This window comes from Rhinopithecus roxellana, chromosome 1 (genome assembly GCF_007565055.1).
Source record: "Rhinopithecus roxellana isolate Shanxi Qingling chromosome 1, ASM756505v1, whole genome shotgun sequence".
In the NCBI taxonomy this organism is placed as follows: Eukaryota; Metazoa; Chordata; class Mammalia; order Primates; family Cercopithecidae; genus Rhinopithecus; species Rhinopithecus roxellana.
In genome coordinates, this window is record NC_044549.1 from 108341190 (window position 1) to 108413278 (window position 72089).

General features: G+C 37.7%; 1 protein-coding gene across 1 annotated transcript; it reads right to left on the bottom strand.

Moving 5' to 3' along the window:
- Nucleotides 1-3228: 3228 nt before the first annotated feature.
- On the bottom strand, nt 3229-35734 carry CPB1 (carboxypeptidase B1). Its single transcript, XM_010375057.2, is given in 12 exon segments — nt 3229-3606; nt 6239-6323; nt 17742-17944; nt 18594-18684; nt 18773-18883; nt 21467-21568; nt 22422-22523; nt 22612-22711; nt 28853-28890; nt 28892-28978; nt 35400-35475; nt 35583-35734. Coding segments are annotated over 12 exon segments (1254 nt in total). The 5' UTR covers nt 35654-35734; the 3' UTR covers nt 3229-3418.
- Nucleotides 35735-72089: the final 36355 nt, after the last annotated feature.

A 72089-nucleotide genomic window follows, 5' to 3' on the forward strand; every position in this document is an offset into this window, starting at 1 on the left:
TTCAATATAAACATGTGATGCATTGGAGACTCCCACTGCCTCTCCAATCTATTTAGCCTCTGAAGAAAAATACAATAGATGGATTTCAAGAATGTTCTAGAGCTTCTTCTCAGAACAAGTGCTATTTCTTGGCAAGCATAGATCAGTGCAGCCTTATATTACTGCATCAAGATTTATAAAAGGTCTTGGCATATGTGTGGGTAGGATGAATAATTGTCAAACAACATATCATTTTAGGATTGACTATGTAAGACTGTGATGTTTAACAGATTAAATCAACCTCTTTAAAAAGTAACTTAGAGGTGAATACTTCACGCAGCCATAATTTTCCATGTTTCTTGAGCTCTACACTTCTAGGGCATTTGTAGTAGTGTATGTCTAGCCATGATTTAAAATATCACCATATAGTTTAGCTATGCTTTTCTATATGTATTTTCAATTGTTATCACTATACAAGAAATATCCTAGAAAATGGAAGTGATGCCTTAAAAAGGTGGACAGAAAAAACAGTAAAAACAGAAAAAAATTAAAAAAAGAAAAAGAAAAGAAACAATAAAAATGGAAGTATGATTTAATACTCTTCCAAATAATTTTTTATCTTCAAATTCAATCCAGTAAACTTCTGGAATACATTTACATATCTCACAAAAGGTACATTGAAAGAAAAAATTGTTGCTTTTAGTTATGATCATTGGATTCTTAACATTGAAACAAAACTACCCTGCAAATGCTGCAGAGAAATTCTTCTTAATTAGTTGCAGTGAAGGTGGCATTTGAGGACACATATGTGGGTGTATATGATTCAGGCAGTGTCTGACCTTGTGGTGAGGGGTAGTGACTATCTGCTCCCATGAGATGACCTAAGAGGCTCAGCAGAACCCTTTTTTGCACCCAAATTAACATGTTAACTTGCTATGGTCTGCCTTCTTTTCCTTCTAGAAATTCTCTCTTTGACCAATTCATATAGGTGAGCTTGCAAAATAAGATGAACAAATGGCATATGATTCTAGGTATGTGGGAATTCCATAATCCAGATGAGAAAATCAGTATTGCTATTTTCTACCCACACCATTTGAGAAAGAAAGATTCAGGGGCCACTCTTGTGCTGTTGGTTCACTGTTGCTTTGGGAGCTAAGAGCTTGGAGCTGAAGGAAAGGCTCAGGGCCTGCTCTGGGATCTCAGGTTTGGAGTGGGATAAAGGAGGGAGAAGAGGTATCCCCCCAACCTGGGGTTCTCAGGTGGGTAAAGCTGGGTGGACTCACAGCAGTCTCTGATTAGCTGGTCAGACACTACTGCAGTGAGGACTAAGGCAGATTTCTCTTTCTGTTTTTCTTGGTTTTGCCCAGGCAAGTGGAAATTCTAGCCAGCTTCCTGTTAACTTTCAGTAGACAATGGCTATAGTAAAAATTTCTCAGGTGCAGGACATCTCAGATACATGGGATTTCAAATAAGAATATTTGTATATTTGCTTTCCTATTCTTTGTTCCTACCCTTAAAACTTAAAACGCAGCCCACATATATTCCTAATTTCTATTTTAAAGCGTTCAATTTAGGGAATTAGGAGAGTTCTTTGTGGTTTGCTAAGATTTCCATACTTTGGGCCACAGCATCCCTTAGTCAGGGGTTGGTGTTACTTGCCAGAGATAGCACAAGGGAGTCTCCTGTGGAACAGGAGTTAATGATACACCTCCTGCAAGATTACCTCACTCAGGTAACTATGGCTATGTTAACCCTCCAATACACATAGTTGATATAAGTTGATATAACTTAAAGAGTAGGAGGAAGAATATTTAGCTAAATTACATCTGGTTTTTAATTACCACCAATGTTGCTGATAAATTAATGGGATTTTTTTTTTTTTTCTCGCACGTATGGGTCTCTGTCTCTCTTTTAAATGACATATTACTAAATGAATTTGAAGATGAGTGTGTGACACATTGTAGCAGCTGCACTGCTACCATCTAGTGGACAATTAATGCAATTAATTATTCTTTGGCTTGACAACTTTTCGCAAACCGTTGCTACTTCAATGGATTTTCTTTATGAATAGAACACTGTTACAGATATTTTAAGATATCATGTCCAATATGGAGTCTCATTTTTCTTGAAGTCATATAGAAAGTAATGAGTTAATAGTCTATGAAAGCAGACTACAAAACGTCTATATAGAAAGTAATGAGTTAATAGTCTATTATTTTTAAGTAAGAGATGCCCCTAAATCATAACTTTAATACACCTCATTCTATTTTAAAATTTGAACTTGGCACAATACTTCCCAACATTAGTATGTTCAATTCCAGTCCTGGAAAGCTTCAAGTCTTGGAGTGATTTTTGCCGCTTTCGTTGGTCCAAGTGGTCCAGTCAGGGTCCCTGGCATCCTCTTGTCTCACTTCTGATCTGCATTCCACACCCTAGCCTAGTTGGTGTTTGAAAAACACTGTGACCATGTCATTGATGACTTAATATCTTCAATGGATTTTCATTGTTCTTAGACCAGTGTCCCCAATCCTTAACATGACCTCTAAGCTCTGCCTGACATGGTTCCTACCACCCTCCCTAGCCTGTACACATGCTCTTCTTTCCTCCGCTCTCTAAATTTCACCCTCAATGGCTTTCTTCTTACAGTTTTGGGATAGCCACAGGCCTGGAAGGGGTGTTCCCTTTGTGCAGCTAACTGTGATTTATTTGTCAGGTTACAGCACTTTCTGAGGGAGGCTTCTCCCCTACATCAAGCAGGTAGACTTCTTGTACGTTCTTTTTGTGTAGTTCATCCAGCACTTATTTGATTAATGTAAATTAGATCACTAATTAATACATTGTTAATTAATGAGTTAATTATTTGTGTAATGTCTGTCTTTCCTAAGGGCCTATACACACATTAAGGGCAGAAATGTTATCTTTCTTTTTCATTGTTCCATCTTCAATTGCTTAGCAAAGTGTATGGCATGTAGTAGACAGCTGACAAAATAACTTCAATGAGTGTATACCAAAGCTAGACCAAGAAAGATGGTGTCTTTTCATGTATGCCAGGTTTTATAGTCCTGAATTTCCATTTCCATTTCTTCTTAGCTCACAAGCCTCCCACTGTAATCAGTGCATCTGCACCCTGATGGTCTTGGCCAGCACCCGAGGATGTTAACTCCTATACAGTTGACCGAATCCTCACTGTGCACGGCTTGCTTAGTCATTCATTCACATCGGTTTATCCCCAAAGAAGTAGACCGTATGTCAGGTTTTCCAATGGTAATGATTCACTTTTATTATGATCAATATGAAAAGATCTACCTAGTTTAATAGACCCAGAAACTTACAAGAAAGATTGGGATCTGTAAAACATCCAGGCAAACCAAAATAAGAATTCAAGAAGGAAAAGAAATGAAAAATGAGAATTTTGAAACAAGGCCATCAGCTTTCTCGACTAGTACAGGTGTTCCAGGACATAGCTGGCAATGTACTTGATTGCCAGCAACGTCTCCTCGCAGGTAGCCTGGATCTGGGATTCTGGAAGGACAAAGCCATATCTGCCTGTATCTCGGAGTTCAAAGGTGAAGGCATATCTGATTCCTTGGTCATAAGCCCAGTCGTCAGAGCCCCCAGCAGCAGGATCTGAAATGTGCAAATAGCAATGAAAAAAAACTTTAAATCTAGGAAGGAGCTTTAAAAATTTGCCACTTCCTTTTTATCATTAGAAATGTTTCACTGTGCAAAATATTTTGAGTAGACCAATTTTCTAGTAAACTGGATCATAAAATGTTTTGGGGGCCGTTTTAAAAAATTACTCCAATCTTATTAAACATATCACCACTTCACTTTGTAGAAATGATGTGTTTAATACTTCAGAAAGTATGTAGTCTGTAACGCAAAATTCCCAGTGTACTTGTATGCTATGGTGAACTATACTTTATATGTGAAAGGATGTGTATTTCTCAGGAAAATAAGGAAAGCTGTGTGATGATCGGCAAGAGGAGAAGACTCTAAACCCGGCTGAAACTATACCAAATGATAAGATTAAAGAAGCTGAGGGCAGGGTTATGCCTTCATTTTCGTATTTTTAGTGTTTATCTAGCACAGGGCCTGGCGTAGATAAGGTACTTGTTATTAATTTATTCAATAACAATCATGTTGTCACTAACACATAAAATATGTATTAATTAATTCATTTGTTCATTTATTCACTCATCTGTTTTTTTAGTCAACAATTGTATAGCCCCCACTGAACAGCAGGCTATGGCCTCAACTCTGAAGATGCCAGAACAAGGGAGAGATGTTGGCTCTGCCCTCCAAGGTCTTACAGTGTAATGGAAAAATAAACCTAGCTGAATTGAATAAAATATGCGCCAAGTTCACAATATATAAATATGTGGGCTATCTCTGCTAGAAATCCCCTAAGAAAACAGTATGCCTCGTATGATTCAGAGTAGTTTTTAAAAAATAATAAAAAGAAAGAAAATTGTATTCTGCATAAAGGCTTAAAATAAATTCCAACAACTCAGGACCAGAGCCTCTCCAACTGCACTGGAGGCCACTTGATGATGAGACCAGGTCTTTTTTCATGTGTGTGTTTCAATTTCTTTCCAACCTCAGGCAGAAAGAAATCATTTGAAGGCAAAGGAAGATATACGTAGAAATTGAAAATGAGGCCTGTGGAATGCGCCTTCCAGAGAGATCTAAGCTGCAGCATCTACAGCTCTGGAGTCTAGCCCCTACCACTCTAGCCACTTGCTTGCATACACTGAGTGACTGATTAGAGGGACTGGTGTCTACCTCTTGAAGGTGACTTGTGCCTCAAGTAGCCCTGGTACTTGTCTGTTTAGCCAAAAAAAAAAAAAAAAAAAAAAAAAAACAACAACAACAACAACAAAAAACACTCTTTTTTTTTTGAAATGGAGTTTTGCTCTTGTCGCCCAGGCTGGAGTGCAGTGGTAGGATCTCAGCTCACTGCAACCTCCGCCTTCTGGGTTCAAGTGATTCTCCTGCCTCAGCCTCCTGAGCAGCTGGGATTACAGGTGCCCGCCACCACGCCTGGCTAATTTTTTGTATTTTTGGTAGAGATGAGATTTCACCATATTGGGCAGGCTGGTCTCGAACTCCTGACCTCGTGATCCACCCACCTCGGCCTCCCAAAGTGCTGGGATTACAGGCATGAGCCACCGTGCCTGGCCGGAAACACTCTGTTTTATATTTTCCTCCAGCAACGGTCCTTTCAAATAAAACTTTTGTGGTGTCATCATCTTGGGAAGTTAATTCTGATACTGTGGTGTTGGTTGGTCTTTGTGTGTGTGCTTTCCTTTTGCATCCTGATGTCACAGCACTTGGCACCTGTATCACAAAAGACTGCATATTTTTTCCTGCTTCCCTACTGCCAATTTTTTTTTTTTTTTTTTTTTTTTTTTGAGACGGAGTCTGGCTCTGTCGCCCGGGCTGGAGTGCAGTGGCCGGATCTCAGCTCACTGCAAGCTCCGCCTCCCGGGTTTACGCCATTCTCCTGCCTCAGCCTCCCAAGTAGCTGGGACTACAGGCGCCAGCCACCTCGCCTGGCTAGCTTTTTTTGTATTTTTTAGTAGAGACAGGGTTTCACTGTGTTAGCCAGTATGGTCTCGAACTCCTGACCTCGTGATCCGCCCGTCTCGGCCTCCCAAAGTGCTGGGATTACAGGCTTGAGCCACCGCGTCCGGCCAACTACTGCCAGTTTTTTAAAGACTGCCCTGATCTCTCCCTCCTTCCTTTTCTCTTTTAATCTTTTCTTCTCTCTGTTCTTACTTTCTTGTTCTCTAAGTGCCTAGTGAGGCCCTGGCACATAGTAAGTGCTCAGTAAATACTTACAGAGAGCAAATATCTCTGTGGGTTGAAAAGGATATTTTTCTACCCTTCCCTTTTTATTTCGAGACAGGGTGCTGCTCTGTCACCCAGGCTGGAGTACAATGGTGCAATTATAGCTCACTGTAACCTTGAACTCCTGGGCTCAGGGGACTCTCCCGCCTCAGACTCCTCAGTAGCTGGGATTACAGGTGTGCATGACCAGCTAATTTTTAAATGTTTTTAGAGACAAGGTTGCTATGTTGTCCAGGCCTTCCCTCCTTTTTTTTTTTTGAACAGAAAACTGATTACATATTTTAGAAAAATTAGTTGTGAGGCAAAAGCCACATGCTTCAAACTATCAGAAAATAAACGCCCCAGGAACCATTTGTTGGCTTTTTAGGCACATGGTTCTTTGCACAGTTCTGAAGCCAAGACTCACAGATTGTTGTAGCTCCTGGGCCATATGTGTACTTGGTGCCGTGCAGTGAGGCAAGTTCTTTTACAGCAGCTTTAGCCAGGGCATTCTGCAAAAGAAACAGCAATAAGTAAGGAAATAAATAAAAGCACACTGCTAAATAAATGCCCTGTACCTTATTTTTAAGGCATTCAAAGCGTGTAAAGTAACAATTTGGATAGTATTATATGCTTTTTCAGGACCCATTTTCATTTTTCTACCTAACTTAGTGATATGATCCCAGTAATTCTTGTGCAAAGATGTCTTCCCTAATACCCTCCCCAAGCATTCACTCTGAGCCTCTATTTATTTTGTCTTGTAAGAGTTTGTAAGAGTAAAGCAGGAGACAAGGAAGGCTTTATGGCTGTGCAAAGAAGTTGTCTACCTGTTTGCAGGCAAACAAACCAAAACACACGCACGCAAAAACCCAAAGAAAACAAAACAAAACAAAAAAACCGCTTGGCAATGTGCAGGTTATAAAGCCAGATTAAGTTACGATAGGGTTGTGTGAGTTAGGGCAGGAGCATTAGAAACTGCCCATAGGATTGGCTAGTCAATGCAACATTCAGTGCCAGCATGGAAATGCTTAGGACTGGCAGTTCCATAGATGAGTGGTAGCTCCAGCTTGGAAAATTTTTAGACTAAAAAGTTAGAGAATATTCATTCTATTTCAAAATGCAGAACATTTGAATTTCAGAATTTAAAAAAGTTGTTAAGTGTTAACTTACGTGTAATCTTTTCTCTTAGAAGCATCATCACCTTCTCATAAGAACCATTGCCCTCCGGTTCCCTGCACCCAACTCCTAGGGAAAGGCTCTCTGTACTCAGAAACTCTGTGATAGAACTCTGCTGACATACTGCCTATTTAAATAAAACACTTGAGAAGCAAGGCCTGGCTCAGCTGTCTGGGGAATACAGATTTGAAAAACAAATTGTTTACTGCAGGAGAATTAGCCATAATTCATTCCAGTAATGAAACTGGCTGTATTTCATACTTGAGCATTATAATTACTTCTTCTACATATGCCTGGAAAACTGTGAGGTTGGTGATGAAATCAGAATAATATGATTTTTACAAAGTAGGAATTTCCCTTCCCTTATTCTAATGTTGAAACCAGTTTCGTAGAATCTTATGTCAAACTGATGAGGGCATGGCCATGAGACTTCAAGGATTCCAATTCCTAAAATATTAATACTTCATCAGCCAGGTGGTAAATTAGAAAACTTAAAGAGAGTTATAAAATGTAATTCATTATTTTCTGTTCTGGTCCACTGAAATGATGCAATCAGCTTCCTGGAACTAACATTATTCTCAGAGTTTTGGTTCAGTACTTGCAAATTTTAGGGTTCCATTTTCCTGTTTCTAAACTGATAAACTAAGACATGCTTTCTCTAACTGCATGGAATATTTACTGTTGTGGCCTAAATATATTGCTCCTCTTGTTTAATCTTACTGTAACAAACACACTAGATTTAGATTTTTTTAACCCTTTGGTTAAACCCTTAGGTTCCACTGCCAATTGAAACCAGAGCCAGTTAAACATTACATAATGCTCAGAATAGATTTAAAACCATCTTCTAGAGATGTGAAACATGGTGAGGCAATAGTTCTTTTTGTAGGTAAACACTGATATTTTCTACCATTCTACAATTTCTTTAACTTGCCATTTATCAAAGGAAATCTTTAGTTAGTTATTTTTCTGGAAGGCAGAACCTCTGATCTTACAGAATTCTTATTCCTTCCCTGGTTGCCTTCTTCAGGCTTTACTTCAATTTTTCCTTAAGCCTTGAATTATTATTTCTAGTTAGTGGAAATATTCTTCAAGATTAATTCCAAACATGAAAAGTTACGAAGACTTGAGAAGATTTAATAGTCATTGTCATTATCTATTGGACTCGTGTTGATTGATTGTCGTTCAAGTCTCTCAACATATTTACTGGTGCAATGCGATAATACAGTTTTCAGACAAAATCAAAGGGGGCTATTTGTGATCTGTTATCTCTTTTGACTTATTATCTCATCAATGTAATCATGGTTTCCATTAAGGCCACAGAAAAATGTTTAGTTGTCCTTTCCTCAAACCACACTCTGGGTATGTGAAGTGACATCTGAGTTCTCTCTATGCCTTCATTGGCATCTTTTGGAAACAGTTGCTCTATTTCTTTGATGCTGAAGGAATACCTGAGGTTGATGTGGGCTTAAAAAGGTTGTTATTTTATTCATGTCACAGGTGCACACTGGAGGAACATTTAATTTATGCCTAGGTTCTCAGCTGTTGTCCTCAGTTGCTCTCTCATCTTGATATCCACCTCATCTCTCATCTTCTGAACATCACCTCATCACCACGTCTTCGATGGCTCTATCATGTCAAACCTCTTTGGCAAAAACAGTTGTTACAAACCGGGTCCGGCCTTGTCTCTCAGGCTACATCATTTGTTGTGTATTCTCGTGTCCCTTCCGAGGTAGATTTTCCTGAATTACTTCTCTGTACACCCTTTCCTGCTTCTCCTGACCTCCATGACTGTGGGTACCCTTTTCTCTTCACTGGAATCCTCTTTCTGTGTTTGCTAATATGAATAATTGCTATTGTTTTTCCAGATTCAGTTTTACTGTTATCTTCTTTATGAAACTGCCTCTACTCTCTTAGGAAGCATTGAGCACCCTTCCTTGTTGGGTGCCCACACTTTTATCAGTGTTCACTGTGTGCTATAATCAGTTCTTTTTGCATCTATGTCCTCTCCAGGTGAGCTCCTTGAAGGAAGGAATTGTTGGCTATTCATTTTGTATCCTCAGCAGATTGCATAGCACCTAGCAAATGATTAGTCAACTGAGTCTAACACTCTGGCTTAGGGGCATTATGAATAGTCAAGATTTGGGTGGAGGTGCAGAGTGCTGAGCTTTGCAGAGGCTGAACCCACCTGAGTGGAGATTGGGGATGCTTCTGGGGAGGGCAGTGGTACCATTTATTGATGGTTGATGGGTTGCTACATTTAGACATTGACATCTTCTGTGCATTTTACTTATTTCTATTAATTAAAAAAAAGTCTATGGATCCTTTCTCTCAGCCCCTCCAAGGCCAAAAGACAAAAAAAAGTCAGAACAGACATTAATCAAGTAAAATATCATATTTTAAATTCCAATTATGTTAACAAAAATCCCTGGAATCAGTGTGCGTCTTTTCTTTAGAAGAGTTCAAATAATTTCACAAATGTTACTCATTTATCTTCTCAACATTATCTGTCCACATTTCACTGACACAGAATTTTCTAGCAGAATGGAATGCCATCCGGGGCAGCAAGCTCAGTGGGAATGTTCCAATCAACCTGGATGACTGACCCCTGCCAAGAATGGTAGAGAGAAAGGTAATTCTTGCATTTGCTAGAATGTTAGAGCGGTAACTCTGTTCCCTTGCATGTTTCTGTAAAAAGATATGAGGGCAGATGATGGAAGAGCCAAGAAGCAACGACACAGCAGACAGCTCGGTCCGTATCTTGAAATTCCAATTAGTGACGATTTCTATACAACTCATCTTTTCAGGGACATCTTACATTGTTTCTCAGTAGATTCAAAATCAGAACTAACATTTACATAAAAACTTAAGCTTTACAAAGAGCTCTTGATAAGAGCTAGATATTTTTATCCCCATTTTACAGATAAAAGAACTAAAACTCACAGAGGATAAAAGAACTTGCTCAAGGGCACACAGCCCCATAAGTGGCTGACTTGAGCTAGGTTCTTCTTTCTTTAAATCCTCTGCTCTTTTTCACTTCTCCTTGTGGCCTTGGATTACTTCAAAAGAAGTGTTGCTGGAGCTGGTTTTACCAATTGTAAAGAACAGAAGGGAGCTAAATATAAATCAGCCTCAGAGAAAACTTTGCTTTCAGTCAAGGCCAAACATGGTCAGCCTTTATTAATCCTTAGCTATGAATTTCCTACCACATCTTATGCATGTTCTATTTTGTCACCTGTTTCCTCAGAAAGAGGCCTTGGTCCTAGAGCAAAAGACAGAGAGAGTCTAAAATGTCACATCTAGCTCACAGCCCAAGAGACAAAGTAAAAGCTAGTGTAATGTTTCTCCAGGTGTTGAGTTCCAAGGACCTGGTGAGGTGAGATGAATAAGGAGAGGATATTCTTTTCCACTGACCTGCATTCCCATTGAATATATGATAAAGAAACTCCCCTTTCGTGACTGTGCACATCGCTCTCATTCCAATCTCTTGTACACGGCCAGCATCAATCTTCCAGTGGCCCATTATTACAGTATAAGAAAACAAAGCTCCAAACCAACTATAAGGTATAAAACAATTTAAAGAAAATTTTCTGTAGAACTTTGTTTCTGACTGAAAGTTCTGAGTTTAGCCATCCCTATGGGTGAATATCTGTGATAAGGGAAGCATCAAAATGACCCTTAACTGCAGTTTCCTTCTGTCCTGCGATAATGGGTAAATTATACCAAGGGACCAATACGAAACTTAACTTTTATAATTTTGGTGCAAAAGAAGAAGTCCTTACAGTCTATAAGCAGGCACCAAGGAGAAAGCATTTGAGACCTGAAAAAGCAAATGTGTTTTGAGAAAAAGGAAGCCCTGAGATTAGAGAAGGGCAAGGAGTTAGGAAAAAGTTTGACTTAGGAGAACCAGGCCTGCTGATTTCCACAGAGCCCAGGGGAGTGTGGGAATGCTTTCACTGATGAAAACCAAACTTTGTATTGGACTGATCTGCATACATATTTTTAAGCTCTTTGACATTCAAGGGAAATGTGAAGTGTGAGTCAGCTGAAATTTCAAAGTCTAGAGAATGTATTTGTTTATTTATTTATTTATTTATTTATTTATTTATTTATTTTTCTGGTAGAAGTGGAGTTTCTCCCAAATAAATAAATACTGTCTAATGGGGGATTTGTAGGTTCTCTTGCACTTGAAATTTGCAGAACATTGTAAAGTTTTGTGAAGAAAGTATAAGATCCTGTGAAAGGCAAGAGGCTTTGTCCAGGAATGTGACTTTGTTCTTATCTTTATTTAAAGCAAATTTCTCAACCTTGGCACTCTTGCCATTTTGGGCTGGATAACTTGTTGGGAATGGGAGGGCTCTTCTGTGCATTGTAGGAAGTGTATCAGCATCCCCTGGCCTCTACCCACCAGATGCCAGTAGAGCTTGACAGTTATGACAACCAAAGATGTCTCCCAAACATTGCCAAATGTCATCTCAGGGTGGGAGTGGGGGTGGGGGACAAAATTAGTTGAAATGGAAGTCATATAAAATATTTAATCATGGTAAACTAGGATTTATTTTAGGAAAAAGATTAAAAAGAAAGACAACTGATTTTAAAGGTGCTATGAGAATGCCTTTTTCTCTGTTGATGACATTACAGGTATCTTTTAAACATCTCTGCTAGGTCACTTTTGCTAAAACATCACTTTATCCCAAGAACTTTCAGGCTTTTAGGAAAAAATACAGATTGACCAGTTAAATTTAAATTTCAGATGAGCAATAATTTTTCAGTAATAGTCTGTCCCATGAAATATTTGGACATGGTTACAATAAAAATTGTTTGTTGTTTGAATTCCAAATTCTACTGGAAGTTCTGTAATGGACCTACAATCCTATTTTCCAGGTCCCTGGCTCCAGGGCCCACTGTGACACAGGATTCATCCTGGCATTCAAGTGCCTACACAACCTGGTCATCTCATTGATTGGCCCTTGCCCCAACTCTTCCCCAGGGAGAACACTCGATACAAGATGACCCCATTCTACTTCCTTCCTCAACTTCATCTTTCAGTTTCTCCATTGCTCATTTGTTGGCTATTTTCTCTGCCTAAAACATCCTATTCCTTTCTCTGCCCAGACTTCAAAGCTCAGAACAAATTGCATCCCTTCTTTATGATCTTCACTGAGTAGCTTCAGCAAACATTGCCATTTTCCTCTCCTGAATTCCTACTACTGCACTAAGGGGAAACTCCCAAATCTGTTCTCCTTTTGTATGGTTTCTGGTACCCAAGTCTAGTCATTTCAGTAGGATTGTAAGTTCTCAGTGGCAGGAAACATACTTTATAATGAGCACTTAATAGTTGCTTAATGAAATTTCTTTCCTTCCTTCCTTCCTTCCTTCCTTCCTTCCTTCCTTCCTTCCTTCCTTCCTTCCTTCCTTCCTTCCTTCCTCCCTTCCTTCCTTCCTTCCGAGACAGGGTCTTGCTCTGTTACCCAGGCTGGAGTGCAGTGGCATGATCTTGGCTCACTGCAACCTCTGCCTCCCGGGTTCAAATGATTCTCATGCCTCAGCCACCGGAGGAGCTGGGACTACAGGTGTGTGCCACCACATCCAGCCAAATTTTTGTATTTTTGGTAGGGAAGAGGTTTCACCATGTTGGCCAGGCAGGTCTCAAATTCCTGACCACAAGTGATCCTCCTGCATCGGCCTCCCAAAGTGCTGGGATTACAGGCATGAGCTACCAGGCTTGGCTATGAAATATTTGATGATTGATAAGCCATGTACTGACCAGGCCTAGTAGGAGAATTTTATCAGGCCAAGAAGTCCCTTAAAGAGCATAACGGTGAATAAGCAACTAGTTTCTTAAATAAATTCTGAGTTTGTCATTTAAAGTTTTTGTCTTTTAAGTGAGAGTATAAATTTGGAGAAAATTCCTGCAGCAGATGTTTTGTGTCTAAAGCTCTGTTCACCTGAGCCGCTGATAAGCACACCTGAAAGCAGAATTGTGGCTTGCTGCTCTTGCTATTAGGGACATGGAGCAGCTGTGATGGGTGATGTGCATGGGTGTGTGCATAGCCCTGCAACTGTCTGCCTTCTAATCACAATATTCTTCCCTCTGATTTTTATGTTTATCTTTAATCATAATCTTGCATTATACTCACATTCTTGAGGAGAGCAGTGGACTTGTGTCTTAGTAATGCCTTAATTAAAACTTCAATTAAGAGGCAGTGAGTGAGGTGCCACTGGACTGGAAGGTGTTAGAATTTAGAAGTAGCTTTCTATCTTTTGTTCACATTTAATAATTTTTTAGAAAGTCTGTCACATTTTTTCTTCTGGTTACTGTTATCTTTCTCCCGGTTAATGAATATATATCTCTCAAAAGAATGGGCCAGAATCATAAAGACTAGGCCATTAGAAGTTAGTCATCTCAGCTAACCAGAGTACATCTTTACTAATGTCCAGAGGCAGAGGTAATTATGATGTACTGTGTAGGATTAAAGACTTTCTGATGAATATTCTTCTGGAAAGCAGTTCTATGGGGTACCACCATAGAATGTACCCACTTAAATATGTGTCTGAGTGTCTTTGGAAATTGAGGCAGCTTAGAAGATTCTTCAGGAGCCAGTAGCTTTAGACCCAGGGCTACCCTGACTACTAGTGTTGGCTTCACCAAGTCTTCCATGTCTCAGCTGGAAAATGAGAAACAGACCAGAGAATTTCTAAGACTTTTCTAGGCATAACATTCTGTGCTTCTAATGCAGAGAAATGGTGTGAGACTCATGCCTTGGATTGGCACCTTTGTGTAGTGCACTCTGCTTTCCATTTTGTTAATCTGTGGAGAGGGACAAGATACTTGTTGGCTGGATATTCTTCTGGCATCCCATTTTTCACTTTGAAGTTGTATTATTATTATTATTATTAACAGTGTCATGTAGACATCTTTGCAGGGGAAGGTGTACCAAAGATTGAGTGCTTCTTCCTGCCCAATAAGTGCAGCCATTTGGTTAGGTTTGAAAAGCCTTTTTTCCCAGTTTTAATTTCTCTGACAATAATGAGGTCACAGAATTCAATATTTCATTGTCCTCTACAATTTTGGAAATCTAAATTCATTGTTTTCCTTCTAAGTCTTAAAACTTCCTTTGACAGTAGTGGCCACTTTATATTAAAGAGGTCTACACTGAGAGACTGGACAGTTTATGAGGCCCTTAGAAGCTCAGAGTGCACTTTGTATTCTTGCTTTAAACAATATAGTATGAGTAAAAGCAGTTTGCAAATGGGAAAGCATTATATGTGTGAGATATTCTTGTTATTCCATCTCCCTTCTGCTCTGCTAAACATATCTTTTCTAGTAGTCTTCTCTGCAATCCATATAATACTTTTCCTGTTCTTTACTTCATTGGTCTTTTGCATTCTTATCTCTGCCTTTCTTTCTTCGGAAGGTTGTCTTATGATGTGAGCAATTATTAGGCAAGCTACATGTAAAATCATTCAGAAATGAAGCCACATAAATTTTTATCATGACTCAGATATCAAAGGGCTGCTGCTTATAGGATGTCCTAAGTTTGGGCTGAAAATGTTAACATAAGAACAAAATAATTTCCTTTAGTCTAGTCTTATTGTCATTGAAACATATATATTTTTTGCTATAAATATAATAATAATTTTATAGATATATAGAAAAATAGAAATCCCATGTATACCAATGACTTGGCAGAATGCTATATAAGTCCTCATTGTTTCCTTTAAATTTTAATGTGGTATGACACAAGAATTCATCTTCCTAATGTTTTACTACCTTTTGTTTTCTGCAGCAGAGTCACATTTCTCTGTGTAAGAATTAATGCGGAGGCACTAGATTTGGGTGGAAAATTAACCTTTCTAGACCAAGGCTTATTTTTTTTTTCCCCTTGAAATCCTCTTTGCAAATAAAAACTAAAAATGTTAAGATTGATGTTTTTGAGGGACTCATACTCTTTTTTGTCTATACATATATTTGTAATTGCACTATAGTTAATGAGTTTGTTTTAGCAAAATGTGCTTTGGAAGAAAGTAAATTGGAATTCTACCATACAAGAAAATGTTGGAAGGATCTCTAGCTACTCAAAATATTAAAGTTGCTTTGGTGTACTAAACTAAATTCAGACACCAAATGAATCAGATAATCAAATAACAGTCACCTTAAGTAGCATGCCACTTACTAGTGGCATTTAAGCGTTTCTTTTAAGATAGTAGAGGAAAGCTTAATCAATAGAGAACATTATTGGAAATTAAAAATAACTTTTAAATCAATGAGTATGATATATCAAATTCAATTTTTGCATTTTAGTCACCTGTCTTGTACTCTGGTAAAGATAAAAGTGGCATGTGGCTGGGCGCGGTGGCTCAAGCCTGTAATCCCAGCACTTTGGGAGGCTGAGACGGGCGGATCACGAGGTCAGGAGATTGAGACCATCCTGGCGAACATGGTGAAACCCCGTCTCTACTAAAAAATACAAAAAACTAGCCTGGCGAGGTGGCGGGCGCCTGTAGTCCCAGCTACTCGGGAGGCTGAGGCAGGAGAATGGTTCATAAACCTGGGAGGCGGAGCTTGCAGTGAGCTGAGATCCGGCCACTGCACTCCAGCCTGGGCGACAGAGCGAGACTCCGTCTCAAAAAAAAAAAAAAAAAAAAGTGGCATGTACTTTTATTTGAACTTTTTAGTTTTGTGTGTATAGAAACAAGCATCCAAAATAAGATTATTTTGTGGCTTGTGTTTTTTCTCCATTTGAGAATAGATTATGAACATTTTACTTTGGTAGAATTCTACTTATTATACTTCATTGGCAATTAGAATTTAACAACAATTTTGGAGGACAGGATTTTGAATAGTATCTCTTTTACTATTACCTCTCCTTGACTTTAAACAAAGAAGTGACTCTTAGGGAAGAGTATCAGTGACTCACGTTCTGTTGGAACAGTTTTACACCATTTGGCGCACATGTGAATTGGCCCATTAAAACTGCTAACTCTGAGGCTTGCTTCTTTTGCTGGAGAAAATTCCCTTAGGAAGTAGCAAAAATTATTCATAATATTCTAGAGGCAGGACTTACTTGCCTTTTTTTTTTTTTTTAAAGGATGATTTGGAGACTTTTAGGGTAGCCCAGATTCTGGTTGTTATTGTATACAACTAGTGGCAACAAAGCTGTCTCATCACTAAAAGGGCTTACACTTATTCCTTGAATAGGAAGTGTACTGAATAAGAAAACTTTGGCAGCTCAGCTTCCAGGAACACTTTAAGCTTTATTTTGTTAGTGTTAGTCTTTTAGTATTTATGTCTAAACCTAGTTGATACTGAAGCAAACTGGATAAGTATATTATTGCTACTCTCAATGTGTTTTGTAATTTTAATTTTTATATTTTAATTATTAACTCATTAGTATGTAGTTATGGCTTTGACTTTTTCTCTTCTGATATGGCACAACTTAAATATATTTACATGAGTTATACAAACTACATACCCCCACCTCCTCTTTTCTGGTGGCCAGAAATTTTGGACAGAAATGAGGAGCCAACCACACCCATCTCTGGGACAGCAAGACTGTGAGCGCCCACTGGGAACATATACAGACCGAGCTTAAATGAAAAACTGAAATGCTTAGCGGTGCTAACTTATATATATTGGCCACGGATGGGGAAAAATGAAAAGCTTTTTGAAAAATTGTATTTTTTTTAAAGAAAAGGGCCCATCCAACTATTAGCTATCAATTTTCTAGGAGATGGGGTTATTTTTCTGATTTGTTCTCAAAATATTTACAGCATTACATATTTTATTTGGTCTCTGAAAGACTGATTCTGAAAGTATAAAACAACATTTTTCAGTTTTAAAGTTACTGGGTCTTCAAATTTATTCATTTAGGTAAGCCAAATGTGCATGTCATTGTCTAAGTGGAATACATTTTTTTTTTTTTTTTTTTTTTTTGGCGTAACTCAAATGCTTTAAATCTTGTATTTGCTCTTTTAGTTTATTGGTGCCAACTTCTGGCAGCCAGATGTTTCACAAATTAATGAAATATTGTTTGAAAGATTCAAACATGCTTATTTAAAAAATTATTCATTGACATGTGATATTTCTCAACGAGAAAACTCATTATTTAACTGCTCAAGTGATTATGTCTTGATTGTTCAATAAGATTGCTAGTTTTTTTGATGTCAGAGATTCTTAAATTTCTTTGCTTTATGCCCTGTATGTGGTAAAGACTCATTCACATTATTTGTTCATTGATTGATTTACTTTTGAGTCTCACCCAATCAAAAAGTGAAATAAACAGTTTTAGTATTTAATGACTAAACCTGATATCACCCAAGTGTGACAAATTCCTAATGACATCTGCTATGCTCTGCTATGCTCTGGATCTGTGTCAAATTCAGCTCAGGGCAGCTTGACAAAACTGACTGAAAAAAATATGTATGTGATCAAGCAACTTTGTTGATTATCTCAAATGCATCTGAAATCATCATGTAAGTCAGTATTGTGGTGAAGCCAGAGGAAATGGAACTATTGTCATTTTGAAGATTAGTCAATAAATCACATGTGGGGAACAATTTCCTGTATGAAAATCATATTTCTTTTAGCCAACTCCAGATTCCTTATACATCTGTAATAAGTTTTTCAATTCTACTACCAAAAAATCAATAAAGGGGCTTCCAGAAAGTGTTCTTATAATGATTTTTTTTTTTTCAGGATTAGAATTTTAAAAATCTCAACAGTAAAATGTCGTACCTACTACTTTGCTACTTACCAACTCATCATTGTTTTCACCGAGTTTGTAAGCATATGAGTAAGGGTAGATTAACATTTGGGAGTACGAGTGGATTGTCAGATATGCCTTGATGGCAGAGAGGTTGTTGCGGATGAAATCAGCCAGGGCCTTGGTCTCCTTTTCAGACTCTGCAGCAGGTCCACAGTAAGTTTCATCACAGGGGTTTCGAGAGGCTCCAGTTTCTGGAAAAACATGTAATGTTAATGGCAAGGATCACCTAATGAGGTTTTTGTGAGGATGTTTTAAACTTTCAAATTAGGAAGTTGTTTTCATAGGAATCCTAATCAAGGACTCCTTATAGTTGTCCCTATTATGTATATATTATGTAGTAAAATATCCATTTAATCACAGGATTAGGATGGTATGTTTTTAAGCTAACATGGTAAAAAGTTGCACTTGGAATCACCAATGTATCTCCGTGTAGTATCAATATAGTGTAAGAATATTAATAAGCAGGGGACAAACTAATATCCATGAAAACATTTTTAGTATGATTATTCTTAATTGCATTACAATTTTATGTAAATAATGACTTATTTAATGGCTGTCTCCCTCTCTAGACTATACATTCCATGAGTAGTAGGATTATGTCTGGTTTGTTCAGCCTTGTATTTTCAGCATCTAGCACAGCTGGGAACACAACAGAGTTCTCAATATGTTTTAGTCAATTGAATTAAATTTTTTTTTTTTTTTGGTGCTTTTAGAAAGTTAGAACTTTAAAATATAAAACTTTGCAGCTTTTTTTTTTTATTTTAGACACTATTGTGTTTTCTTATTTTTCCTCTTATGTTTTTCAATGGATACATGCAAAATGGCTAGCCAGATACTTACTGCACCAACCAGCGTCAAAATTTCTGTTGGGGTCGGTGCCAACGCAGCTAGATCCAGCATGGGTGGAGCGAGTCTTTCTCCAAAATCGGCTCTGAAAGTGGACTATATGGTTAGGACAAATATAATAGAGAGAGGTTGGTTTTAATTTAATCAGCCTCTCTCAGTATTGTTGCATATACCTTGGTCCAGGTGTAGACGTAGCCGTCGATATTGAGCACAGGCAGGATATAAAAGTCAAACTTGTTGAGAAGCTCTGTTATTTGGATCTCACTTCCATAGGTACGAACAGCCTGTATGTGAATTATGAAGAGGAATGTCATGGAAAAATGAAACATATCATGCTGTTAAAATTTACAAAGACTGTTGAATGTTAACTTTGGTAACAAAAACAGTATTTCCTATTGAGGATGGACAATATTAATATTTAAAAAGCAATCAGCAAATTACTACCAATACTTGATATTTTTATTTATAATTGTTATTTCTAATTCTTCTCTGCTTCCAGGATATTTCTATTGCATCCTTCTTATTTTAACTTTTTACTTTAATGAGAAACTTATTTAATTAAAGACTTCTGAAGAACATATATACTCATTTCTTTTAAGATAGCAACTAAAATAGGTTTTTTCAAAGTTGGTAGGGTATAAGTGTAAGACCTAGTTCTGGTAAGAAGTTCTGTGGATAGCTCTGCGTGTTCCTAATAATGTCATTTAGAAATGTATTTCTTTTCTATGAAACCTCCTGTAGATGATCTCACTAGAGGGAATGTCCAATATAACAAGGTAATGAGAATGCCTCTCACAATAAGCTGATACTCAGGGATTTTGGGAAGGCTCTCAGCAACACCCCAAGCTGCATAGTGATGGGAGTTTCCTTTGTTGTCTTTCTCAAGAAGGGACAATCCTGTTGTCCCTGTTAAGTAATGTAGACACTTATCTATGAATGAGGGACATCATGCCCACTTAATATGTTCCCTTAGTCATGGTCCCTCTGATCCAGCATCATATTAAACTTAAATTCAACCCTTCCCTAGGCTTGCTTGAATAAACATTAAAATAGATTAGACTTCTATGTGTGAACAGTTTTTATATACTATTTGTAATTATATATATATATATAAATTAATTACAATATTACATGATCAAGCATGTGCTTTTTAGGTTACAGGTGCTATATAATCATGTTCTTTTAATGGTCTGCAAATTGGAAAAATAGTAAAATTTCATTCTAAGATCCAGTTATCCTCTTCTAAAAGGCAGACGGTGAGCTACATAGTGAAGCTAAGTGATGCCAATCTGATACATAATGTCTAGAAACCAAGACTATATAACAAATATATATGGAAGTGCTTCACACAAAAATTATGTTGTATATGATAATATTCTTATATATTTAAAGCACTTCAATGTTTTCAACTTTTAAATTTGAAATAATTTTAGACTTACAGAAGAATTGCAAAAGTAGTTCCCATATACCCTTCATCCAGCTTCCTGAATGTTACCATCTTACATAACCATGGTATAATTTTCAAAGTGAAGAAATTAACAGTGATACAATACTATAAACTAATTTATAGACTTTATTCAGATTTCACAAGTTTATCCACTAATATCCTTTTTCCATTCTCGTTTCCAATCTAGGATCCTACATTGCCTTTATTTGTCTTGTCTCCATTGTCTCCTCTGATCTGTGACAGGTCTTCAGTCTTTTTGTGTTTTATGACTTTAATACTGTTGAAGAGTTCTGGTCAGGTTATTTTGCAGAATGCCCCTTACTTTGAGTTTGTCTAAATTATTTTTCAAAATTAAATTTTGTTTATGATTAAAGGGAGGTCACTTATTTTAAGGAAGAATGCCACATATCACAATGTGATATGTCTTTTCACTTCATAATATCTGAAGGTACATGATATTGATATGTCTTATTTATTACTGGTGATGTCAACCTTGATTACTTAGTTAAGGTAGTTCCTTCTGCTAGGTTTATCCACTGTAAGTTTTCCCTTTATAATGAATACATTTTTGGGAGGAGATAACTTTGAGACTGTGCAAATATCCTGTTTCTCACTAAACTTTTACCCACTAATTTTATATCCATCTGTGGATTTGCCTGACGTGATTATTGCTGTGGAGTTCTAGTGATGATTTTATGTTTTGCTCATTCTTTGTACATATATTAGTTGTAATTCTTCTGCAAGAAGGAGTTGTTTTTTGCCTCTCTTTTATTTATTGAATCATCTATGCATATCAGTATAGACTTATGCATATTTTAAAACTTGTTTTTAAAAGGCTTTTACATATATCTTATTATTAGAATGATAAGGCATGAAAACCAGTATCATTTAGAGTAAGGACTGCTATCCACTGTTTTCTTCTGAAGTATACAATTATTATTAGCCAGGAGATAATGATCCAATTGGTTTAACCACAACCATTAGGTTTTACATGACCAACCACTATGCTAGTTGTTGGACTCTCTACCAAATGTGGGTGAGAAAGTTCAGATGAGTGAAATTCAAATAAATACAATTGTTTTTTTTTTTTTTTTTTTTTTTTTTTTTTTTTTTGAGATGAGGTTTCACCATGTTGCCCAGGCTGGTCTCCAATTCCTGGGCCCAAGCAATCCACCTGTCTCGGCCTCCCAAAGTGCTAGGGTTATAGGCATGAGCCACTGCATCTGGCCCATAAATGGAATTTTCTGTTTAAAATCTTGCCTTATAAAGGTCTGTTGGTGGAAGTTGAAACTAATTTCCAAAATTGGGAACTTGTAATTGTGGATTTTTTTCTGTGTTATTATTCTCTCTAGGTTTTAAGGAATTAATTGAAAATTAAAACATACATTTCTCTTTGCCAAAAACCACTCTACACACTGACCTCTCTTACAAACCACTGGCAAAATGCGGGAGAAATCCACTCTCTGGCATGGAAACCACAGTCTATGAAAATGGCAGGCTTATTTTGTCCAGCTTTGCCAACCTATTGCAAGCAAAAGGAAAAGGGAAACCATGATTCATCATAGGACATTCAGGGGTTAACCTCCACTACCCGTCTGGGCTTGAGACTCAACAAGTGAAACCCAACAGCAGCAAGAGCTGGATCCCATGATTAAATCAAATTAAAATATAATACTAACACAGTATGTTCTTGCTTCTAGACTCACAATGTTTGAGCTGAAAGCTTATATGGCTGTTTATTACTTTTATTAAGCTTGACAAGCTCGTATTTTCAGATGATGCTTGATTACCCTGCTTAATTTTACTCATGTGGAGGTTATTTTCAGCTGCTGTTATTAGGTGACATGACCAAGACAACTGGATGAGTAATTAGAAGTAATCATGATTATTGCTAATCTTGTAAGAATTTTTACTACTCTCTCACTTATTCCTTGTCTTTTTATTTCCTTCATTAGAATTACATGACAAAAATGGTGTTAGAAAATGACAGAAACAAATTGTTGATATGCTTTGTAATGTTGTCTGATAGACATGAAGTTTATGAACCTCTTTAGCAAATGGATTTGCAAACGACAGCTGGGAAAGAAGAATTTCATCAAGGTAGATAATCATTTACATTGCTTACAGGAATGTGGTTAAATTTATAGGTCTTCTCTTATTTTATTGCATTTTTCCTTTTGAATAAATCAAAATAATGATTTAAAAATCCACATATGATAAAAGAAGCTGGGGAATCTGGTTCCCTCGGGGGTGTAGGCAGGAAAGAGTTATAACAATGTTTGGGATAAGCATGTCTGTGAAACAGATGTTCATATGTTAGAATTCATTGATTTAAAGCCCTCAGACATGGCAAGGTCATGGTTAAAAATGATTACCTTGAGGAGGTAAATATCACGTCCCTCAAATGTGGTTCCAATAACACTGCGAGAGATGAGGGCTGGATTCTCAGTGGCAACTTGTTGAGTCCAAGCCTCTATCTACCAAATAGAATCATTTGTAGATCAGTGTGGCATTCTTGGTTCAATTCCCAAAGTAATATCTGTTTAAATCATGTGTACATCATACCGTTTCCCACTTGTTGTACTTCTCATAACTGTGTCCTGTTGCACGAACCCGGCTATCAAACTGAGCCTCCACCACATTTCTCAGGTTGCTTATCAGTACCCTGCAATGAACCAAAGTGGGTGTTCCTATGAACATAAGTGTATTTTTCCCCAGTGAACACACATAAAGCCCCAGAGCCGCTGCTTTAGCAGATGGCACAGTGCACTCTCCATAAATTCTCATGTCGTCCTCTGGTTCTTCCTGATGACCTTCAGCTGCTCCAGGGAGATTCTGTTACTGATCGTAAAGAGTGAGTAAGTCACGAAGAAGGATACTGGAGAGTGCAAGCAAAATAGGATCTTCCTCAGCCCAAACCTCAGGTATTTGACTATCTGTGAACCTTAAACTTGGAAAATGGTTGCCCCTGGTACCTGGGACATTTTGGGTCAGGGCCTTGGGTTTCCACACAACAGTATGTACTCGAAGCCTGTCTATGGTCTTTCTTCCTCAGGACTTTTCTGAATTTAGAACTAAAAGTCTTGTGTTCCAGAGAGCTACTCAATCCTGGGTAAATGGGAGGAGTTGTCACTTTGGAACTGTCTCTAGGTTCTGAGAAAAATATCTTGTCTGGAAATTCTGAAATATTAACAAGCTGAAGATTTACTAGGTATAAGAAGAATGGGTTTAAAGAACTAGTTTCTATTTGCTTGTCTTTTGGATGGTTTAAGTAATCTAATAATGGTTCTGTAGCAAGGTAATATGAAAAGTGGTAACAGAAACCTTTGAGGCCTACCTATTTAGATAAATGAATTGTTCAGGTGATAGTTTCCATTATGAGGCCAGTCTGAAGGTGTGTATGTGTGTGACTTCACTTCCCTTTCTACTTTGAGTGAAAAGTATGCTTGGAAGAGAGAAAAATTTATGATCATTAGTATCCTTGATCACAGTACTGTGAATATTACAGACAGAGGCCACTTTGCAGAAATTTCTATTATCCAGTTAAACCTTGAAATGATTTTATCTGACATACAGAGAATTGCAGACACACATCAAAAGTCTGCTTCTCCTCTGGCTGCCCCAAGGACATTCTGATGAAGTATGTCAGGGACATCCTCTGAAGCTTCCTCCTGGTCACTCCTTCAATTGGTGAACTTGGGTATGAACTTGCGCCTGTTTTTGGAAAGTGTAATAAATTAATACCAAACGGGATCTGTTTCCTAGCAAAAGACAAACACTTTCTTAAGGTCTTAACTATCTTAAGGTAGTAATTACAAAGGAAAAAATGCAGATTTTAGAAGTTATTCCATGGAAAAACATTTTCCATTGAACAGCTGTCAATGCTTTGTGAGTATATTAGTTTTCTATAGCTGCTGTCAGTTGCCACAGATTTAGTGGCTTAAATATATATAAAATTTATTATTTTATAGTTCTGTAGGTTAGAATTCCAACATAAGTCTCACTGGGATAAAAATGAGGTGTGGCTAAAAAAGAGGTATCAACAGGGAAGCTCTAGGGGATAATCTAATTCCTTGCCCTTTCTAGTTCTGAGAGGTCACCTGCATTCCTTGGCCATACCCTTTTCTCCACTTTCAAGGCTCCAACAGCAGATAAAGTCCTCACATCCAATCACTGTGACCTCTTCTCCCTCTCTCTTTCACTTTAAAGACCCATGATTACAGTGGACCTATAGGACAATCCAGAATAATCTCCCTATTTTAACATCAGCTGATTAGGAACCTTAATTCCATCTATAACCTTAATTCCTCTTTGTGATAAACATGACATATTCAGATGTTCTGGGGATTAGGATATAGAGCTTTTTGGGGAACATCAGTCAGTCTGCTATAGTTAGGAACAGTGATTTTAGTCAGCACTATATTCACTATCCCAGTTATATTCACCACCCCAATTGAATTGTTAAGGAATAGGGTGGAAGTAGAAGGAATCATGAATAAGGAATCAAAAGATCAAGGTCATAGTTTTGCCCAGCTCATAAATTGGCTTTAGAAAAGTCATCTAATCCCTGGACCTTATGTCATAAGTTTTAGAATGGGGTAATTTGATTAGTAAATATTCAACATCCTTTTCAATTCCAAAATGCTGTGGCTTGATTCCAATCCATAAGCCTTAGTCATTTACATACATGTCTTCCCAGTTTATGAAAAAAATAAAAATTTGCCAGTTACCACTGTCATAACTCAGGAAAACGTGGAGGAAAACTAAAAAATAGATAGTTCAGGAAAAGGCTATTCAAGGATAACAAAAAACTAAAAACAGACTAACCAAACCAAAACAAAGCAAGCCAAGCAAGACAAAAACCTGGAAACAATGACAACAAAAAATCAACCGACAGAAACTGCTAAGAAGACAATTATGTCTCGATATCATAATGTGAAAGAACAAATCTTACCTAGCAAGGATGAGCTTCTTGGAATGAAAAAAAAAAAAAAAAAAAAAAAAATCCAAGAGGAACCAGAAAATGACATCCTCTTTCATTTCAAAGCTTCCAGACATATTGCTATCCTCTTACCTGTACCCAACCCTTTAGTTCAAATTATTATTTATTTATTTATTTATTTTTGAGATGGAGTCTCGTTCTGTCGCCCAGGCTGGCGTGCAGTGGTGCAATCACGGTTCACTGCAAGCTCCGCTTCCCAAGTTCACGCCATTCTCCTGCCTCAGCCTCCCAAGTAGCTGGGACTACAGGCACCTGCCATCGCACCTGGCTAATTTGTTGTATTTTTAGTAGAGACGGGGTTTCACCGTGTTAGCCAGGATGGTCTTGATCTCCTGACCTGATGATCCACCTGCCTCGGCCTCCGAAGGTGCTGGGATTACAGGCGTGAGCCACCGCGACTGGCTGAGTTTAAATTATTTAGGAGGATTGGTGACATGTGGGGGCTGGCATTTCGTTTGGTACTAAGAGACATTCTGTTAGAGTTATTACTACGTTAAATATTAAACATTTTCATCAATATCCAGGACAAAGAAGCATAAAAAACCAGTTAGTTAAATTGAAGATGACACCCAAGAGTAAAAATATCCTCTAGTAACTTGCAAAAGAGCATCAGAGTGCGGTTGAAATGTGGTGCTGACTTTTGCTTGAAGGCGGGGAACTGACCTCAAATAATCCTTCCCAGTCCTGTGGTTATTTGATTTTATTAGATTTAGGACAAAGTACTACTTTAGCTATATTACAAAATATTATTACTGAATAATGAGCTTCCATTCTAGAAGATTAAAACAATGCCTCACAGCTCCAAAATAGAGAAGCATGTATAGTGTTTTATACTTTTATATGCTCATTTTATAGTGCCATCCAACTTCTCCTTTTTTTTTTTTTTTTTTTTTTTTTTTTTTTTTTTTAAAAACACGCAAGCAAATTAGATAACTGGGACTCCCAAAAAAGCAAGGAACACAATGTCTGAGAAGTAAAGAAACACATGACTCAGTTTTATCCCCCTTTCAGATGTCTGGAAAATGGAATATTTGATCAGTACCTGGATTTTGTGCCCACTGCTATTGAAGAACATTACTACGTGCCTATTGCTATCCTAGGACACCTTCCTGTATACCTCTGAAATATGCAGAAAAATGCTGATATATGTTTGAGCAACAATCAGTCTCCCTGGATCAAGTAGGGCAAAGGCAATCTTTCTACAGTCTGTAGCAGAGAATTCCATGGAGGGTAGGGCACCTAAAGGTTCTGTCAACTTAGCTTCATAACCATAAGTTGGAAATTTATGCTATCTGATTCCTAGTCTTTCTGTTACTAAGGGTGAAGCTTTGGCATTTAAAACTACAGTTATCTTTCTTTTTGCACACATTTTGATTTTTTTCCTATGATAATTCAGGATCTGATTAAAGCTGCCAAATAATACAGGTCTTGGTGAAGAGGGTTGGAAACACCAAAAAAATCTGAGAAGTTATTTTGGTAGAACTTGTGTGCAGCGGATGGTTCTTGTCATACACAAACACTACTGCAAATTTTTGCCAGCAGGAAATCGTCTAAATACAAGTTAGTTACCATACGAGGTAATAATGGGATGCACAGGGACTGCTTGCAACCCCAGCAAGGATATTGCTGGTATGCTTCTCCAGGATTTCCAGGGACTTATTATTATTTAATATTTCGAAAATTACATGCTACAAATGTGCTAAGCAGTGAACAGAGAAGCAAAAATTAACAAGCTCTTAGCCCTCAGGGGATGTCCTATGTTCTAGATGAGACAACATTCATACACAATTCCCAAAAAGTTCACCACTAAAAAGGAAAGTGAATTTCTATCTGATTATAAATAGAGATTGAAATTCTATCAGAAACCATTTTACTGTTTTGTGATAAGGGTAGAATTAAGACATCATTCAGGTAGCTAGAGTTAATCTATGGTCGCTGATCTTTGTTTTTCTTAAAGAATTACAAAGAAACTCATCTTTTTGAATGCTTCTGAATGCTCCAAGGACTAGAATTTTAGATGTCCTTTTCATAATATAAATAAATTTATAATAAATTTATTTTTATTTATTTATAATAAAAAGAGCAAAATGTTATAGACATGAATCTTAATCACATTTTGAGACTTACTAGGTTATATCTTTGTTGTAAAAAGACAGTCAATTCTTAAGGTCACCTTTTGACACTTCCCTCAGGCAGAAAGCACATAGCTAAGCTTTGTGAGGCATGATAATGGGGTTAAACATAGCAGTTTCTGTAGACTCTTAAAAAATGTATAATCTCCCTCTTTGTACAACAGTAAACCATAGCAGCATTCTTAGCAATATAATACCAGTTGTAATTTATTTATGTACTGTTTTGTTTTATTTTTACAACAGCCCTTTGAGAGAGGCATTATGTCTTCATTTTATGGATAAGAAAGCTGAAGCTCAGAAAGGTTGAGCAAATTACCCACAATCATACAGCAATGTGCAAAGCCAGGATTAGAATCTGGTCTGTTTTTTTCCCAAAGCCTTTACTTGTTGCACTATGCTATACCACTTCTCCTAATGGAGGTACAGATTTTATAGGTGACAATTCTGACATCTTCACTGGCACAGATACTATTCTTTTACATTTTTAAGATGCGAAAAACAAGAGAAATTTCTGTTAAAATTATATAGCTTACATTTTTCCAAAACATAATGACGACTTGAGTTTGTGATGGTGGATTGCTGGATAAACATTCGAATTTACAGGACCAGAGCCCAAGACTTTGTCTTTGTTCCTCCCTAATCCACCCACTGGAGGAGGACCTCTGCTTTATACTAGAGACCTTGTTTCTTCCTTCCCTCTTATGCAAATGTCCTGGGTTAGCATGGTCTCTCCTGCTTCTAAGCCCTAGCATATGGTCTGTTCTCTGCCTAAAGTATGGTTTTTTCCTCGTCTTTGTCTGGCTAATCAACTCCTACTCCTCTTTCAGTTCTCAGCTGAAGAATCATTTCCTAGGACAGCCCTCCCTGACCCCTAGACTTGGTCTATTCTTCTGAACTCCAGCTCTTTACTCTTCTTACCATCTATTAAATACTACCGCAATTCCTTATTTAAAGTCTGTTTTTCCCCTAAAGGATGTGAGGCCATATCTGTCCTTATTGGAACTTGATACATGTAGACATTCAATATTGATTTGTTGGATCAGCAAATGGACAATTGCCTTTACTTAGGAAGACATTCTTGTATGAAAGACCTAGATGAACCAAAGTGGTATTCAGTGAGGGAGACAGGATCAGCTTAGCCAACTACTCTAGTCTTTGCATCTTTCTTTCCATGCCTTCTCCTACCGTTAGAGATAGTGGTGGGACTTTAGAGAAAAAAGGACAGAAGAGTCATTCAGACTGACTCTATACTTCTCCTTAGGCTAAAAATGCATAAATAGCCCTCATAGCTCACAATAGTTCTGGCTGATACCCTAGAAAGAAGAGCTGATAAGATTTGGGGTTAAAACTATGTCTCGCTGAGAATAGAGTATCCATTGGTTAGGCCTGTACTCTATACATTGCTTGTAAAATGGACCAAGTCATATATCTGGCAGAAGACTTGGGGTTCAAGAATAAAAGCCATTTTCATTAGAGCAATAACTAAACACAAAATCCATCAGAATTGAAGTCTTAAGACTTGGAATCCAGGGCCAGCTCTGCTGTTACCTATTTATGGGGTCCTGGGGAAGGCATGGTCTTGGTCTCATTTCTCCTCTCCCAGAGTTATTCAAAGGCTCAGATGAAAGCATGCATGGGAGAGAATTTTAATATTTATAAAACATAAACTTACTCATGTTGTAGTTCATTCTGCTTTAGAACATTCTCCACAGGTGACAATATCTTCTGCTTTAACACGGAAGTCAACTGTACTGTGAGGTTTGATTTGTGTGACAGAATCTGGCTTCCAGAAGTCAATCTGAATAAAGGGCAAGATAAACTATATTGGATACCTATAATTCAATGGGTGAATGATCATCTGTGAGCATGTTAGTGCTCTACCCAACTGAGTTATTTTCAAAATCAAATCATCCATGAAATCTGTTGAAAATATTTCCTTTGAGTGAACAAGGGTTGGAACCAAGCAGTTAGATGTTGATAAAACTGTTTACTAATACATATATAACCTTGATTGATTATCAATGAACATGAAAATCATATAATCATATGCTAGTTAGTTGTATTTTGTAACTGTTCTTTTCTACTTATTGATTTTCTGGATCACTAGCTTATTGGGATAGTAGTGTTGTGGTAATGGATCTATGTGTTAGATGAATGATGAATTAACTAGAACTACAAAATTTAATGGAGAAATATAAAGCTGTTTTACTTTTTAATGGACTTATGCATTTTTCTTGGAACTCAATTCTGTGCAAGTCACAGTAATATGTGGAACCAGGAGCATCCCTGACTTGTGGGGGATACATCAGAAAGAAAAATATCTTTTCACAATGGGTATATTGGCACTGTGGCTGGAAACAAATTGCTCTTGGGGATCCAGTCATGTACTGACATTTTCATTTATTTAGTTACTCATCAACTATTGTTGAGAACCTACGATATGCTAGGCTCTGTGTCTGAGACTAGGAATACATTAGTGGGCAAATCAAACATGGCCTTTGTCTTTATGGGGGAGACGTTGGAGAATATGAAGTCCAAAACAGCATTTTTAAAAAGTCTGTGGATGTGTGGTTTTAAGTATCACTTTTCAGTGGAAAAATATTAACTAAAACATACTGCGTCTTGTAGGTGTCTGTTTTTCTTTTCCTTGCTTGTGCTAAGTGGAAGCCTAGAAGTCTGAGGTCAGCCTGACATTGGGTCTTTCTTTGTCCCTGTGTCTCAGCCAATCTCTGTTCACATGTTTGCACACTGCTTTGGGGCTAGAAATGTGTCTGATGGTGATATTTAGGACCACTGCTTGGAAACTTGGAAGGGAGTCTGGGCAGACTTAGAGGCTGTGCAGCAGAAAATGACGAGGTAATACTATAAGACATCTCAGTTTCAGATACACTTGTGGGGCTCCCAGTAACCTATATTCTGTCCTGGCAAGCTTCACACCACTGTAGATATCTAGAGGTGGTGAGTCACGAAGCAGACCCATAAGGAATGTCAGGGCCATGGGAGGCAGGGATACTGGCATTCCAGAAGAAAAAAGTGTGAGGTGAGGTGAGTATCACAAAGGGATTGAAAGGAGAGAGTATCAATGTTTGGATAAGGATTGGCTGTAGAAGGTGACCTAGTGAGTCAAGGATGAGAGGGTTAAATGAAGTGTGGAAGTATAAAGACATGCTAAGATAAGGACAGAGAAAGCAAGGGGCTGGTGACAACTTCTAGTTAGCCAACATTATGGAGAAAAGGGCAATGAAGATAAGCACATTACAAGAGAAAACGTATTTTTGAAACTTAGCTCTGAATTTATGTTCCTAATAAACACCTGTCATTCTATGGTGTGGTGGGATAGGGAGGGATGTCTTTATTATAGACGACAAGGTTGAGAATTGGCAAAACACATAAAGTCCTCCACGTATCTGTAGCTGACCTGACAGTGTCCCGCTGGTACATAATTGCGGGGACCTTTTAGTGTGCTCCATGTACTCCCGTTGCTAAGATCTGCTCTCTGTGCCTGAGGGCTCTTTCCTATAGAACTGGGAAAAGTCAAATTCTCAGCTCCAGGTAGACAGGAGGTACCAAGGAAATTACTCTTTGTGGTTCAACCAATAATCCTGAAAAGCGAATGTTGAACTACTCCAACTCCTTCACCTCTCAGGTGGGATAATTCTGAAGTGTGTTGTTTGTACACATTCCTAGAGTTTCCCTGTGAATTTACCTCCAGTTGTCCTCTAGTAGCTGGCTTAACACCGTTTCCTTTGTTGGCTGCCTTTACTTCTATGTAGCACTCCCCACTTCTTTACCAGGGCTCCCTGCGCTTCCCAGATAAAATTCTTTCCCTTGAATCTTTGTCTCAGGGTCTACTTTGGAAGAGCCAATATGAAGATGCCAGCTTTCCACTCAAAGCATCAAATGCCTGCATGATGTTCTTGGTGGTGGTTCTAGCAGAACCTTGTGTATATCTTGTGCTACTTCAGAACAGCTTAATTGCTTATAAATGGTTTTCTTTCTAATATCAAACTGAAAATTGCCATCTGTATCCTCCTAAGCTCTTACCCATTGGTCCTAGCTCTACCAAATATTAGAAGAGTATATATATATATGTAGAGAAAGTGTTACTTTTAAGATTACAGTATGAGCATTACGGATTCTTTAAGGGGGGGCAAATAAATCTCATAAATATGTTTGACAGAAACTTACATACCTAACCTGAGGTTGCTTAAAAATTTCAGTTTGACATGGAGAAAACTAGTTAGCAAATCTGTCAACATAGAACCCTCTGGAGTGCCGCATGTGTGACACAGACCCCCTATACTGGAGTTAGTCTCTGGTACTTCCTAGGAGAAACATGGCTGGAAATCAGGAGTGATGCTATAGTCTCACAGCTGTTACCAATGCACCAAATATGAATACAGGTATTAAAGTCAAAGTAATAACATAAGGTGATAAATATAAATTTCAGAAATTACTAAGACGTTGTGAATGAGATGTATGTCTGAAATATAAACATGGAGTGAAATATAGGATGTAGATGTAGGGAATTAAACTATACATTATGAAGTTAGAAAACTGAAGTTGTAAAATTATAAATATGACAAAGAACCATACAGAACATTTATTGGATGATTAAGAGATATCTTTAAATGATAGCATTATATTAATTTAATCAGTCGGCTGCCTAACAACTAAAGAATTCTTCCTAAAATATCTCGGAAAACTAGCCAAAAGCAAGATAAAGTAGCATGCCAACCTGAAATTTTTCTGGGAATAAGATTGGCCAATAAAAATATAAATATTGGTGTTGGGGATATTTGTTTCTTCAGAAATTTGCATGAATTTGTTTCTTCACAATTGCATTTGACTATAAGTCAAACATCTGATAGACTTTTCATTTATCTTGGTGAAATTTTCCTTTTTTGTTGGAAAAGAAAGCAACTTCTACTCAAGGCCCAATTCCAGACAGCAGGGAGGAACTTACTGGTACAATAGGAATGATAAGAACATTGGAAGACAATAACCATGTTACTCTAGATATAGAGGAAAATGCACCTTAAATTTGAGAAACACAGACTTCAAGACAGTCCGGAGAAAAGTGAATAGGTTTTATGGTGAATGCCTTCAATAAAGGAAAAAGTACAACCCTGATTGTGAGGAGATAAAATAAAATCCTTACTATTCAATTATAGATGAGAAAAGACGGGCTGCTGGAGTACAGTGTGGTTACAGATCTGTCCAATATATTCAGCATTTAAAAGGACATGTTCAAAAGCTGAGAGGAAGGACACATGGCCAAGGATGAATACAAAGACTGGATGCCCTTGTAATGATCTTATCAGGAAGGCTACAGACCAGAATATGCTGTTCCCATAATTGCTAAGGAGAATAAAAATCTCATTTCAATCATGTTGAAAATAAAAGAATAAAGAAGAAATATGTTGGTCCAACTGCTTGGAGCTAAAGCATGATGTCTGCAGCCAGAGGAAAGGAAGAAGCCCTATTTAACTCTTTTTTGGCTTCTGTGTTTTCCAAGAGAGAGTTACACTATCCCTTGTTTATTCGATTACTACTTAGAGATGAAATTACCACAAGGATAAGTAAAGAGTTTTTCATGTTATGATTTAAGCAGAAATACCTTCTTTGGAAAGAGAACATTGAGGCCTAAGGTAGATGAGGACATAGGTGATTGATTATACCAGCCACATAAATTGTATTCAAAATTTCAGACCTAATGATAGTAATAGCAGCAAACACATATAGTTCTTACTATTTAAGTTCTAAGTGCTTTACCTATATTAATTCATTTACATCTCACAACAATCCCCTACATAAAATAGTATTATCATCTTCATTTTACAAACGAGGAAGTTGAGACCCAGAGAGGTGTCCAAGTTTGACTAACAAGTAGTAGGGCTAGGAACTGAACCCAGGCAGTCTGAGTCCAGACTCTCTGCTCTTGACCACTATGAAATGCTGAATTTTAGATAATAATAAAAAAAAAAAATTACTGCAGATGTGATTGCAGAACTTTCTCAGCGATCTTGGAAGAATCAGAGCTTGAAGGGCTTACTGGGGAGTAGAGGGGGCAAGTTTTAGATTTTATAGACAAGAAAACAGGTGAAGCCCAGAAGCAGGAGCTGCTAGGGCTTGGCATGGATTCTGGCAAAGCTGCAGAGTAACTGGAAGCAGATGGATTGTGAATGCTGAGAAAAGGAAGCTGGTCTCTGGGAGTCAGTATGGTTTAAAGCAAGAATAAGTCAGGCCCAATTAACTTCACCTTATTTTTGGATGAGAACACTAACCTGGTAGAATGTTGAATTTTGATCTTAGTAAAGTATTTGATGAAGTCTCTGCATTGATATCTTTCTTTATAAACCAGAAAGCATCAGGCAGAGTTACCCCTAGGTAACACCCCACTAGTTTGGGTAGTTGAGTAAACTTGTGCAAGGAGACTAGGTTAATGAATCACTTCAGTGCTTAACATTATGTCTGGCACATTGGGGATTCATGATAAATATGTACTGAATGAGTGAAACATGAAGAAGGCCTCTAATTCTGTGACTCCTGACCTACTTAATATTTTCTTTTATCTGTGACAAGGATAAAAGTTGAAAAGGAATGATTATCAAACTCGCTGGAGATACAAAGTTACGGGGAAGAATTATTGCCCTGGATGACTGAATTAGTCTCCTAAAAGGTCTCAACATGCTGAAAACAGCTATCAAGATAAATCTTAAAAGTGTAAATCTAAAATGCTACATATAGGTGAAAAAAGTCAATTAGGTAAGCACAGAAGGAGGGATACCTCGTTCGAGGGTGATTCATGTGAGGAAAAAAAATTACCTAATGGTTTTGATTGAACACAGGTTTAATATAAGCTTATAGTGTTCTATGACTGCTCAAGATGCTAAAAGGAATCTTAGGCACCATTAATAAATGTCTGCTTTACAAATGAAGGCAAGCAACGGCCCTGTAGTATGTATTAATCAGAGCACACCTGGAGGCCCATTGTCAATTCTGGTAACTACATTTAAAAAAAGAAATGTAGACAGAAAGAATGAGCTGTATCTAGAGGTGAGCAGAATGATCAAGAGTCTGCAAACCAGTTTTAAGAAAAATGACAGAAAGCCTGAACAAGATAAATCTTAGAGGTAACATGATATTTGGCTCAGCTAAGCCCAACAGGTCAAAGTTAGAGAAAGAAGTTTTCAGCTTAGAATAAGGAAGCAAACAGTTGGAATGATTTGTAAGGCAAGTGGGCTGTTCCAAAATGTAGTAAACGAACTATTCCCGGAATTACTCAAACAGGTTTTACCAGGAGTAGCAACTGCGGATGCTGTTTCCCAGAAGGAAATTCCGGATTTGAGTGAATCGCCAGAATAGATGAGTTTATATTTCTTTCAATTCTGAACTTCTGAGCCTGTGATTATGACACTATCCACCTTCTTCTTCCTTCCTCTAGGCCTTAAAAGCTACAGAATGACTATACATGTGTATATGTGTGTGTATGTGTGTGTGTATAAGCTAGCAGATTATTTTAGTTTATATATTTATGAAAAAATGGCATTGGTCCAAGTGGAACTGCTGTATTTGTGGTCAGCAATAGCTTCCTGCTACATTATATATACAGTTTAAAATGTCAGTTCTCATCTCGTATATGGTGGATTAAAAAAAAAATAGCACAGAGATGTCAGTTATTTGAAAGCAAAAGAAAAGTATGAAAATCACTCATGGCTTTTTACCTTCTTTTTCCCCCTCATGTCATATCATTAGGGGGACCTGAATCAAGGTCATGAAAACCCAAGCTGTTTGATTTGGAATGAAAGAAAATCAAAGAGGACAGATGATACATGGGATGTGGAAATGAATTTGAAGTTGGACAAAAGCCCAGTTTTTCAGTAATATCCAAGTTGATCATTTTTCTCTTTTGCCTTAGAAGGAAAGTGACTGCACATTAGATGTTCTGTGACCTTCGTGACAGTTCCAACTCATCCAGTTGTCACACTGTCAGCTCTTTTAAAAGTTACCATGGATTTATAATACCACAGGGCTTATGGCAATCTAATTTAGGCAGAAAAAGAAGACATTATGGCATTAAATGTTTTCCAAGATTTTATTTCTTGCTACCAAAAGTACTATAGTTAATATTTCATGTTATTTTTTCCCATTGTTGGAATCACAGTGCCATCTAAGATTTTAAATTACATGTGAAGCAAATCAAAATTGTTACTTACCTGGGTGGTGCTGGCCAAATTGCGGATTACGTTAATGTGATTTTCATCTTCAGCATTAACACGGAACACCTTCTCGCTGAATAGTGAGATAGTAGAAGCACAGAAAATGTAAATTGAGTGATATGTCCAAATCTTGGGGCTAGCAAGAAAGAAGGACTTGCTCCTTAAAGATGGCTTACTTACCCTTCAAAGTGCTCACCACCATGATGAGCAGATGCCAGGGCCACAGTTGCCAGAACCAAGGGCGCCAACATTGTGTCTGACTAGGCCTAGTGGGTAGGTCTCATCTGCTTTTATAATCCAGAGTGTTCTTTGCTTTCTTCTCCTGATTGCAAGCAGGTGCTACCATATCTTGATTAATAGTTTTCCTGGCATTGTTGCCTTGGTAGCTGTGTAAAGTCTGAGAGAGTATCTCTCTCAACACCTGTGGAAATAGAGTAAATACTCTCAAATTCAACTTATTTAATTTGGATATCAGAACTTGAATAGCCTGGGAGTAAGTTAGATTTAAATAAAATCTATTTTGTATTTATTTCCATTTTGAATTGAGAATTACATACAATAAATTCTGCAGATTTTCGTGTAAAGTTTGATGAGTTTTGACAAATGTATAAACTCATGTAATAAACATCTCAAACAAGGTATAGAACATTTTCATCACCCTAACAAATTCCCTTGTGCACTTTTCCAGTCTATTTCTGTACTCCTCTCAGGCAAATGTTACTCTGATTTTTAGCTTTATACATTAATTTTGCCTGTATTAAACTTAATGTAAATGAGATTATACTATATATATTCCTTTGTTTCTGGCTTCTATCATTGAAGATAATGTTTTTGAGATTTATCAGTATTTTTGTTTGTATTACCATTATTACTGTTAATATTATTTTTGAGACAGAGTCTCATTCTGTCGCCCAGGTGGGAGTGCAGTGGCGTGTGATCTCAGCTTACTGCAACCTCTACCTCCTGGGTTCAAGTGATTCTTGTGCCTCAGACTCCCGAGTAGCTAGGATTACTGGAATGCACCACCATGCTTGGCTAATTTTTGTATTTTTAGTAGAGACGCAGTTTCCCTTTGTTGTCCAGGCTGGCCTTGAACTCCTGGCATCAAGTGGTCTGCCTGCCTCAGCCTCCCAGAGTGCTGGGATTACAGGCATGAGCCACTGTGCTTGGCTTTGTTGGCATTATTGGTTTATTACTTTTTATTATTAAGTGATATTCCATTATATGGATATGTCATAATTTGTTTAGCTGTTTTACTGTTGAGATATTTGTGTTGTTTCCAATTTTGTGTTATTGTTAATAAGGCTGCAATAAATATTTTTGTACAAGTTCTCTACTTGGCATATGTTTTCATTTAAGGAGGGTGAACATGTGAGTGGAATTGTATAGCAATAGTGTAAATCTAGGTTTAACGCAATAAGATTCTGCTAAACATTTTTTCCATCATGGTTTGTACCATTTTAAGCTTCCATCAGTATCTAGTGGCTTTGTGTTCTCTCCAACACCTGGTTATTTTTAGTATTTAATTTTGGTATTTCTAATGAGTATAAAGTGGTATCTAATTTCCAATTTTAACTTGTATTTCCCTGATGATTGGTAGTGGTGAACATCTTTTCAAGTGTTTATTGATCATTTGCAAATCTTCTTTTGTGAAGCATCTATTGAAGTCTTTTGCCTTTTTAAAGAAATTGGTTGTGTTTTAATTCTTGTGTTGTAGCTGTTCTTTATATAATATGGATACAAGTCCTGTGTTAGAAATATGTGTTCCAAATATTTTTCCCGGTATGTGGCTTGCATTTTTATTTTCTCAATGTTATCTTTCGATGAACAGATGTTTGTTTTTAATCTTGATAAAGTTTATTTACCAACATTTTTATTTTATAATTAATGCCTTTACATTTTTTCAAAGGAATTTTTGCCTATCTCAAGGTTGCAAACACATTCACCTATTTTTTCTTATAAGAGATTTGTAGTTTGGGGTCTTTATGTAAGATATGAGTCTTTAGTGTAAGATATGAATCATTCATTTTTAAAATATGGATATTCAGTAGATCCACTATTATTTGTTGAAAAGGGTTTTTTCACATGTTCTAGCACTTTTTCTATGGTTCTCAATGTATGGTAATGGCTCTTTAACCTTTATAAAAACTTGTTTATCATGAGAAGCAAGGAGACAAACCAAAATTGGGACATTCTCCACAAAAACTGACTTTTACCCTCTAGAAATGTCAATATTATGAAAGATAAAGGCTGAGGTACTAGTCCAGATTAAAGAAGACTAAAGAGACATCCTAGATTGGATCCTAAGTTATACACACACACAAAATGCACTAAACACCACGTTAGCCCTGGGAGGCATTAAGGTGAGCCCCAATTCACTGACCAGGGTTGTTATGGATGGTAGAATTACCCTAGACTTCCTCCTTGCAGGCCATGGTAGGGTTTGTGCAATAGTTAATATTGTTAACAATAATTAACCATCAATGTCTGCCTTAGAAAGACAGGCAGCTGTTTCCTTAAGTTTCAGTATTGACTGTTCCATTTCACCTGAGGCAATAATCTGCATACAACAATTTTTTTTAAAGTTAAAGAGCCATTACCATACTTTGAGATCCATAGAGAAAGTGCTAGAACAAGTGAGAGTTGGTCAGGCACTAGACGACTGCATGCCTTACTGGGGAAAAATAACCAAACATAGGCAAAGGAGATCCTCAGAAGCCAAGAGACAAAATGTCATCATATGCATTCCTTGTGCAAATTTGCCAGGAGGAGCACCCAGATGCTTCAGTCAATTTCTCAGAGTTTTCTAAGAAGTACTCAGAGAAATGGAAGACCCTCTCTACTAAAGAGAAAGGAAAATTTGAATACATGGCAATGGCAGACAGAGCCTTTGTGAAAAGGAAATGAAAACCTATATCCCTCCTAAAAGGGGGTAAAAAAGTTCAAGGATCCTAATGCACCCAAGAGGCCACCTTCAGCCTTTTTCCTGTTCTGTTCTGAGTATTGCCCCCAAATCAAAGCAGAACATCTCGGCCTATCCATCAGCAATGTTGTAAAGAAACTGGGAGAGATAGGAAATAACACTGCTGCAGATGACAAGCAGCCTTACAAAAAAAAAAAAAAAAAAAAAAAAAGGCTGTGAAGCTGAAAGAATAATATGAAAAGGATATTGTTGCACACTGAGCTAAGGAAAGCCTGATGTAGCAAAAAAGGGAGTCATTAAGTCTGAAAAAAGCAAGAAAAAGAAGGAGGAAGAAGACGAGGAAGATGAAAAGGATGAGGAGGAGAAAGATGAAAAAATGAAGATGAAGAAGATAATGATAAATAAGTTGGCTCTAGTACAACTTGTTCCCCTTGTCTATAAAGCATTTAAATCCCCTGTAAACCCTCACTCCTTTGAAAGAAAAAAATGAAAGGTAAGGCTGCCTAAGATATGTTTTTAAACTATTTATACTATCTTTTTCTGTATGGTTAACACACTACTAAATATATCTTCTGATTGTTCTGTCCTGCTGGCATTTTCAATAGACACTAACATTGCCTCCTACAGTACTGGGGTTGTAAATAGGAGTGGAAATTTAAAGTAGGTTCTTGTCATTGCACAGTTCAAATTAGTTATATATGAGGATGGTAGTGTTTTCATCTTCAGTTGTCTCTGATGCAGTTTATATAAAATAATCATTGTTCAGTTAACTGAATACCGTGCTGTAATTACAAAAAAAAAAAAAAAAAAAAAAAAAGTCACAGCTGTTTTGTTGATGTTCTCAATGCTTCGATGAAAGTGTTTTTATTAAATAAATTAAAGCCCAATTACATAACCTTCTGGATATAAAGGATATAAATGGTCTATATATTGATACTCTATCAACACAACTGATTAAAAAGTTGAAAATGTAGGCAATTCATTGACTTTGACAAGTCTGCTTCTTTTGTGTGTGTTAATTATTTCCTTTTCTGCATAGTCTCATAGTGTTTTGCTTTTATTTCTTCATATTGTTTCTTTATTTCTGTAGTCTAGTTGAATATTTGTGAAATCTTCTCCTTTCCCTGAGATTATAAGCTCCTCAAAATATCAAACTGTCTCATTCATTTTAATTTGTTCTTTAGCAAGTGCAAGGTACTTTGTTGATTGGAAGGATATAGAAATAATGACAATCTGACATTTTCACAAGAAAGCCAGATTATTTTGACATTGTTCAATAATTACATTATAGGGAGAGTAATATTAAGACAAATATTGCTTTCCTAGGAAAGTCAAATTTTATTCTTCCCTTGGGTTAATAGCAAACATACCATCCAGAATTCCCTTTTGGTTATGAAAATTTACATCAAATAAAAATTATAAACTTATCTGAAGTCATAAAATTATCTTATTCTGACCCATGTATGTATTCTTAGAATTGACAATTTCCTTTTAGCTTCTTAGAATCTTCTCTATTTTCAGAATTAATGATCGAGTGGTGTACACATAAAATGTTTTTTCCCAAGATCAGCTAACTGGGTGCATTCAGGGTGGTATGGTCATAGACACATGGGATGTCTTTTTTACACTATGCTTTGGGTACCACAAAAATGATACATCACAATATTTGCTTATTCATGGATTTGTTCTAAATTATCGTAACTTAATCTGCTTCGTACACCACATTTTAATCTGTTGCTGATTCTTCCAGATTATAACCTCATTGCTCACTGTTCTGTTTTATGTATTTTCCTCCCCATTGACCTTGCCTTTTGGATTTGGCTTTTGTTAATGTCTTTCTAGCTTCAGCTTTTGCAATCCATCAACCCCAATTTGGGTTCTTTCTTCACTTCACTTCCCTAAGTTCCCCTTGTTTGCAACCAAAACTAAAAGTAAACTAGCTAAATGGGAGAACTTGTTATTTATATAACTAAAAAGTTTAGCAATAGTGCTGACATCACAGGTTTAGTTGATGATATTGAAACTGCCTTTGCAAAAATTATAACAGCAAGAAAATTATGACAGTGAAAAAAAACTGACCTAACAAACTCCATTTTGCATCTAACCTCCAGGCTGTTCTCGTTTATTACTGATTCCTCAGTGTAGGCTTGAACTAACTTTGTGAGGATTATAGTTTATAGTTGAAATTTGAAACAAATATGATAATATCCCTTTCCCAAAATAAACCCCCTCCTTGCCTGGGGACCAGACTGCCTTTGTAGGCCTAACAAATTAGTCACAAGATTAGAAATTATGGCTTAGGAACCTTACAGCTAGAGGCCACAAGACTCTAAACCTCTTCAATTGCTACTAGGGATAATATGACTGTTGTAAAACCTAAGATTGTTGCTTAAGATATTTTTCAGACCCTGTGCTCAATGGTCAGCTAGTACCACCCAGATCAATAAACTGGCTCATCTGATCCTGTGGCCCTCTCCAGGAACGGACTCAGCATTAGAAAATGGTTTTGACTCCCTATGACTTCGTCTCTGACCCGACCAATCAGCACTCCCTGCTTCCTGATGCCCTTCCCAACAAATTATCCCTTAAAAAAAAAAAACTAGTCTCCAAATTTCCAGGGAGATTGATTTGACTAATAGTAAAACTCTGGTCTCCCATTCAGCCAGGTCTGGGTGAGTTAAACTCTTTCTCTATTGCAATTCCTCTGTCTTGATAAATTGACTCTATCTGGGCAGTAAGCAAAATGAACCCACTGGGCGGTTACAATATTTGTTAAGCGTAGGCCTCTATTTTTTGGTCACCTGTGTCATGTAGTTACAGGATGGCCACTAATAAGTACAGTTTTGCATCCTAGTGGATTGGTAACCCTATTGAAAAGATAATTTCCTTTTCCCCCAAATTCTTTTTTTTTTTTGAGATGGAGTCTCGCTCTGTCACCCAGGCTGGAATGCAGTGGCACAATCTTGGCTCACTGCAAGCTCCACCTCCCAGGTTCACGCGGTTCTCCTGCCTCAGCCTCCCAAGTAGCTGGGACTACAGGCACCTGCCACCACGCCTGGCTACTTTTTCTGTGTGTGTGTGTGTGTGTGTGTGTGTGTATTTTTAGTAGGAGACGGGATTTCACCGTGTTAGCCAGGATGGTCTCAATCTCCTGACCTCATGGTCTGCCCGCCTTGGCCTCCCAAAGTGCTGGGATTACAGGTGTGAGCCAACGCGTGCGGCTTTCCCCACCAAATTCTAAACCAAATATTTAGATTGAATCTCAACTTGGACATGTGTGTCTATCTGGAACCAATTCTTGTGGTCAGGATGGTGGGATGTGCTGGCTTGCCAGGCCAGGGTAATGGGATCATCCCTAGGACTCTGGCATAAACCTCACGCAAAATACTTAATGCAGCTACTACTGCTGCTGCTGTTGCCACCCTTTGCAGAAGAGATCTTGAGCAATCCTCACTTCTGTTTGTCACCAGCTTCCAAGTCAAAGTGAAAGTCGTAGGTCAGTGCCCTTGCTACTAGGAGGCTGGGAAAGCGAGGGTCTGACTTTAACCTTAATGGTAAGAGGTGTCTCTGCCTCCTATGACTCCTTAGCTAGAGCATTCCCCAGTCTTAGGGAGTGGGGTTCAGATCTGGAGAGCTAAAAAGAGTGACCAATATCCACTAAAGGAGGACATAATTATTTGTGGATGGCTTGTGGTGTGCTGTACTTGGAACTGTAAACACACTGGAAAGTTTATCTCAATCCATGCACTGTGATTCCAAGGGAGGGCAATTAAGATTTTCAGTTAGTAATTAAAAAAAAAATTTGTTAGGTATGAGGGAAATCAAAATATCTTTCCCCCAAATACACTTCTTTGACATATTTTGAGTTGTCTGTTCAGAAGGCCTGCAAACAGAAGTAACCCTGCAAGGTCTTTCATGGGGGAGGTTTACATCTGTGGCGAATCCACATGGATGCAGCCAGTTTTTCTCTGAGGCCTTCCTTCTCTCATCTGTCCAGATCTAGGGAAGATTAATTGAAGAGTCTGACCCCTTTAAAGGTCTGAAAGAAACATTTACTATTTCTTCCCTCTGAGGGTTGCTGCTTGTGAGGTTTCATCTGCATAACAAGGCCACTTTTGCTAGCCTTGCCTCTTCTTCCCCTCCCATAACCTGTTTTGTCATAGTCCAAGCCCTCATTCTTTCTGTATCCTCAAGGTGCACTTGACCTTCTGAACCCCACTGGAAGGTGGAGAGTAATCAGTCTGTAGTTCTTTCCTGTGTGCACATTAATAGATTTGTTTTTCTTTTCTCCAGGTTATCTGCATTTTGTGAGTTGATTTTTCAGCAAAACTTCGGAATGCGAAGGGGAAGTTTTTCCTTGGCCTCTACAGGCACGCAATATTTTTTCCATAGATTTTGAAATTTCTCTTTCTGTCTCATGTACATGTTTTAAATTTCTTTTTTACTTAAAGCTTTGGTGATTAATAAGGCAAGCGGCACCTTTGTGTCTATCTGTGTTTCATGTAACAGCGTGAGATTTTGGAGACTTTCTAAACTGTCCATGGTGTGATAATTTATCCTATGTGATGTCTCAATTTCTGGAAAAGGATTTCCCCAAGCATTCCATAATGTTAAGTAGAAAAAGGTTCTGAGGTCAAATACATTTGCTTTAAACTAAAACAAACAAACTCCTTTAGTGTAAGGTTTCTTGGAGTCTTTAAAATGCATTACAAATCATTAAAAAGGGGCTATGCCATACAGCTACTTCCCAAGCATGTCTCACAGTAGAGGGTTTGGATAACAAAGTCCAGCTAAGATTAGAAGACTTATGAGCACTCCTATGATTTCAGTGCATTTGACTATGGAATATTTTCTTCAAAATCATCAATTCAGACTAGTTATTTTGAGAATACATTTTGGGACGCTTTAGACAGAGTACATAACTACAATTACGTAAACTTAAAGATCTAGCCCTGTGGATTCGTGGTCTGTTTTGTTCAAAACCAAAGAATTTATTGTGATTTCAATGGTAAGGTTCTTGAGCTAAGTGTTGTGGGCTATTCAGAGATAAAAAGGGCTTAGTTGTGTTCTTTAATACCTGCAGTGCCAGGCAGGCAAACAGGCAAAAAAACGAAAGGAGTAGTTCTCTTGGCTCTTCTTTTTCTTTCTTTTTTTTTTTTTTTTTTATTTTTTTTTATTTTTTATTTTTTTTTATTTTTATTTTTTTATTTTTTTTTTATTTTATTTTTTTTATTATACTTTAAGTTCTAGGGTACATGTGCATAACGTGCAGGTTTGTTACATATGTATACTTATGCCATGTTGGTGTGCTGCACCCATCAACTCGTCAGCACCCATCAATTCATCATTTATATCATGTATAACTCCCCAATGCAATCCCTCCCTCCTCCCCCCTCCCCCCTCCCCATGATAGACCCCAGTGTGTGATGTTCCCCTTCCCGAGTCCAAGTGATCTCATTGTTCAGTTCCCACCTATGAGTGAGAACATGCGGTGTTTGGTTTTCTCTTCTTGTGATAGTTTGCTAAGAATGATGGTTTCCAGCTGCATCCATGTCCCTACAAAGGACGCAAACTCATCCTTTTTTATGGCTGCATAGTATTCCATGGTGTATATGTGCCACATTTTCTTAATCCAGTCTGTCACAGATGGACATTTGGGTTGATTCCAAGTCTTTGCTATTGTGAATAGTGCTGCAATAAACATACGTGTGCATGTGTCTTTGTAGTAGACTAATTTATAATCCTTTGGGTATATACCCAGTAGTGGGATGGCTGGGTCATATGGTACATCTAGTTCTAGATCCTTGAGGAATTGCCATACTGTTTTCCATAATGGTTGAACTAGTTTACAATCCCACCAACAGTGTAAAAGTGTTCCTATTTCTCCACATCCTCTCCAACACCTGTTGTTTCCTGACTTCTTAATGATTGCCATTCTAACTGGTGTGAGATGGTATCTCATTGTGGTTTTGATTTGCATTTCTCTGATGGCCAGTGATGATGAGCATTTTTTCATGTGTCTGTTGGCTGTATGAATATCTTCTTTTGAGAAATGTCTGTTCATATCCTTTCCCCACTTTTTGATGGGGTTGTTTGTTTTTTTCTCGTATATTTGTTTGAGTTCTTTGTAGATTCTGGATATTAGCCCTTTGTCAGATGAGTAGGTTGCAAAAATTTTCTCCCATTCTGTAGGTTGCCTGTTCACTCTGATGGTAGTTTCTTTTGCTGTGCAAAAGCTCTTTAGTTTAATTAGATCCCATTTGTCAATTTTGGCTTTTGCTGCCGTTGCTTTTGGTGTTTTAGACATGAAGTCCTTGCCCATGCCTATGTCCTGAATGGTACTACCTAGATTTTCTTCTAGGGTTTTTATGGTATTAGGTCTAACATTTAAGTCTCTAATCCATCTTGAATTAATCTTCGTATAAGGGGTAAGGAAAGGATCCAGTTTCAGCTTTCTACTTATGGCTAGCCAATTTTCCCAGCACCATTTATTAAATAGGGAATCCTTTCCCCATTTCTTGTTTCTCTCAGGTTTGTCAAAGATCAGATGGCTGTAGATGTGCGGTATTATTTCTGAGGACTCTGTTCTGTTCCATTGGTCTATATCTCTGTTTTGGTACCAGTACCATGCTGTTTTGGTTACTGTAGCCTTGTAGTATAGTTTGAAGTCAGGTAGCGTGACGCCTCCAGCTTTGTCCTTTTGACTTAGGATTGTCTTGGCAATGCGGGCTCTTTTTTGGTTCCATATGAACTTTAAAGCAGTTTTTTCCAATTCTGTGAAGAAACTCATTGGTAGCTTGATGGGGATGGCATTGAATCTATAAATAACCTTGGGGAGTATGGCCATTTTCACGATATTGATTCTTCCTATCCATGAGCATGGTATGTTCTTCCATTTGTTTGTGTCCTCTTTGATTTCACTGAGCAGTGGTTTGTAGTTCTCCTTGAAGAGGTCCTTTACATCCCTTGTAAGCTGGATTCCTAGGTATTTTATTCTCTTTGAAGCAATTGTGAATGGAAGTTCATTCCTGATTTGGCTCTCTGCTTGTCTGTTGCTGGTGTATAAGAATGCTTGTGATTTTTGCACATTAATTTTGTATCCTGAGACTTTGCTGAAGTTGCTTATCAGCTTAAGGAGATTTTGGGCTGAGACGATGGGGTTTTCTAAATATACAATCATGTCATCTGCAAACAGGGACAATTTGACTTCTTCTTTTCCTAACTGGATACCCTTGATTTCTTTCTCTTGCCTGATTGCCCTAGCCAGAACTTCCAACACTATGTTGAATAGGAGTGGTGAGAGAGGGCATCCCTGTCTTGTGCCAGTTTTCAAAGGGAATTTTTCCAGTTTTTGCCCATTCAGTATGATATTAGCTGTGGGTTTGTCATAAATAGCTCTTATTATTTTGAGGTACGTTCCATCAATACCGAATTTATTGAGCGTTTTTAGCATGAAGGGCTGTTGAATTTTGTCAAAAGCCTTTTCTGCATCTATTGAGATGATCATGTGGTTCTTGTCTTTGGTTCTGTTTATATGCTGGATTACGTTTATTGATTTGCGAATGTTGAACCAGCCTTGCATCCCAGGGATGAAGCCCACTTGATCATGGTGGATAAGCTTTTTGATGTGCTGCTGAATCCGGTTTGCCAGTATTTTATTGAGGATTTTTGCATCAATGTTCATCAGGGATATTGGTCTAAAATTCTCTTTTTTTGTTGTGTCTCTGCCAGGCTTTGGTATCAGGATGATGTTGGCCTCATAAAATGAGTTAGGGAGGATTCCCTCTTTTTCTATTGATTGGAATAGTTTCAGAAGGAATGGTACCAGCTCCTCCTTGTACCTCCGGTAGAATTCAGCTGTGAATCCATCTGGTCCTGGACTTTTTTTGGTGGGTAGGCTATTAATTGTTGCCTCAATTTCAGAGCCTGCTATTGGTCTATTCAGGGATTCAACTTCTTCCTGGTTTAGCCTTGGGAGAGTGTAAGTGTCCAGGAAATTATCCATTTTTTCTAGATTTTCTAGTTGATTTGCGTAGAGGCGTTTATAGTATTCTCTGATGGTAGTTTGTATTTCTGTGGGGTCGGTGGTGATATCCCCTTTATCATTTTTTATTGCATCGATTTGATTCCTCTCTCTTTTTTTCTTTATTAGCCTTGCTAGCGGTCTGTCAATTTTGTTGATCTTTTCAAAAAACCAACTCCTGGATTCATTGATTTTTTGGAGGGTTTTTTGTGTCTCTATCTCCTTCAGTTCTGCTCTGATCTTAGTTATTTCTTGCCTTCTGCTAGCTTTTGAATGTGATTGCTCTTGCCTCTCGAGTTCTTTTAATTGTGATGTTAGAGTGTCAATTTTAGATCTTTCCTGTTTTCTCTTGTGGGCATTTAGTGCTATAAATTTCCCTCTACACACTGCTTTAAATGTGTCCCAGAGATTCTGGTATGTTGTATCTTTGTTCTCATTGGTTTCAAAGAACATCTTTATTTCCGCTTTCATTTCGTTATGTACCCAGTAGTCATTCAGGAGCAGGTTGTTCAGTTTCCATGTAGTTGAGCGGTTTTGATTGAGTTTCTTAGTCCTGAGTTCTAGTTTGATTGCACTGTGGTCTGAGAGACAGTTTGTTATAATTTCTGTTCTTTTACATTTGCTGAGGAGTACTTTACTTCCAATTATGTGGTCAATTTTGGAATAAGTGCGATGTGGTGCTGAGAAGAATGTATATTCTGTTGATTTGGGGTGGAGAGTTCTATAGATGTCTATTAGGTCCGCTTGGTGCAGAGATGAGTTCAATTCCTGGATATCCTTGTTAACTTTCTGTCTCGTTGATCTGTCTAATGTTGACAGCGGAGTGTTGAAGTCTCCCATTATTATTGTATGGGAGTCTAAGTCTCTTTGTAAGTCTCTAAGGACTTGCTTTATGAATCTGGGTGCTCCTTTATTGGGTGCATATATATTTAGGAGAGTTAGCTCTTCCTGTTGAATTGATCCCTTTACCATTATGTAATGGCCTTCTTTGTCTCTTTTGATCTTTGATGGTTTAAAGTCTGTTTTATCAGAGACTAGGATTGCAACCCCTGCTTTTTTTTGTTCTCCATTTGCTTGGTAGATCTTCCTCCATCCCTTTATTTTGAGCCTATGTATGTCTCTGCATGTGAGATGGGTCTCCTGAATACAGCAGACTGATGGGTCTTGACTCTTTATCCAGTTTGCCAGTCTGTGTCTTTTAATTGGAGCATTTAGTCCATTAACATTTAAGGTTAATATTGTTATGTGTGAACTTGATCCTGCCATTATGATATTAACTGGTTATTTTGCTCGTTAGTTGATGCAGTTTCTTCCTAGCCTCGATGGTCTTTACATTTTGCCATGTTTTTGCGATGGCTGGTACCGGTTGTTCCTTTCCATGTTTAGGGCTTCCTTCAGGGTCTCTTGTAAGGCAGGCCTGGTGGTGACAAAATCTCTAAGCATTTGCTTATCTGTAAAGGATTTTATTTCTCCTTCACTTATGAAACTTAGTTTGGCTGGATATGAAATTCTGGGTTTAAAATTCTTTTCTTTAAGAACGTTGAATATTGGCCCCCACTCTCTTCTGGCTTGTAGAGTTTCTGCCGAGAGATCTGCTGTTAGTCTGATGGGCTTCCCTTTGTGGGTGACCCGACCTTTCTCTCTGGCTGCCCTTAAGATTTTTTCCTTCATTTCAACTTTGGTGAATCTGGCAATTATGTGTCTTGGAGTTGCTCTTCTGGAGGAGTATCTTTGTGGCGTTCTCTGTATTTCCTGAATTTGAATGTTGGCCTGCCCTACTAGGTTGGGGAAGTTCTCCTGGATGATATCCTGAAGAGTGTTTTCCAACTTGGTTCCATTTTCCCCCTCACTTTCAGGCACCCCAATCAGACGTAGATTTGGTCTTTTTACGTAATCCCATACTTCTTGCAGGCTTTGCTCATTTCTTTTTCTTCTTTTTTCTTTTGGTTTCTCTTCTCGCTTCATTTCATTCATTTGATCTTCAATCGCTGATACTCTTTCTTCCAGTTGATCGAGTCGGTTACTGAAGCTTGTGCATTTGTCACGTATTTCTCGTGTCATGGTTTTCATCTCTGTCATTTCGTTTATGATCTTCTCTGCATTAATGAGTCTAGCTGTCAATTCTTCCACTCTTTTTTCAAGATTTTTAGTTTCTTTGCGCTGGGTACGTAATTCCTCCTTTAGCTCTGATAAGTTTGATGGACTGAAGCCTTCTTCTCTCCTCTCGTCCAAGTCATTCTCTGACCAGCTTTGATCTGTTGCTGGTGATGGGCTGCGCTCCTTTGCAGGGGGAGATGCGCTCTTATTTTTTGAATTTCCAGCTTTTCTGCCCTGCTTCTTCCCCATCTTTGTGGTTTTATCTGTCTCTGGTCTTTGATGGTGGTGACGAACTGATGGGGTTTTGGTATAGGTGTCCTTCCTGTTTGATAGTTTTCCTTCTGACAGTCAGAAGGACTCTCTGTTGGTCTGTTGGAGATTGCTTGAGGTCCACTCCAGACCCTGTTTGCCTGGGTATCAGCAGCAGAGGTTGCCGAAGATAGAATATTGCTGAACAGCGAGTGTACCTGTCTGATTCTTCCTTTGGAAGTGTCCTCTCAGGGGTGTACTCCACCCTGTGAGGTGTGGGGTGTCAGACTGCCCCTAGTGGGGGATTTCTCCCAGCTAGGCTACTCAGGGGTCAGGGACACACCTGAGCAGGCAGTCTGTCCGTTCTCAGATCTCAACCTCCGCGTTGGGAGATCCGCGGCTCTCCCCAAAGCTGTCAGACAGAGTCGTTCGCGTCTGCACCGGCTCCCGCTACTTCCCCTGTTGGTCTTCAGCTGTGCGCTGTCCCCAGAGGTGGAGACTACAGAGACAGGCAGGCTTCCTTGAGCTGCTGTGAGCTCCACCCAGTTCGAGCTTCCCAGCGGCTTTGTTTACCTACTTAAGCCTCAGCAATGGCGGGCGCCCCTCCCCCAGCCTCGCTGCTGCCTTGCCGATAGATCGCGGCAGACTGCTGTGTTAGCAGTGAGGGAGGCTTCGTGGGCGTGGGACCCTCCCGGCCAGGTGTGGGATATATTCTCCTGGAATGCCTGTATGCTTACAGCGCAGTATTGGGGTGGGAGTTACCCGATTTTCCAGGTGTTGTGTGTCTCAGTTCCCCTGGCTAGGAAAACGGATCCCCTTCCCCCTTGCGCTTCCAGGTGAGGCGATGCCTCGCCCTGCTTCAGCTCTCGCTGGTCAGGCTGCAGCAGCTGACCAGCACCGATTGTCCGGCACTCCCTAGTGAGATGACCCCAGTACCTCAGTTGAAAATGCAGAAATCACCGGTCTTCTGTGTCGCTCGCGCTGGGAGTTGGAGACTGGAGCTGTTCCTATTCGGCCATCTTGCTCCGCCCCCTTCTTTTTCTTTGTTTTAGGGTGTGAGTTTAACAACTGGGCCAAATGATGATTCTGGAAAAACCATTCTCTCAACCTGAGTGCTACTTAGAACTGATGAGTAAGGAGTAAACAGAAGGTTGTCTTCTTCTCTGTTAAAATGACCAGATGATACCAGGGAAGAGAGAGAAATCAGAGAATGAGTACTTCCTGTTAAGTCAGAGGAAGTTCCAATTACTTGGAGAAGCTCAAGTACTTTGTACATGTATTTGTGTCTGTTAGATATTGAGTATGCTAAATCAAGTTAAGCCTAAAGCTGACTACTTAACATATTTTAAGTTTGGCCTATAGGTTTCCCTGTACATACTAAAGTACAAACTAAGTAGAGGTGTATACAGACTGTAGCCTACACTTGTGCCAATAACTGAGTTTTGGCCAATCAAAGGGGGCTAACTGCTCAAATCATGTTCAAATAAGGTTAATGCTGAGCTGTAACCAGTCTGGCTGTTTCTGTACCTCACCTCCATTTTCTGTATGCCACTTTTCTTTTTCTGTCCATAAATCTACCGTGTGACTGTGCCAGAGTCTCTGAGACTACTCTGGCTCAGGAGACTGCCCAATTTACGAATTGTTCTTTGCTCAGTTAAACTCTGTTACATTTAATTTGTCTGTAAACAACTAGGAACATTTTTATCTGAAAATTATTCCTTCAGAAATCCTGCATCATTTGCAAATTAAAATCACACTAAGATACCATCTAACACAAGTCTGAATGACTATTGTTAAAAAGTCAAGAAATAGCAGATATTTGTGATGTAGAGAAAAAGTGATGCTTATACACTGTTGGTGGAAACGCAAACTAATGCAGCCCTTGTGGAAAGCAGTTTGGAGATTTCCTGAAGAATTAAAAATAGAACTACTATTTGACCCAGCAATCCCATTACTGGGGATATACCCAAAGGAAAATAAATCATTCTAACAAAAGACACCTGCATTTGTATGTGTGTTGCAGCACTGTTCAGAATAGCAAAATCATGAGCTCAACCCACATGTCCGTCGGTGGATTGGATAAAGAAAATGTTGTATATACATACCACACAATACTACACAGCCATAAAAAGGAAATGAAATTATGTGTTTTGCAACAAACTTCATTGCAACTGGAGGTCATTATTCTAAGCAAATTAATGCAGGAACAGAAAACCAAATACTGCATGTTCTCACTTATAAGTGGGAGCTAAACACTGGGTACACATGGACACAAATATGGGAACAATAAACACTGGGGACTCCAAAAAGGGAAAGGTAGAGGGGGACAAAGGTTGAAAGGTTACCTATTGGGTACTATGTTCACTACTTGAGTGACAAGATCATCAGAAGCTCAAACCTCAGCATCATGCACTACACCTGTGTAACAAACCTGCACATGTACACCCTGAATCTAAAATTGAAAAAAGAAATCCTGCATTATTATCATTATCATTGATGAAGTTCAGAAAATGCTATTCCAAAATATGACTGTAGAAGAACCGAATATGCCACCTCAAAATATGCCTCTTTAACCTAAGGATTATTTTGAGTTGATTATTATGGGAAACAAGAGACATAGGAGGAACTCTAAAACTAGAGTAGAAGTTATCATTTGTAAAAAAAGTTACATCTTTTAAAAAATTTTCCTTTTGTATGATATCTCCACTTTGTGCCAGGAAGAGAAGGATGACTCTAAATCATTAGAAAGTATTAATAGAGAAGTATTGACTGAAACCTGCATAGTAAACCTCTCTCTGTTTCAGTGGATGATGGTATTTAGTCTATCTTCTTAGATGTATATTCTTGATATTTACTCATTTTGCTTTGGGTAGCTCCCATGTATACATGATGTATACATGCTAATGAATTTCTGCTTGTTTTTCTCTTGTTAATCTATCGTTTGTTCTAGGGATCCATCCCAATTGAAAGAGGAAAAATTATTTTTCCTCTCATATTATTATTGTCATTATTTCCTCCTCCTCCTTCATCATCATCATATTCTATCATCAATTCCTAGACCAATTACTATGAAAATAGAACCTTGTTGCTTCAATTCTGATGTTAAAAAGGCAATAGGATTTTATATTATAGAAGAAGCAAGCTCCTAAATGGGGAGTTATTTCAGAAAAGAGTTAACTTCTGTTTGTTTGCATCCAATCAAAACAACTGATTGCTTCAGCTGATTCAGTAAAAATTCTCCTTTTATATACCTTTCTTAACTGAACTGTCCAGTTGTTTGTGAGGCAGACAGAATTACCCTGTAACTTGATGGATATAACTGATTGGTGACCTAATCTGCTGGTATTGCCCCAAGGAGGGCAAAAACAACCTGAAAATGTTGTACAGGTGCACCCATGGCCTGTTAATTTTGTATAATTACACTTAATATTTGAATAAAATGTCTTTTTATGGATGCGAAAAGAGACGCTAGTAAACATTTTCTTGGCTGGGTTTACTCTTTGGCATCTACTAATGTTGGTGTATGGTTCTATTTTTATTTCCAAACATGATCATCATCATTAATGGGCATAGTCTGCATATCTCTGGTGGGACTGTTGTTTGTTACTGAATTGCAGAGCAGTATTTTGAAAGCTGGGAGACAAACACAAATGCTTCATTCCATAAATCTTACCACCTGAGTCATCAATTTGAGGTTCCTTATTGAAATAAGGAAAACATATTTAATCATGCAAATATTTGGAAACTCCAAGCGTATCTCTATTTGGAATTTGGGAGATAATTAAAATGGACAAGTTATGATTGATTAGTACAAGAAAAATGGACTAGTTAAAAGGCAGTTGGTTCTCTTTCTATTCTTATATCAACACTCCATCAACAGGAATTAAGAAAACAGCATAACTAGGCTCCAGCTCCTCGCTGAGGGCAATTAATCAGGACAGAAGAGTGGGGAGGTAAACTGGAATACTGCCAAATAAATCAACCTATTTTTGTTCCTACATTTATCTTTGTTAATTCTCATAGGTCGTCTTAAGATTCTGATCTTTGATTCATGTAATAGGTAATAAATTTTAGAAAAAAATTCCTAGGTATTTTGAATTATTAAATAAATTACATGTTATATTTTCAAATTAATATCTTTCTTGGAAACGTATAAGAAGAGGTACATTTCTACTTTTAATTCAAATATGAGAAATATTTGTTTTATTCCAGTTTATAAGGGAAGGGGAAACTATTTTTATTCTTAAAATGCTGTAACAGAACATTAAAACTCCTTAAAACCTTTTGAGGAAAGGGCAGGGTTTTAATAAATAAATGTTAATAATATAAAATGCCATATTGGATAGGAAATAAAGGCATAAAGTCAATTCAAATGTCAGTATTTTCTGACAACCTGTTTACTGTTTACCTCATATGAATCTTCAAAAAGGTCTTTGTTCTACTTTGCATGGCTCCAGTTCAATTTCAATTTATTTTAAAAATTAGTTTGGAAGGGCAAGCCCCAAGCACACAGATAATGCTGGTGATGCTGTCATTTGGCAATACAGTTCTAACCACCAGATTGGGTTCCTTTTTTTTTTTTTTCTGTTTCCGATTCTAAATCATTGAGACTCTAGTTTCTTCCTACTGTATTACCACGAGATAATTTTATAAGCAAACCTATAATCAGCATGGTTGATACTTGAGAGAAACAGGTTGACAATAAGTTCCTGGAGTCATTTGAAAAAGTTGGCATTTGAGTGCTCAGAAATATGATCAGTGCAATGGATGTTAGGACATGGATTTTTACCCTTTAAGAGTGAAATATTTTAACGTTGGAATGTTTCATAGTTCCTTTGGAAATGAGGTATTATATTACCATACTTTTATGTGATAAAAATCCTTCCAAAGAACTCTGGGAATTAAATGACTAAATTGACAACTTGTTTGAGATTTAAAAGATGATTACAGAGTTTTTGATTGTTCAATTTTCTTTTATGTCAGAATTTCGATCTCCAAATGCAAGAAGGGTTGTGCTTGCTTCACAATTAATGACCTAATTTTGCAGCACTGCATGATGCTCCCCAACATTGATCTGACTCGGAGGCAAGTCTGTTCAACATGATGTCAGCAAGAATTATTTTGACAGCTGCCAGAGCAGTAACATAGACTCAAAAAGTTTTCATTTTATTATGTGGTGTTCCAGAATATTGGTGTGATGTATACATGCCAATGGACAATCAGACAGTAGCATAATGTTCAAGAGAAGAACTGATAAGGAAAAGTGATCACAACAATTAAACAATCATCAGTTTTCTCAGTGAACATTAGGAGATAGGACCCAAGCACCCAAAAGTATCCCCTCTAATTTCATTCTGTCATTCATGGCAATGACAGAATCAAAGGCATATTCTTCCTCTTGATGGTCTCTGGTATTGCATTACAGCCAGAATAGTGGTTCTAAACCACATGAAATGCCTTTCCTGAACCATAGAGTACTGGCTGTTGACAGGTCCTACTTAGTCAGAGGAGAGTGCCTCTGTGGACGGGCTACAGTTTTCTTTCTCAGGATTGATGGTCTAGCATCAGATTCCGTGATAAACTTGCTTGAAGCATGATCTTGTGTTTTCTAACAGCGTTATTAGATAAACATTTGGTATCTGCATTTCAGAGTGGTAACACAAGGATAAATCAAATAGCAGATTAAATTTAGGTATGCCATCTGCTGCCTTTATTTTATGAATTTCAGCCCATAGGACATTGACTGGGCATGAATGTCTAAGCCATTGTCTTTTATGGTCGAACTTACTACAAACATTGGACAAATGTTCATCCAAGCTGTTGGTCTTCTTCGAAAGAGTAAAATTCAACAAAAGGGATTTTTTTTTTTTTTTAGTTGTTGTAAGTTTTTGTTTTAATAAAAATAAACCACAACAGAAGAAAAAACAGCATGTACTCGTTTCTCCAAGTGCAACATCTCAGCAGGCTTTAGGAACTCATCTGCAAGGGGTAAATTGTTTAATGCGTAATTGTAAGCAGAACTGTAAAAAGCCATATTAGGCTTCCATGATTTTATTCTCTTCTTCTGGTAAAAGATCATTACTTCTCCCTGGGCCCCTAATGGTTAAACCTCTTACTACTTTTCTAAGAAAGTTCTTGATTTCTTCTGATGGTAACTCTTAAGCCATGTCTTTACTCCCCAGTGGTTTCATTAAGAATTTACATTTTCCTGGTGCTTCTGAGGAAATTTCCCTTTGTTTCTTTTATGTAATTTTTATTTGTAAATTAGAAATAACTTTACAAATAAAAATTAAATATATTTATGGTGTATTACTTGTTTTGTTATACTATGTACATTATGGAATGGCTAAGATATTTAACACAGGCATTACTTCATGTACTAGTCTTTTTTTTGGTGATGAAAACATTAAAAATGTACTCTCAACAATTTTCAAATATTCAATATATTGTTATTAACTGTAGTCATCATGATGTACAACAGATCTCTCAAACTTATTTTTTTCTGTCTAACTTAAATTTTGTGTCCTTTGACAAGTATTTTTCTTAACAAATCAGTAAAAACAGAATAAGACATTTTCTTATTCTTTTCAACACCTACATTTTTAAAGCTCTTCATTTCTTGGAAGGGCAATACGTTTATTTTCCTTGAGTAGTCTAATGTAAAGTATGAATTTACAGACATAAAATTACATCTTGGTGCTCTCATTTGGACATGGTTTTGTCTTTTAATATTGATGCCAACCTGGTTTTTTAACATCATTTGCTCAGATACAGTGGTTACCAGGGACTAGTAGTGCTGCATTTCATGGACTTTCACAGGTTTTTTAGCTAACACCATAAAATGAGTTCTCTATTTCTGAGGCTAATAAAAGTCTTAATGATATGTGCATCCAACAGATGGGACAGAGGGCTATTTTGGCAGTGGGCAGTTGAAATCAGCCCTCAGTTGTTTGTATAAGGCACTCACTAAAGTCAATAAAAGGTAATTTTCACACACAATTTAATTCAGAGTGTAAAATGTTGGGAAGTGTAGCTGGTGTAAGTCCAATGGGCATAAGGGTAGCAGTTGGTAAAAGTTGCGTTTGATGGTAAATTTTAACTGACAGAGTGACAGGTTGATCAAGAGAAATATGGACCAAGTCACAAATTGTCGGCCATGGCAGGGTTTCAGAGGCAGGGTGAAGAACACAGCTGAACCAATTACCCCCAACATCTCTCACACAAGCATTAAAAAAGGATTAAAAAAATCTCTCTCGCTTTCTTTGCGCTCCCAGTCCTCTTCCTTCTCCACTTGCTCACTCCTGCATTATATCCATTTTTGAAACCATTTGTTTGCTTATCTTTCCTCTTAGCATTTTTTTTCTAACAAATATACACAAAAATCAATACTTCAGTGTAGGAGCATCATAAAGATACCAGGAGGATCCAGAATATTGTCCATTCTGACCACACAGGGTCAGGTGTGTAGCTCAGATCTCCTGATGTGAAAGAGGGATTTCATACATTCTCCCTGGTTACGTTCAATGTAGAAAAGGGTTTAGTGAGGCTGAGACACCTTTCTGGAGACAGATGGATAGTAACTCTTAGTGACTTCACTATTTTATGCATTTATGAAATGAATTTTTAATGATTTATGCATATCAGTAGCTTACATGCATTTTGGAAATTAAACAAAATATGAGTCGGACCAGGTGCGGTGGCTCACTCCTGTAATCCCAGCACTTTGGGAGGCTGAGGTGGGTGGATCACCTGAAGTCAGGAGTTTGAGACCAGCCTGGCCAACATGGTGAAACCCCATCTCTACTAAAAATACAAAAATTAGCCGGGCATGGTGGTGGGCACCCATAATCCCAGCTACTCGGGAGACTGAGGCAGAAGAATCGCTTGAACCCAGGAGGTGGAGGTTGCAGTGAGCTGAGATTGTGCCACCGCCCTCCAGCCTGGGCAACAGAGCGAGGCTGTTTCAAAAAAAAAAAAAAAAAAAAAAAAAAGAAAACCCAAAAACAAACCAAAAAATGAGTAGACAATGTTTGTGACATTTCGTTTATCTGATACTGCTGAACTCTATATGCTTTAAATGTATGCATGGCAGGTATGCAGAACAGGCTCATATTCTGGTTCTTTTCATTGTTAAATATTTGAAGTCAGGTGCTGCAATTGTATTCAAGAATGTATGACATAAGAAATGAGATCATAATTACTGAATAAGTAATATTTTGTTAGATTACTACTGGGTTTCTCAATTTTAGCACTGTTGACATTTTGGGCTGGATCATTCTTTGTTGTTGGGGACTGCCCTGTGCATTGTAGGATATTTTGGAGCATTCTTGGACTCTGCCAGTTAGATGCCGATAGCACCACCCAACCACCTGCTCAAGTTGTATGTATATTAGTTCATTTTCACACTGATGATAAAGACATATCCGAAACTGGGAACAAAAAGAGGCTTAATTGGACTTACAGTTCCACATGGCTGGAGAGGCCTTGTAATCATGGCAGGAGGTGAAAGGTACTACTTACGTGGCAGAGGCAAGAGAAAAATGAGGAAGAAGCAAAAGCAGAAACCCCTGATAAACCCATCAGATCTCATGAGACTTATTCACTATCATGTGAATAGCCCGGGAAAGATCTGCCCCCATGATTCAATTACCTACCCCTGGGTCCCTCCCACAACACATGGGAATTCTGGGAGATATGATTCAAATTCAGGTTTGGGTGGGGATACAGCCAAACCCTATCATTCCACCCCTGATCCCTCCAAATCTCTTGTTCTCACATTTCAAAACCAACCGTGCCTTCCCAACAGTACCCCAAAGTCTTATTTCAGCATTAACCAAAAAGTCCACAGTCCAAAGTCTCACCTGAGACAAGGCAAGTCCCTTCCGCCTATGAGCCTGTAAAATCAAAAGCAAGTTAATTACTTCCTAGATACAATGTGGGTACAGGTATTGGGTAAATACTCCTGTTCCAAATGGGAGAAATTGGCCAAAACAAAGGCGTTACAGGGCCCATCCAAGTCTGAAATCCAGTGGGGCAGTCAAATTTTAAAGCTCCAAAATGATCTCCTTTGACTCTATGTCTCACATCCAGGTCACACTGATGTAAGAGGTAGATTCCTATGGTCTTGGGCAACCCTGCCTCTGTGGCTTTGCAGGGTACAGCCTCCCTCCTGGCTGTTTTCCGGGGCTGGCTTTGAGTATCTGTGGCTTTTCCAGGCTCACGGTGCAACCTGTTAGTAGATCTACCATTCTGGGGTCTGGAGGATGGTGGCTTTCTTCTCACAGCCCCCTAGGCAGTGCCTCAGTAGGGATTCTGTGTGGGGACTCTGACCCCACATTTCTCTTCAGCACTGCCCTAGCAGAGGTTCTCCATGAGGGCCCCACCCCTGCAGCAAACTTTTGCTTGGGCATCCAGACATTTCCATACATCTTCTGAAATCTAGGCAGAGGTTCCCAAACCTCAGTTCTTGACTTCTGTGCACCCACAGGCTTAATACCACATGGAAGCTGCCAGGCTTGAGGCTTCCACCCTCTGAAGCTACAGCCCAAGCTCTGCGTTGACCCCTTTCAGCCATGACTGGAGCAGCTGGGACACAGGGCACCAAGTCCCTAGGCTGCACACAGCACGGGAACCCTGGGCCCGGCCCACAAAACCACTTTTCGCTCCTGGGCTTCTGGGCCTGTAACCGGAGGGGCTGCCATGAAGGTCTCTGACATGGCCTGGAGACATTTTCCCCATGGCCTTGGGGATTAACATTAGGCTTCTTGCTACATATGCAAGTTTCTGCAGCTGACTTGAATTTCTTCTCAAAAATGGGTTTTTGTTTTCTACCGCATCATCAGGCTGCAAATTTTCTTCACTTTTGTGCTCCATTTCCCTTTCAAAACGGAATGTGTTTAACAGCACCCAAGTCACCTTTTGAATGCTTTGCTGCTTAGAAATTTCTTTTGCCAGATACACTAAATCATCTCCCTCAAGTTCAAAATTCCACAAATCTCTAGGACAGGAGCAAAATGCTGCTAGTCTCTTTGGTAAAACATAACAAGAGTCACTTTTGCTCCAGTTCCCAACAAGTTCCTCATCTCCTTCTGAGACCACCTCAGACCGAACCTTATTGTTCATATCACTATCAACATTTTTGTCAAAGCCATTCAACAAGTCTCTAGGAGGTTTCAAACTTTTCCACATTTTCCTGTCTTCTTCTGAGCCCTCCAAACTGTTCCAACCTCTCTGCCTGTTACCCAGTTCCAAAGTCGCTTCCACATTTTGGGGTATCTTTTCGGCAATGCCCCACTCTACTGGTACCAGTTTACTGTATTAGTTCATTTTCATGCTGCTGATATAGACATACCTGAAACTAGGAAAAAAAGAGGTTTAATTGGACTTCTAGTTAAAGTCCAATTTAACTGGAGGATGGTAGCCCTCTTCTCAGAGGGGACATAGCCAAACCATATCATTGTGATATCAGTGATATCACTGTGATAACCAATAATGCCTTCAGACATTGCCAAATGTTCCCTCAGGGCTAAATCCTATTCTCCCTATTGAGAACCACTGGTCCATTGGTTTACTGACATGATTATCTGTTTCCAAATCAAGCTATGGCTTACATGAACTTCAGTATAATTGTGGATGCAGATGGAGACACAAATCAGGGAAAAAGGCATATATGTAGAATGTTTAGCTTAGACATTGTCCATGGCTTTTGAATGGCTCCAGTAGCATCTTTAAGAACCTATTAAGGCATTAAATAACAGGACAATACCAGAGACAATGAGGCACTTAAATGCCAGCATGAACACATTGCTTGCTGCAATAGATTCTTCTCTGGAACTGTGCAGAGCAGAGGTTGGTGGCCTTGGAGGCAGCTATGGATTTGTGAGATGAAGTGGAACAACGGTACCCAGGGCAAAAAAAGCCCTGAAGCATGATCTGAGGAGTTGAGGTTGAGATGTGACAAGCTGGAAGGCAACAGCAGTTGGCCTATTAAGAGGGCAGCAATTACTGAGTAGGAGGCTCTTCTTGAATGGAGGTAACTTGGTTTCTTTAAAGTTCCTTGGCACTTGTTCCTTCTGACATCTGCAAGCTCTGCCAGTCTCCCAGGAAAACAGTTCCCTGCACAGTCCAGCTGGGCCTAGAAGCTGTGACCATAGTTAATGGGACTGGATGCTTTCTTACTATTTCTTACCTCTCTTTGGCTCAATTCTCTCTGTACTTTCCAGGTGAAGACATGCTGGGCAGGGGCAACTAGGTGCTATGAACTTATTTCTGTTTTCTTGCTGTTTTAGTTATATCCTCAAAGGGAAGTGAAGAAGAGGGAACTGTTTCTTGCTGGTTTTTGTCTATGATCTAATTAAATGTTTTCTTGGTATACTTGACATTTTCCCATAGACCTTAACACATTCTGGACTTTGGACTACCTAATAAAAGTAGGAAAAATCTGGGCAAGCACCAAACATTCTTCCTTATTTATGTTTTCTTTTCTTTCACGTTTAACACACATTTCAAGGAAAAATTTTTTCTTTCTCATTCTTAAGAGCAAATATCATTAGCTGATTTCTAAGTTACAGAATTCTTAGAAATGTGTAAATGCTCACTGGGTGATTTAAAAGAGAGTAGTTTCAAGACTGAAGTGAATGATGCATCTTTATTTAAAATGAGACAGAACGTCTCTGAGAGTTTGAATATGGGGCTGAAATAAATTTCAGAGGCAAGGAATTATGGACTATTATTGTGTGGGGGACCAGTACATGCCACTCCAAAATATAAAGAATTGTTGAGCTGAAGGCAATTAAGAATAAGTAGATACAGGAAAACTCTGTACCCTCCGTCTACTTGCTTACAAGCAGAACAAAGATTTACAAAGACAAAAGGTATCTTGCCCCTGTTCTACGAAGAACAACAACCACTGATGGCAACTTTAAACACGTATAGTCCTGGGGGTGATGCTGGAAGAATCTATAGTTAACAAGCTTTGCTTACTTAACCATTTTTTTTGCTGGTTATTTGTACTTTTCTATATTTAATCTGAGATATAAGCTGAAATTCAAAGCCACATCTTTGAGAGCTACTCAGACTCATTCCCCGGGTGTCTCCCATGTATATGTGAAATATACATGTTAACAAACTTCTTGTTAACCTGTCTTTTGTAATGGGTCTGTTCCTACTAAGAACCTAGGGACGTTCTTATTCCTTTCTCTGAATTTCTGGTGACAAGGAGATGGAATTTTTCTGGGATACTCATTTGCTTCAGAGTCCACAGATGGGATCCTGGGGAAATGGCAGAAGCAGGCAAAAGGGTAAGAATTTACATCAAAGTCAGCTCTTCCTGATCTCTATCTGTAGCGCCCATTTAAGAGAGCAAAGTAAAAATTTATCCTTGTTCTTTCCTTTCCAAATTCATTTTAGCTAGAGGAAAACATTTGTATGATTTAGTTCGAAATGTGATTCTCTATCTTGGGGTACCCACTTGTTATGGATCCTTTTCATTCAATGGACAACCATCGTGTTCCTGTTTGTCTTGTTTATGTCCTGAGAGCTTGGCTTTATGACTGGTAAAAATATTTTCTCTGGTCCTTCCTGGCGCTGGGGTGGGGTTGCAGGTGTCAACTTGTGTCTGGAAGCTAGTTGGGTTGGGACCTTGAGAAACAAAGTGTTCTTTGTGCTAACTCTCAGGGGAATTTGTCTTAAAAATAGATCCCAGTCCACAGAGGGCTTTCATCATCTCAACCTTCACTGCTTTTGGTTAGTGCTGGGAAAATTCTATCCCAGTAAAATGCATGCGTGGTATTTCAAATTAGCAGGGCTGTGATTGGAGGCATCCCACATTCCCTGGGACACATTTTTACACAAACACTATCCTTAACCACCTGTGGCAACAGAGATCTTTGACTTTTTTTGGCTATGTCTGAAAGTGAACTTTTAAATCATGGAGATGGTATCTTTGCACCTCTGGAGATGGCTAGTGTATCTGTGGTTAAGCCATAAAAGGTTTATTGGTTTTGATCCTGAGTTGCTTGGTAGATAATACCTTCAGTTAAAAAAGTTTGGTTTCTGATATTTATAGCCTGATAGGAGCAACTTTTTAAAGGCCACTCTGTTCTCTCCATTTGATCCTGCTTCTCCCATAGGAATTCCTCCATGGGAAGCCCTTCTTCTCAAACCCATGCTAACTGTAGGTTCTGCCCCCACTTTCAGGTTTCTTTCAGGTTTCTTTCTTGTTGGCATAAATTTTGTTAAGGGTAATATGGAACTTTATTGACTTCTTTAAGAACTTAAGATCTCCCCAAGTTGGCTTCTTCCTTCTCATTGCTTCTATTTCTTCTTTTTTCTTTTGTTGCCTTAAATCTTTCATCAGTTTCCTTACATTGTTGATATGTCTCCTTTCAGCCTCTGCCTCCTCCGTCCCTCTGTTCTCCCTTGATGGACCTTTCCCTCCCACTCTAGCCTCTTGGTCACTTGAGCTTTGGAATCCTGCTCTCATGGATCTCAGGATCCCCCAAAGCACTATCCGAGACTACAAAGGTTAATTGGAAATATACAGGCACTTAAAATTTAGTCAACAGCCTCCACAGGATTGAGCTCTGATGATAGAAAAATGTGCCCCAAGGCTCCTTCTTGGAGAGAAACTTACATTCTTTTTCTGTACCTTTGAGATATGAATGCTCTACCCTGTCTTACCTGAGAACCACTCCTTTTGAAATGCAGACTTCAGGGAGACGACTCATCAGAAGGAAAAAAAGCTATTTGGAAATTGGGCAAATAAAAAACATCTAAGTCTTTTCCAAAATTAGTGGTAGAAAGGTTTGGCCATCTGAGTAGGTAACCCTGGCTTGTCCCATTTGTCAGAAACAATTTGGATTCTGCTTATTCTTTTATAAACCAGTGAATTTTGTATTATAGTACCTGGAACATGGCTAAAGTTTTGGAATGAAAGCTATAAGATCTACTACTGTCTATGTCTATATATGTCTTTGTATGTATGTTAGTATATGTGATATTTTCCTAACTCTGGATGGCATTGCCAAAATTAATTTGTAAAAGAGCTCTATTTAATTGGCTTAAAGAAAAATGAGTGCTTATATAAATTAAATATTCCTAAAACTGCTAGAAGTATAGGAACTAACCCAAATGCTTTTCAAGTTCACATGACTTGGATAAGTCTTTGGTAGATAAGACTACGTTAATATTGTTAGTTTAATAATAACAAACAAAAAATCCAATGTATGTAACTTTTAAGTTGTTGTTTTGATGATGTCTGCCTACCATGCACGTGCAGTGAAAATACTTAGTGGGGAAATAACTTGAACTGATGCTTAACTTTGAACGATGTCCCTGAAAATTTCATGGGTAATCCAAGCACAATTGTGAAGAATAAGCAAATTAAACAGGTGTAAGTGGGGTAAGAATTTATGAATATGCTTTCAAACAATAATTACATTTTATATTATATCTACTTAAAAACAGTTTTGTAAATCTCTTTAGTAACTTACCCCCTTAAGTTTTGCTAAGTTAAAAAATAGATACTTATTCAATATCTAGATCATTTCCAAATAAGATAAAATACTGATGCACTAATTACTAAGCATAAGTTTAAGTTTGTATACTTTTGGCATTTTGTTTTCATATAGTATAGAGAAGCCGAAGATATTTGGGTCTGCTATTAAACATGTCTTGTGTCACGTTAAAAAAATTACACTATGGGCCAGGCGCGGTGGCTCAAGCCTGTAATCCCAGCACCTTGGGAGGCCGAGGCGGGCGGATCACGAGGTCAGGAGATCGAGACTATCTTGGCTAACCCGGTGAAACTCCGTCTCTACTAAAAATACAAAAAAACTAGCCGGGCGAGGTGGCGGGCGCCTGTAGTCCCAGCTACTGGGGAGGCTGAGGCAGGAGAATGGCGTAAACCCGGGAGGCGGAGCTTGCAGTGAGGTGAGATCCGGCCACTGCACTCCAGCCCGGGCGACAGAGCGAAACACTGTCTCAAAAAAAAAAAAAAAAAAAAAAAAAAAAAAAAATTACACTATGAGGAAGAACATGTTTCTAGAAATTAAAGTTACTTAGAGTTAAAAATTTGGATTAACATATATAATTAAAACTACTAGAAATATTAAGGGAAACAACTCTTGAGTGCAAAGTATACAAGGAAAATGAGATGTGCTTTTGGTAAGGAAAGTTATAAGGTAAGAGGATCTGTTTTGTTAAAGGAAAAAAAGAGTAATTAATTCTGTATTAAAGTGAAAGGAATGGTTATTTTAGAATAGAAAAGGAAAATGAAGGACAAAACTGAAAGGATATAGAAAGTTATGTGGGGCAGGAGAGGATGGATCAAAGAGGGAGAGACTATCTTTTGTGCTGAAGCTGGTTAAAATTGAATAAATGTATTATATGAGTTTTAAAAATGAGTCTTACTATCAACAACTTACTAGTATAAAACTAGAAGCTTGGCCAGGCGCGGTGGCTCAATCCTGTAATCCCAGCACTTTGGGAGGCCGAGACGGGCGGATCACGAGGTCAGGAGATGGAGACCATCCTGGCTAACACGGTGAAACCCTGTCTCTACTAAAAATACAAAAAAAAACCAAAAACAAAAAACAAAAAACAAAAAACAAAAAACAAAAAACTAGAAGCTGTTTTTCTCTCTGTTAAAAAAGCAAAGTGTTCTTGGAACATTAAATCTGCTCTTGATAAGAGACACTGAAAGATTTTTACCTTTAGAGGGCTCTGACTAGAAAACAAAGATTTTATGTCTTATCAAAATAATTTTCTGTGCTTTATGTTTTCTATTATTAGATCTTTGATTACTTAAGACAACTGAGTCCTTGGTATTAAAAGAGCAAAGTTTTTTTTTTTTTTCCTGCAGCGATGTAACTTTCTGTATTTGCCTTTGAAGTATTTTAATTCTCATTCTAGTTAAATGAATGACTATTATTTCACAGTGTTCTATAATCCTATGGATTCAAGTGATTTAAACATTTTGGCATTTTTACTAATGCCCTAAATCAAATTCTAAATTAAGTATTTTTTAACCTAAAATTAACTTCGGGATTTTTCAGATGAGCCCCTTGACTATCTCAAAAAATTTATTCTCCCTAACAAGAGACATATTAAATTAATTAGGCTTATTTGATATGTTAAATTTGCATAGGAAGCATTGTCAAATAAGAAATGGGCTGGGTGCAGTGTCTCATGCCTATAATCCCAGAACTTGGAGAGGCCAAGGCAGGAGGATGGCTTTACGCTAGAAGTTCAAGGCGAGCCTGAGCAACATAATAAAACACCATCTCTACAAAAAAATGAAAAATGAAAATTAGCCAGGTATGGTGGCATGTGCCTGCAGTCCTATCTACTTGGGAGGCTGAAGTGAGAGGATCCTCTCAGGAGTTCGAGGCTACAGTGAGCTGTGATTGAGCCACTGTATACCAGCCTGGGTGACAGGCTGTCTGGAAAGAAACAAAAAGAGATAAATGATGTTTAACCTTCTTCGAATTCTGTGGATATGTTATTAATATGTGTTCCAGAAATTATATGAAATTCCTAGAAATTTGGTTCCTAGAAGTTTGTATAACGTTATCAGACAAAATCCTAGTTATCTTAAAATGCAGTCACAGAAACAAATAAATTTTCTTGTCAATTGCATCATTATAATAATTAACTCTCATCAGATCATTAACTATGGCCATTGAAAATATTGTCGTTCACAGCTGATTAATTGTTTTACTCTGGTACTTTCCTGGAAGTTTCTGCAAGCAACTATAATCTTGAAGTGTTTCATCTTCAAGGCGATTCATGGAAAAGACTCTGACGAGTACATATTTCTGCTAACTATAAGATCATACCATTGGACTGGGCAAGAATTTCTAGAATTCTAATAAAGGAACTGATGGGTTCATAAAATTGCTAACCGAGATCAAACAGAACAAGAATTAATTTCATGGAACTGAATGGAGTAATGAGGGTAAACTTTTCACGGCCTCTTTGTTTGAAACATTACTGATTTTTTAATGCTTTGTTTTTCAGATTAAGGAAATCTTTTATTTTTTTTGTCTTAAACTATCTATAGCTTACATTAATTTGATAAAGTATACTTTTTGTAAACAGAATTTTGTAAACATTTATTTTTTCTCCTTACCTGATCTCCTGAGAATTCAGAAGCTATTACAAGTATTTCGTTTTATGGCAATAGTTATTTTTATAAGTTCAATAAGAATTTATTCTCTTTGTAACAGAATGCAATTGGAAACACGCCTTATGTTGCCAAGGCTTTTGACTGGAATGTCATGTTTGAAAATGTGCATAGAATCAGATATGACCAGACAGTTTTAAGAAACTAAGGTTGGCTTTATGGAAGCAATAAAGCCCCCCTCAAAAAAACTGACCTAGTACCTAATTAAAAGTGTTGTAAACCTTATAGGTGCGTATGGAATGTCACTTCCTGGCAGAATAAGGAACCTCAAAATATTTCAGGAACCTTAAGAGGAGGAGAAGAATTTACTCAAATCTATAGGTATTGTGGTCAAAGTCTTCTAGCAAATCCTTGGCCTTGAGTCAAAGCCTTTTAAAAGTCTAATCTGAAATTTCTTATCAAAAGTTGCAGCAAAGCAGACTTAAAAAGATCCTATGTGATCAATCACTATTTTTGCTGCACTTTATGTAAATAACCAATTGAAGTTTAAAAACACTAGACTTATTCTGAAAATAAATTAGCTTTACTGTGATTAACTTTGGTAAAAATAGAGGTGATTACAGAGAAACAAATGCTTCAGAATAAAAGTACAGTGCACCTATTATTAGATTCTAGCCCTATTCATAGTTTTTGAGGTTTTATTATCTACCTGTAAACTGAACTGGATTCTGAATTTTTCTATTTTCCTCCAATATTTGGCTGTGGGTCTCCACATTAACATTTCCAATATTCTCTCACCTTTGTGACTTGACATCACTAAGAACAAAATCTACCCTTTTCCCAAAACCCTGCAAGTTGATAATGGACAGCTTAACATAAACTTAAGAGAAATAACCACAATAGCTCACATATGGACCTCCTTCATGCCTCTTGCCTGTGGGCCACTCAGACATCACTAGAGTCATTAAAATTGCAAAAGATGCTTTGAGTCCAACATTTAGAATTCTTTCTGACTAGCCACCCTCTGAGTTCAGTAACTGGTTTAAAATTTGCTGTTTGATTAATCTTTGTTTTTCTCTTGTTTCCATATAAATACCTCTTATTAAAAAACTGCGTGCTTGCACTATATAGGCCTAGCTTTGGTGGGAGCCCACTTATAATACCACCTCCTGAAATGAGACACAAGTTTAACTGAACTGACTTATTCTCAGTACAAAGTGACTGATTCAATAAGGTATGGAACAATGTATTTCAATGTATTTTTTTTTTCTGCTTGTTTCAATTTATGTTTTCCTGTCTTTTGCCTGTCTTTGATCTTGCAACTTCCAACCCAAATCTTTCCATAGCTACCAATCGGACTTTTATTTTGTGAAGTTTTATATAAATAAAGTTTCAATGGAGGGACTATGAAAGACAAGAATATATCACCCCAAAATATAAAGGATTGTTGAACTGAAGGCAATTAAGAAGGAGATACAGGAAAGCTCTCTGTCTTCTCTCTATTTGCTTAAAAGCAGGATATAGATTTACAAAGACAAAAGGTGTTATTTTCCCTCTAATACACACAATTTGTAGGCTTAGGGGTGATGCCAGAGAAATCCACATTAACAAGCTTTATTAACTAAACTTTTTGTGTTAGTCTTCCCCAAGTTGCTGTCCCTAGAGACTACAAGTCCTTTTCCTTTGTCTTTTTACTTCTCTAAAAATTTACTGTTCTTTGTTGAAGATGTTATATAAGCTGGAATTCAAAGCTACATCTTTGAGAACTTATTCCCTGGGTGTCGCCCATGTATATATGAAATATACATGTTAACAAACTTCTCTTTGTTTTTCTCTTGTTAATCTGTCTGTCTTAATGAGTCTATTTCAACTAAGAATGTATGGGCGTTATTATTCCTTTCTCTACAGTTTAAAGTCTGCTTAATTACTGAGGTATTTTTGATAACAGGCTGTCACAAGTTGGCCTTGGTCTTTCCAGATGCCATAGTTTTCCAAACAGACCAGGCATTTTTAAACAGCTGTGACTTTGCTCATGCTCTGCCAGCTGCTTGAAACATCTTTCTTTCTGGAGATGAATCCTCCACTTCCTTGCTGATTAAATTCTTCACTTCCTTGAATCCTTCCTTCACTTCATTGGTCCGTATCTCCCCCCAACCCCTGCTGATTTTTAACATCTCCACATTTTGCTATGATTCTCACAATGAATAGCATAACATCATCAAATTAGTGCCATTTTTTTCTTAATGGTATATAAAATAATGGGTTATGGTACAATTGATGAAAATTTAGGTCTGATGAAATACAATATATGAATCTGCACAATCAATGTGTTATCCAAATGGAAATGTACAATAAGCAGTTGGAAATGATGATCTGGGTCTTTGGAGAGGTGAAGGTATAAAATATATTCACTCCATTCCAGCATTCCCCAAAGTCTCAATCCTTTCTAGGATCAACTCCAAGGCCCAAAAGCATACTACCGAAACATCAAGTAAACTAAAGATTGATGAGGAAACAGTGATATAGCAACTGGCTCATCATTGCTGATCTTAGACAGGGCTCAAGAATAGGAGGCAGGAATTTTAGCCAGATCTTTCAACAAAATGAAGGGATAGAGGGAAAGAGGAAAGTTGCTAGAGGAGTTTGTAAGTTTTAAGAATACTTTTAAAATAGTGAAAGATCTTGAACATGTTTGTAATTTAAGGGAAAAGTACCAATTAAGAAGAGGTTAAATAACTAGAGAAAGTTGAATATTGACTCCTGAGGGAATAGAAGGGGCTAACATGTTGGGAGGTGAGAGGGATTGTCAGTGGGTGAGTGGAAAGAGACCCTAAGGCATTCTCTGCAGGGTGGCTTCAATTTTCTTTTTGAAGTAAAAGGCAAGGTTGTTTGCAGACAATGAAGGGATATGGCTGGAAGGGAGTTTGAGGAAAGTGAAATCTGGTGAAGGGGTTAGGGCATACACTAATTCACATAGATCACTCAGCTGATGTTGGAATTGGAACGATAAATCTACAAGTGTGCTTGTCTATGCCTTTTGAGACAGTCTCTAGATCAGTGAGGGTAAAGAAGGTCTATGGCTGGAAAGCCAAAATAAATAAATAAATAAATAGATAGATAAATAAATAAATAAAAGAAAAAGGAGGCCTTGATTAAAGTTGTCTCAATCTTTTCACTTTTTAAGAACTTAACATGATACTTGACACACAGGAGGCTCCCAGTAAGTATCTACTCAGTGACATTGTTGAGAGAACATATTGGAAGGTAGGGCAATTTAGGGAATGTCTCTTCTCATATTTCTATCATATTGTTAAGGGAAAAAAACCACTTCTCATTGACAATTGCTTTACATATTAGTAAAAGTATTTTATATTTCACAGGTGATTTTTTTTTTTTGCATAGGTAAGCATTTTAATTAAGCTTTTCATCTGTAACAAAAGTGTTTGTTCTCACTTTTATTAGCAGTTTTATTATTTATATATCATAAAATTTACCCATTTTAAGTGTACGGTTTAATAATTTTTAAGTAAATTTACAAGTTGTGTAACTCTCACCAAAATCCAATTTTAGATTCTTTCTCTCACCCTGAAAATATTCCTCATGCTTCTTCGCAGACAATTCCTGCTCCCATGCCCAGCTCCAGACCTGCTTTTTATTTCTATAGATTTTTATTTTCTGGACATTTTATATACACGGAATAATATAATGTGTGATCTTTTGCATGTGGCTTATTTCATTTAGCACAATGTTTTTGATGTTCTTCCATGTTGTAGCATTTATAAGTAGTTCATTCCTTTTTATTGCTTAATAATATTCCATCGTCTGGAGCAACCACATTTTGTGTATCCATTTACCAGTTCACGTGGGTTTGGATAATTTTTACATTTTGGCTGTTATGAATGCTGCTACTATGAGCATTCACATATAGGTATTTGTGGGATATATATTTTCATTTCTCTTGGGTTGATATAGAATAATTTATTGACCAAACTATGGATTTTTGTCTCAAGAGTGGAATGTTGTTCTGTAGACACTTTTATAATTTTCTTTTTACATGGTGTAATATTGAAACTTTGAGTTATATATGTAAACATTGAAATACTAATGAATATATGAATATGAGAAAATCATCTATAAAATTGTTAAAATTTACTTGGCATGTGGTACAATTTAATGTCGTTCACTAGTAACTACTAGTCTTTCCATCTGGAATAAAAATGACATACACATTATATTTACTACTCTGCTAATACCACCAAAAAGCCTAGCAATTGTCATTTCCAGACTATCTGCTGTGAGGAGAGCTAGCAATCTAATTCTTTAAAACTGATTTCTTGAATATATCATTTCAACCCCTCCCTTTTAAGGGCACTTCAACATTTGAAAACTAGGATTTTAGGTTGCTCCTGAGAGAGGCCAAGAGAAAAAAGTAATTTGCTTTAAAACGTTTACAAACCCAGAGCAACATGCAGGAGGATACCTTACTAATTTACCAGAGATGCTAAAAGATTGAAAAACTTCCCTTGCTTTGATTTGCTCTGCTCCCTGGTTTCCCACACTGGAGAAATCTGGAGTAGAGTTCTACATTTGTCACTTTCAACAGTATCAATAGGAAAAATGTGATGAGGAGGAATGTGAAAATCAGCACTTCTCAGGACATTTCTGCTAAATTACTAGTGATAAGGATTAAGACTTAGAATATGGTCTTCATTCATTCATTCATTCATTCAATTTGTTCCCTAAACTAGACTCTTATGAATTCTAAATATATTTATGTGATACCTTTCATGTGCCAGGCACTAAGCTAGGCACATAGATTACGGGTGTGAACAGCAGTTTAGAATAAGTTGTACACAGCAAAGAGAGAAGCTATGTAGCAGATGGTTTTCCCAACTAATTAAAAAAAAAGTTAATTTGTTTTAGAAGAAGAAACTGGCAACTTTTGGTTACTGGATTTAAAGATCATTAGGGCTTTTCTTCAACTCTTTGGTAGAATAGCTTGGTTGGCTTTTTAAAAATTTATTTTATTTTATTTTTTTTCTGAATCATCTGTGGGTTTGGTATTTAGCAGGTTCTAAGACCAAGAAAAATATGACCAAGAACAAGAAGAATCATTTTGTAAGGCGAAAATCCCAAGACCTCCAAGATGAGGTCTTCTGGATCTTACATGTTTTGTTGAAATTTAAAGAAATGTATATAAATCTATATAAATATTGTTCAAAAAATACTAAGCTAATTGCAAGTACTTCATTTGGAATAAAAATACTGTGCTGTGTCCTAGTCATTAGTGCACATTTACTGCCACTACTGATCTTGTACAACGTGCTTAGTGTTTGTTTCAGTTCAATGTGGCATGATACGTCCTTAGTTAAAAATATCTGCTCTCTTGAGTAACAGATTCTCAGATAAAGAATGATTTGGTGTTTAAATTCAAACTTTTTTACATCAAAATGATCAATCATCAGGTGACATCCATGGAGTGAAACTTCTTACACATTAGAAAAAGTGCTACGCTTAGAAACTAGTGATGTTATCATCCAAGATAAAAGCCATTTTTAACATATGTATTACCAAGTTACACTTAACATACCAAGTTCTAGCTCTAAGGGGTGTGGAGTTGTCCAGTGACCCTAAAAAACATATCACCACAGTGTAACATCTATACATTCTCCAAAGTGTGGACATCCATAATCCTGGTTGAGCTACAGCAAGATCACTCCTGTTTCTTTCTAGACTTTTCTTATATAACATTAACAAAACAGTGAGTTCCAGTAACAACTAATGTTAAATTCGGAAGTGCACGTTAGAGACTTCTTATTTGTCAGTGCAATAGCTTTTAAATAGATAGAGCTTTGTTTAGTACTAAAATATCAGAATGGAAGCACAGCTATGTTCATTTTCTGCCAGGATTAGGATCAGAGATGATCTAAATTCCATAAATATGCCCCCACTACTGTGGGCCCACTGGAGAAAGTGGAGAGTTTGAATACCAAAGGAAGCAGGCCCAAAGGTACACTCAGCTGCCTGTTTCCTCCTGGTGCTGTGCATATGCTGATGGTGGCCAGGTGGAGGATTTGGCTAGCCCAGTGAATTGCTTCTATCTGGAGGAATAAGCAAATAGTGCAGCAACAATGAGCTACCCCTAGATACAAATTAAACAGCACTAAAGTGCACTTAGAAGAAATTAACAAAGCTTTAGAATGGAAAGTGACTTTAAAAAATTCATTCTCTTTTTATTTCAGTTTTACGATTAATGGGAAATGAATAAAT